Source organism: Malus sylvestris, chromosome 2, assembly GCF_916048215.2.
Source record: "Malus sylvestris chromosome 2, drMalSylv7.2, whole genome shotgun sequence".
In the NCBI taxonomy this organism is placed as follows: Eukaryota; Viridiplantae; Streptophyta; class Magnoliopsida; order Rosales; family Rosaceae; genus Malus; species Malus sylvestris.
In genome coordinates this window covers 18,396,947-18,469,035 of record NC_062261.1, presented here as the reverse complement: position 1 = coordinate 18,469,035, position 72,089 = coordinate 18,396,947, and the positions used below count along the sequence as shown (strand labels likewise).

The following is a 72,089-nucleotide window of genomic DNA, read 5'->3' as shown; positions in this document are numbered from 1 at the left end:
GTCCTCATTTCGGCTAGTCTATGGGAAACCATGCCATCTTCCAGTTGAATTGGAGCACAAAGCACATTGGGCCATCAAAACTTTCAATATGGACATTGATGCCGCAAGACTCCATAGAAAGCTTCAATTGAATGAGCTTGAGGAAGTTAGGAATGAAGCTTACGAGAATGCTCGCATTTACAAGGAGAAAACGAAGGCATTCCATGACAAGATGTTTCGTAGCAAGACATTCTCTACCGGGCAGAAAGTGTTACTTTTCAATTCTCGCCTTCGGTTGTTTCCAGGTAAGTTACGTTCTAAGTGGATTGGTCCTTTTATTGTTACTAATGTTTTTCCACATGGTGCAGTTCAAATTCAAAGTTTGAAGACGCAACAAGAATTCAAAGTCAATGGACATTGTTTGAAGCCATATTTCACAACTTTTGAGGAGAATGTCGTGGAGGAAGTCTCCCTCCATGCCGTGGGCCCTATTCAAGCTTGATTGGAGGTGATGTGAAATATATAAGCACACAAATTAAACCCTCTTTTTATCAATTGTAGTAAAGTATGTAAGTAGGGATCGTTCTAAGCCGGGGATTAGGAGGGATTGCTAAATCACTTGGAAACAGACTTGAAAACGTAAAAACAAAGTTTAAAACACTAACTAGACTTAAAGAATCCAAAACTATACTTTAAAACACTAAAACAAACAAAAACACTCAAAACAGCCCCTAAACACTCAAAACTACCTTAAACACACAATCTGGGCAGTTTTGGGACTCTAACACAAACTTGGACGAATTTTGGTTTTCTAATGAACTAAAACACTTAAAAACATAATCTAAGACAAGTTCTAATTAATATGACTCAAAGAAATAAGATGGGGTTGATTTTGGACGAAAATAATTAAATTAAGACAAGAACAAAGTAAACAAATTCTTAGACAAATTTAAGTGAATCAAAACAGATTGTAAAATGAATTTGAATGAAACTTATGGATGGAAGGCTAGCTAGGAGGTTCTTCTCCACACATGTCACACTTGTATACAAAACGATTTCCAGTTGCTTTTCGATAAGCTATGAATACTTAACGCCCCAAATTAACCGTGAATTGCACTAATTAATCCTCAGTTTTTCCACAAGTTATTGGATTGGATGATTGCATACGACAACCCAAAACATTCCCTACAAGTTCCCTACATGAATTGCATAATAGAGATACAAGCAAGAATCATTAAGTTCTATGAAAAACATAAGCATTGACGAGGCACTCGTTACTATGATTTGCATGAAACTTATGCCAAGAATTTACTTAACGTGATTGTGACTAGCAACCTTCACTACTTGTGAATATAAGTTCATAACGATTAGGTGAAACTCCCTTATATTCTAGCGTTAAATTCATGCATGAAAATTAAGCGTGTACTCTCAACCAACATACACAAATCATTTTTTATACGATCGGATAAGTAAATTGAATTCACAACTTATGAATCACAACTGGATGTAATCAAATCATATTGCAAGTATGAACATGGTTTCGAATCACCCCCTAACTAAGAGGGGTTTAGTTCCTCATACTCACAAAGCAAAGATACATAAAATTAGACATTAAAATCAAAGGAAAGAAAACACCTAAAATGCTCCAACTTGGGTAGCAAGTGCATCCAAGAATTCTCCTTTGCTTGCTTGCGGCAGATTGCTTTGTGGACGGATTTTTGGGTAGTTTTATGATGTAGAATGGATGGGGAATGGTATGGAAAGGTTTAGGGTAAGTGTGGAGGAGTGTTTGAGGGTTGGAGGGTGGTGGAGAGCTAGGCAAAGAGGGTGGAAGAAGGTGGAGTGGCTGTTATGTTTTCTAGGCACTAGAATGGTGTTTTTGGGGTGTTTTGCTACCTAGGGTGAGTATGGACGAATTTCTGTGATGAATGGTGAATATGAGAGTGTGAACCCTTTGCCAAGGGGTGTAAACATGTATATATAGGCCCCAAAAACCTTAGAGAATCAGGTTAGGCTAGGGAGAATACAAGGCAAAGAGTGTATGTGGTGTGCAATGGTCCAAGGGTGAAAATGAAGTGATGATGCAAAGTGTGAAGGGTAAAATGGAGTGGTCTTGTAGCTAGGGAGCATGAATGATTGTGTACATTGCATAGAGATGGAAAGGGAGGTGAAAATGTGTCAATAAATGGGTCAAAGGTGCAGCAACATGTGGTACACAAGGCATGGGATTCCAAATGTGAATGATGGAGCATCAATTGGTGCATGTTATGGTTGTGAAAGTTATATAAAATTTTGTGGGTGAAGGGAACAAGAGGTATCAAGCAATTAAGTGTAATAATTAAATGAATTGAAGCGTGAAATCAGAAATTATGTAGGGGACAAGAGTGATCAAGCATGGCATGGGAATCCAAAGGGAATTCTATGTTGTTTTGCATGGCAATGAAGGCAAGTTGGGGTGACAAATTTTTGGGCTGAGTTCTTCATCTTTTGGACCATAATTCTTCACATTCTTGGCCTCTTTAGTTCTCAAATTCGTCCATCCACTTTGGCCCAAATATGTGACATGCATTCCAAGCTCCATTTTGCTCCAAAATGCTCCAAAATGCATCTTCTTGCCTACTTTGTCCATAAAATCTGAAAACACACGAAAATGACTTTAAACATTAAAATAACTAAGGAAACACGACATAAATGCACAAGAACAAGCCAACTAAGTCGCATAAATATGCTCCTATCAAATTCCCCCACACTTAGCTTTTGCTAGTCCTCGAGCAAAACAAAGAGATAAAACGAAACAAAGTAAATAAAACACAACCTAAACCTTCCAACATTTGCCTCAGGGATTTCCAATGCACATGACATGTTAAAAATCATTATCCCCACATATTTGAGTCATCTTCACACTTAAGCACGTACTTAATCATAGTCACCACTTACTTGTTCACAATTAATCGATTAAAATAATGTTTTTGATGTAGTAGCATGCCTTAGAGAAATCACTCAATTCCTTACAAGATATGCACTCAATTTTCACTCAAATTTTCTAACTACACACCCTATACTAGTTATATGTGAGAAGATTGATATAGATATGAAAACGAACGCTCACATATATGTATCACAAAGAAAGCAATTTCTGTAGTTAATAAGCATGTTTAGATATGATCTCATGAATGGAATGCTACTACTTAGATGCGAGAACCAGTGACACCATATGCTCATATCAATTTCAAACTCCACATATTGAAACGCATGACACTCAAGATGAAGTTAAGGGTTGTAACGGGGCTTGGGGTGATGGCTAACAAATGAAGGATAAGGATAACAATCGTTCTTAAAGCAATAGCAAGTAAAGTAATGAAATTGAAACTTAGAATTCACTTAGATTGCAGAAATCAGCTTTTAGACACGAAGGGAAAATTCAAGCAATATTTAGGGCCGAATTCTATGTTTTGGACCCTTTCTTCAACAAGCAGCACTTTAAAACTCTTTTTCGCATATTTTTCAACTCCTTTTTTTTTTTTTTTTTTTTTTTTTTTTTTTTTTTTTTTCTCAACTCTTCTTTTCTTTTCAACAAGCATAATAACTCACGCTTCCCCCACACTTGTTTTTTGCCATACATTAATCAAAAGAAATTCAATTTGAATCATGCTTTACTATGCTTCAAGAACAAGGGTATGGATGGTCCTAAACTAGGCTAGGTAAGGATAATGTGGTTTAACAAAGAGTGTAGGCTATCAAAGCTCAATGGGGTTAACTTAAACATATAACGATATGGGATACATGGCAGTTTGGCTTTGGTGGTGGTAACTACACAACTTCATCTTGAATATGATTTATGCAAATCAATAGTATGCTTTGAATGAAATAGGCATGAGTTCTAGCATTTGGAACTAAATGATGAAACGCCTTCTAAGTAATAACCAAGCAAAGAATAATGAGATCATGCAACGACTTTAGAAAAACAATAATGCACAGATTTTAACTCTCCAAATAAACATTTAGGCTCAAGTCTCACAAGGTTGTAGCGTTAGTTTGAGTTCTTTCCTTCAAGCATGTTACAAAAACTAATTTTTTCTTTTATGATTACATGTGATTTCATAAGTTATAACCACAACCACGCATAAATTAAGAGTAAATCAAACTTTCATCCATGTTTATAACTCTCTTTATCAGTCATGCAATTACAAACCGAATCCTCATCATTGTGTTGGAAGGTACCCTAAGACACAAATAAGCACACAAAAACAACTCTTTTTGGGATTTTCAAAAAACAATTTTTCAAATTTTTATGAATTTTCGGATTTTTATGTCAAAACACACTGAAACACTCCAAAACAGCTTAAAAATACTTAAAACAGCAAGGAACAACACTAGAAGTAATGGGTGATAATTTTCTACGAATTTTATGCAAAACACTGGTTACCCCCCCCCACACTTAAATCAAACATTGTCCTCAATGTTTCAAGCATATACTCACACAAAAACAAGCAACGAATAACAGAACAAATATAGCAAAGTAAACAAAAAAAAATTAGACAGAGTAGAGGTTAAGAACGCAAATCTGGTTTTTGAGATAGATGATCTTGGTGACTTTCCACAGCTTTGATCTTGAACTGGTTTGGAATTCTGAGCAGGGAATATCAGAGTGCAGTCTGCATTCTTCTCTGCTTGTTTCTTCTGCACGACGGGCGGGCACGAGGTAAAGGTGTTGGTCTGTTTCTTTCTTCAATCTTTCCAAGTGCCCACCTCTTGCTCTCTTTCTCCTTGTCCTTAGTTGAGGATGAATCAGCACGTTGTCTCCACATGCTTCGAGGTATCATCTTCACTTCCCTTATAAGTAAGAGACAAAGAGAAAGCATAAGATGATGAGTACTCGAGAGCAAGAGCTGGCTGGAGAAAGGACAGGGAGAAAGCATGATATGAGATACTCTTGCTCTCAACCCTTATGATATGAAATACTTGTGCTCTGGATGGGTTGTTTGCAGGGGTATCCCAGGGGATGAAAAATACAGAGTGACTCGAGAGGGTTTGTTGGAAAGCCATTTCAGAGAGGATGAAGGGTTAAGTGAGGCTGAAAGTTGGGTGAGACTGCTTCACTTTGAAGTTCAACATTTATAGAATTTTCTTAATGGCTGGGAAGGCATTGTTTCATTACTCGTGTCGGCAAGCCTGGGATAATTTAACAGTAGTTTTCACGTGCATTCCGCTTCTCCAAAAATTTTCGACAGATTGCGCGTGATTTACGCAACGCAGATGTGCAAATTGACAGATGCTGACACGTCTCGATAAAGCAGAGGCCTTTTTAATATCCGTAATTTACGCTTCGAGTTCTGAGCTTCGTTGAGGGCAGAGATTGCATGTGACAAGTGCTGACGAGGCTGAGAGAGACAGATGGTTGGAATCGGTGCTTCGACAGACTGCCCGTAATTTTCGCAAAGCTGAGTTGCTTATGATGGGTGCTGACGAGGCTGAGACAGTTGACACTCTTCGGTATCTGGAATTGGTGGTTTGTGAGCAAGCCCAACTTTTGAAAAAGCTGGCGCCTCTTCGATCTCCGAATGGCTTCTTCGATTTCTGAGCTCACCTCTTCGATCTCTGAAATCCCATCGCGTGCTGATTTTTATAGAGGTATGCAGGACGTTCAAAGCACTCTTGAATTTCTGTCTGTAAAAACTCCCGTTTTGCACTTTTACGATCTTGACTTGTCCGATCTCCTCTTTCTTTAACACCTCTGAAAAATGTCTGGCCCTTCCGACCGTCGTTTTGACTTGAACCTTGGTGAAGAAGCAGCCTCTCCTTCTCCAGACAACATATGGCGCCCGTCCCTCATATCCCCTACTGGTCCTCTCACCGTTGGGGATTCGGTGATGAAAAATGACATGACCGCTGCGGTGGTGGCCCGGAACCTTGTCACCCCCAGAGATAACAGATTGCTCGCTAGACGGTCTGATGAATTGGCGGTTAAGGAGTCTCTGGCTCTTAGCGTGCAGTGTGCGGGTTCTGTGCCCAACATGGCCCAACGCCTATTTGCTCGAACCCGTCACGTTGAATCGTTGGTGGCTGAAATACAGAGTCTCAAATAGGAGATTAGAGGACTCAAGCATGAAAATAAACAATTGCACAAGCTTGCACACAATTATGCCACAAACATGAAGAGGAAAATTGACCAGCTGCAGGAAACTGATGGTCAGATTTTACTTGATCACCGGAGGTTTGTGGGTTTGTTCCAACAGCATCTGCCTTCGTCTTCTAGGGCGGCACCGCGTAGTGAAGCTCTAACTGATCAACCTCCGATACCTCCTCCTTCCGTGGCCCCACCGACTGCTGAGACTCCACCGACTACTGCAACCTCTCCCAAGCAGCCTTTGTGAAGGCTCCCTCTTGTATTATGCTATGTTTCTTTATTTCCCAGTTTCCTGTTTATTTCCATGAAGTTTAATGTTAAAATCCTTTGCATATTTGTTAATGTTTCAAAATAGAAAGTCACAACCAAAAATAATTAAACAAGTAATTGACAATCAAGCAGAATAAATGGGTTGCCTCCCTTAAAGCGCTTGCTTTAACGTCTTCCAACCGGACCATGAACACCTTGATCAACCTTCATGAGAACCCACGGCATAGTGGGTTGTCTCCTCCACATCTTGTTCTACAAAGCTCTCGTACATTGCATCCTTGAACGGAAATGGATAGTGATGTTTGTTAATGGGTACGTTGTGTTGCCTAAGGTTCACATTCATGTGCCCACCATCGGGGATCTGCTTGGGTATCTGCACCAAAGAAGGGAACCACCTATCAACTTTAATGGGAATTGGATTTGGATTAGGTGGCTTACCTATGTGATGTGATGAAGTGGCAGCAATGTGAACATTCTTCCCTATGGTGCTTTCGGCCAATTTGAGCATTGTGAGGGCAGTGGCCGTATGGTCCTTGTACTCCACTCCAATTCCCTCGTCTTGCATGGTTGTTGATGCATCCTTTGTGCTTGGTGCTGAACGGTCCAGTCCTATCTTTTCAATTTTATCAATGGCACAACAAGAATGAACAACATTAGGAGTCTCAATGGATTCAGAAATTTTAAAACTAATCATGTCACCACCAAATGCCATAGTGACTAATCTTTTGGCCACATCAATCTTCGTTTGAGCCGTTTTCATGAATGGCCTTCCAAGGAGGATGGGCAATGAAGGGGCATGGTCCGATTCATCCATTTCGAGGACATAGAATCTGCCGGGAAGATTAAATGATCAACCTGCACTAAAACGTCTTCCAAAACTCCCTTTGGATCAGCGTTAGATCTATCGGCCAATTGTATGATTACACCATCATTTTTCAATGTTCCTAAGTTCATAGATGCATAAACGGAATATGGCATAACATTTATAGAAGCACCTAAATCAAGCATGGCAGATTTGAAACGAGTATTACCAATGACACACGGAATTGTAAAACTCCCCGGATCTTTGCATTTGGGGGGTAGTTTATGTTGCAAGATGGCGGAGACATTCTCACTTACATGTACCACCTCTTTCTCCCGAACACGTTTCTTTGTTATACAAAGCTTCTTTAAACACTTGGCATACTTCGGGATTTGCTTTATGGCATCAAGGAGGGGAATGTTGACATGCACCTTTCTAAATGTCTCTAGAACATCTTTTTCCTCCTCTTCGTTCTTTGATTGCAAAAATCTGCTAGGAAAGGGGACATTCAAAGGAAAAACATTAGTCGGAATTGAATTTAACACATTCTTACCCTTATTGGACAGATTTGAAGGTTTAGGGGCCATGGACACTTGCGGCATAGGTGTGTCCATCCTTGCCGTGGGTGGGCTTGATTCCTCCTCTTCCATTTGCAACATTTCATCCTCTTTGGGACCTGTTTTTGATGAAGAACCTACCCCAACCTCCTTACCACTTCTTAGGGTGATTGCTTTGGCTGATTCAAACCCTCCCTTTGGATTTGGAATGGTAGAACTAGGGAGCCTTCCTTGGTCTCTAATCTGCCCAACAACCTCGGCAATCTGTCCCATTTGTTTCTCTAGTTGGTCCACCCTTTTGTTTTGATTTTCCTGCCCATTAGTCAAAGTGGTTAGTAACTTAACAAGTATATCATTATCCAAAGCATTACTTGAAGTATTTGGGGCAGATTGTGGTTGGAATTGAGGGGGTGCATATGGGTTGTTGTAGAAGCCCGGGGGTTGTTGCCTAAAGCCTCCTTGTGGTTGGGCTTGTTGTGGCTCTCTCCATTTGAAGTTTGGATGGTCTCTCCACCCCGGATTATACGTGTTGGAATATGGATCATGTCTTGGCTGATTTTGGCTTTGAAACCCAATGGCATTAGCGCTCTCCCATCCACCATTCTCAATGAGTTAAGGACATTTTTCGGATGCATGTCCTTGGATAGAACATACGCCACACACCATGGGTCCTTGAATCTTCATTCCCTCGGCCATCTGTGAAACAAGAGAAGTAAGATTAGCTAACTGAGATTGAATATTGGAAGTGGAACTTACCTCATGCACTTGTTGCCGTGAGGGTCCTCTTTGGCCTACACCCTCGTGTTGTTGAGCGTTCAATGCTCGATTAGCAATCAAGATTTTTGCAGCCATGGGCGTTTTGTCTACCAATGCTCCACCCGCCGAGGCATCGAGCATTTGACGTTCTAGTGGTAGGAGCCCTTCGTAGAAGTATTGCAAAAGCAATTCCTCCTTCATCTGATGCTGTGGACAAGAAGCAACAAGTGATTTAAATCGTTCATAATATGTAGGAAAAAACTCACCTTCATCTTGTTGAATTCCACTTATTTTTTTACGAAGAAGAATGATGCGAGAAGTTGGGAAAAACTTCTCCAGAAACGCCATCTTCATACTCTCCCAAGATGTAACTGTACCGGGAGCCAACTCGTATAACCAATCTTTGGCTTTGTCCATTAAAGAGAATGGAAAAGCCTTCATCTTTAAAATACTTCCGTCAACGGTAACCGGAGTCATACTTGAGCACACCACTTCAAATTCTTTCAAATGTTTGTTCGGATCCTCCATGGACAGCCCATGGAACTTTGGAATGTGGTGGAGCAAACTTGACTTTAACTCGAACTCTTCGGTTTTACCTTGAGCAGCCATGGGATATTGGATACACAATGGTGCGGCATTATCCAAACCCAAGGCGGCAAGCTCCTTGAGCGTACGGTTGTCCATGGCTATACCTTGCTCTTCTCCACCCACTTGTGCCGTGGCCTTCTCTTCAACCTCAACTTCTTGCTCTTCTAATTCAGGCTCAGGACTAGGAGGATTAGACTCTTGCAATTTCTTTTTCCTTCTCAAAGTCCTCTCAAAATCACCGTCAAAGTCGGAGATATGCTCACGAACAGGTTGTGAGCTACGGGTCATAAACTAGTACCTAAAACAAAGAAAACAAAACAAATCAGCAACTTAAATAGAAACTTAAACAAAATACAATAATTCGAAAGAAAACAATCCAAGAGATTAGCAAAGTTGCTAATCCCCGGCAACGGCGCCAAAAATTTGATGCGAAATATATAAGCACACAAATTAAACCCTCTTTTTATCAATTGTAGTAAAGTATGTAAGTAGGGATCGTTCTAAGCCGGGGATTAGGAGGGATTGCTAAATCACTTGGAAACAGACTTGAAAACGTAAAAACAAAGTTTAAAACACTAACTAGACTCAAAGAATGCAAAACTATACTTTAAAACACTAAAACAAACCAAAAGACTCAAAACAGCCCCTAAACACTCAAAACTACCTCAAACACACAATCTGGGCAGTTTTGGGACTCTAACACAAACTTGGACGAATTTTGGTTTTCTAATGAACTAAAACACTTAAAAACATAATCTAAGACAAGTTCTAATTAATATGACTCAAAGAAATAAGATGGGGTTGATTTTGGACGAAAATAATTAAATTAAGACAAGAACAAAGTAAACAAATTCTTAGACAAATTTAAGTGAATCAAAACAGATTGTAAAATGAATTTGAATGAAACTTATGGATGGAAGGCTAGCTAGGAGGTTCTTCTCCACACATGTCACACTTGCATACAAAACGATTTCCAGTTGCTTTTCGATAAGCTATGAATACTCAACGCCCCAAATTAACCGTGAATTGCACTAATTAATCCTCAGTTTTTCCACAAGTTATTGGATTGAATGATTGCATACGACAACCCAAAACATTCCCTACAAGTTCCCTACATGAATTGCATAATAGAGATACAAGCAAGAATCATTAAGTTCTATGAAAAACATAAGCATTGACGAGGCACTCGTTACTATGATTTGCATGAAACTTATGCCAAGAATTTACTTAACGTGATTGTGACTAGCAACCTTCACTACTTATGAATATAAGTTCATAACGATTAGGTGAAACTCCCTTATATTCTAGCGTTAAATTCATGCATGAAAATTAAGCGTGCACTCTCAACCAACATACACAAATCATTTTTTATACGATCGGATAAGTAAATTGAATTCACAACTTATGAATCACAACTGGATGTAATCAAATCATATTGCAAGTATGAACATGGTTTCGAATCACCCCCTAACTAAGAGGGGTTTAGTTCCTCATACTCACAAAGCAAAGATACATAAAATTAGATATTAAAATCAAAGGAAAGAAAACACCTAAAATGCTCCAACTTGGGTAGCAAGTGCATCCAAGAATTCTCCTTTGCTTGCTTGCGGCAGATTGCTTTGTGGACGGATTTTTGGGTAGTTTTATGATGTAGAATGGATGGGGAATGGTATGGAAAGGTTTAGGGTAAGTGTGGAGGAGTGTTTGAGGGTTGGAGGGTGGTGGAGAGCTAGGCAAAGAGGGTGGAAGAAGGTGGAGTGGCTGTTATGTTTTCTAGGCACTAGAATGGTGTTTTTGGGGTGTTTTGCTACCTAGGGTGAGTATGGACGAATTTCTGTGATGAATGGTGAATATGAGAGTGTGAACCCTTTGCCAAGGGGTGTAAACATGTATATATAGGCCTCAAAAACCTTAGAGAATCAGGTTAGGCTAGGGAGAATACAAGGCAAAGAGTGTATGTGGTGTGCAATGGTCCAAGGGTGAAAATGAAGTGATGATGCAAAGTGTGAAGGGTAAAATGGAGTGGTCTTGTAGCTAGGGAGCATGAATGATTGTGTACATTGCATAGAGATGGAAAGGGAGGTGAAAATGTGTCAATAAATGGGTCAAAGGTGCAGCAACATGTGGTACACAAGGCATGGGATTCCAAATGTGAATGATGGAGCATCAATTGGTGCATGTTATGGTTGTGAAAGTTGTATAAAATTTTGTGCGTGAAGGGAACAAGAGGTATCAAGCAATTAAGTGTAATAATTAAATGAATTGAAGCATGAAATCAGAAATTATGTAGGGGACAAGAGTGATCAAGCATGGCATGGGAATCCAAAGGGAATTCTATGTTGTTTTGCATGGCAATGAAGGCAAGTTGGGGTGACAAATTTTTGGGCTGAGTTCTTCATCTTTTGGACCATAATTCTTCACATTCTTGGCCTCTTTAGTTCTCAAATTCGTCCATCCACTTTGGCCCAAATATGTGACATGCATTCCAAGCTCCATTTTGCTCCAAAATGCTCCAAAATGCATCTTCTTGCCTACTTTGTCCATAAAATCTGAAAAAACACGAAAATGACTTTAAACATTAAAATAACTAAGGAAACACGACATAAATGCACAAGAACAAGCCAACGAAGTCGCATAAATATGCTCCTATCAGGAGGCATCATCCGGCTGGAAGACGTTAAAGCAAGCGCTTCGTGGGAGGCAACCCATGCGAATAAAGAAGACCTAGGAAGCTCCGGCATCACAACTAGATTTGCGTTCCTAAACCCTACTCTTTATTGCTTTTATTTTGCCATATTTGTCATGTTTGCTAGTTGTGTTGTTTGCTTGTTTTTTGTGTGAGTCTATGTTTGAAATATTGAGGACAATGTTTGGTTTAAGTGTGGGGGGGGTAAACAAGTGTTTTTATTGAAAAATTCGTAGGATTTTACCACCTAACATTTCAAAGGTTGTTTTTCATTGTTTTTAAGTGTTTTTAGTGTGTTTTGAAGCATTTTAGTGTGTTTTAACATGAAAATCCGAAAATCCCATAAAAATTTGAAGAAATTGTTTTGAAAAACCCAAAAAAAGTCGTTTTTGTGTGTTTGTTTGTGTCTTAGAGTACCTTCCAACACAATGATGAGGATTTGGTTTTTAATTGCATGACTGTTAAAGAAAGTTACAAACATGGATGGAAGTTTGAATTGCTCTTTTGTTTATGCTTGGTCATCATTGTTGTTTATGAATTCACATGTAATCATAAAGAAAAAATCAGTTTTTGTAACATGCTTGAAGGAAGTAACTCAAACTAACGCTACAACCCTGTGAGACTTGAGCCTAAACATTCTTTGGAGAGTGATAATCTGTGAATTTGTTGTTTTCTAAAGTCATTGCATGATCTCATCATTCTTTGCTTGGTTGCTACTTAGAAGGCGTGTCATCATTATAGATCCAAATATTAGAACTCATACCCATTTCATTCATAGCATAAAAATTGATTAGCATAACTAATAAGATGAAGTTGTTTAGTAGTTACCACCAGAGCCAAAAAGCCTTCGTACCATGCATTTGTTTTGTAGGTTTACCCTTTTGAGCCTTAGTTAGCCATTTTCTTTGTTAGCCACATTATCCTTACCTAGCCTAGATTAGGACTATCCATACCCTTGTTCTTAAAGGATAATAAAGCATGACTTAGAGGGAATTCCTTTTTATCAACATTGTGGGAGAAGGGAAATTTTGTGTGCCAAAAGAAGTAGAAGGGCACGGGTTAGAAGAAGAGAAAAAAAAAGAAAAAAAAAGAGAAAAAGAGCAAAATTCGTAGAAAAAGAAAAAAATGAAGAAAAAATGTGAAAAGAATGAAGAAGAGTTGAAAAATGTGTGAAAAGAAGCTCTAAAGTGTTGGTTGTTGAAGAAAGGGTCCAAAAAGCTTGAATTTGGCCCTAAGTGTTGCATGAGTCTTCCCCTTGTGTTTAAAAATTGATTTTTGCATGCAAAAGTGAATTCTAAGTGTCAATTTCATTAATTTGCTTATTATTCTTTAAGAATGTTTGTTTATCCTTACCTTCCTTTGTTAGCCAATACCTTAGCCCCGTTACAACCCTTTGCTTCTATCTTGATTGTTATGTGTTTCAATATGTGGAGTTTGGAATTGGTATGAGCATATGATATCCTTGGTTCTCGCATCTAAGTAGTAGCATTTCATTCATGAGATCATATCTAAATGCTTATTAACTCCAGAAAATGCTTTCTTTGTTATACATATATGTGAGCGTTCGTTTTCATATTTACATCAATCTTCTCACATATAACTAGTATAGGGTGTGTAGTTAGAAAATCTGTGTAAAATTGAGTGCATATCTAGTAAGGACTTGAGCAAATTCTCTAAGGCATGTTACTACATTAAAAATCATGTTGTAATTGGTTAAATGTGAACTAGTACGTGGTGATTATGATTAAGTATGTGCTTAAGTGTGAAGATGACTAAAATCTGTGGGAATGATGATTTTTAATATGTCATGTGCATTGGGAATCCCTGAGGCAAATGTTGGAAGGTTTAGGTTATGTTTTGATTATTTTGTTTCGTTTAGTTTTGTTTCTTTGTTTTGCTCGAGGACTAGCAAAAGCTAAGTGTGGGGGAATTTGATAGGAGCATATTTATGCGCCTTAGTTAGCTAGTTCTTATGCATTTATGTTGTGTTTTCTTAGTTAAGTTAGTCTTTTAAGCTATTTTCATGTGTTTTCAAGTTTTAAGGACAAAGTAAGCAAAAAGATGCATTTTGGAGCAAAATTGAGCTAGAATGGAGCTCATGCATGTGGAGCACAATGAATGGACGAATTTGAAGGATTGAAGAGCTAGGATTGTGTTTCAAAGTTGAAGATTTGAAGATGCAAAGTTTCCTAATTGAAGTGGGAAAGTGCTTAATTGAAGATGAAATCCTAGTCAAACATGGATTCCTAGTTGAAGATGGATTCCTAGTTGAAGAATGATTCCTAAGTGAAGTTGGATTCCTAGAAGATTGAAGTTTCCTACTCAAACAAGGCTTCCTACTTGAAGAATGGAAGTTAAAGCCAAAGAATCAGCTCAAGTAAAGAAACCTTATCCAAAACATTATCCAAACCTTATCCTATCCAATCCTATCCTATCCTATCCTATCTTATCCTAATCCTAATCCACCTATATTTCAGCTACTTGGGAGGATTCCTAGCTATATTAGGATGCTTAAAATTAGATTTCTAGAAAACCTAATCCTTTCCTACAAAAATGGCGCCTAGAACCTTTCTAGAAGACCTTTGCCTTGCATTGCAATTCAGCCACTTTCCCTCCACTTTGTGCCGTGAGTTTTTACCCAATTCCCTTGGGATTTTGGTTTCTAGAAGCCCTTATCCCCTCCTGGTTTGGTGCTGCACCTTATCCTCCCATTCCCTTTGGATTTCTGATTTGTTTTCCTTCAAGGATTGTGTTTTATTTTCCTATGCAACTTAGGCCTTTAAATCCTTTTCCTTTGCTACCTAGGGGCTGTGATTTTCAGCCTATATATATGTAGTGCCGCACCCTTTCATTCTCACCACCCTCTACCAGATTTTCACTACACCATTCACCCAATCATCCCTCTTGTGCCTTAAGTTTGCAAAGGAGAAGGAAAGAGACTCTTGGAGCCGTGCATGACATTCAAGGAGCTTGGATTGTTGGAGCGTTTCTAGGTGTTTTCTATCTTTATGTCAATGTTTAGATTTATTTATCTTTGTTTATTTGTGAACATGAGGAACTAATTTCTTTATAGTTAGAGGGGAATTCAAAGCCATGATCATATGTTTTATATGATTTGATTTCCTCCAGTTATGATTTCATAAATCGTGAATGTGGTTTACTTATCTATTTGATTGATAACTTGTTCTTGTGTGTTAATTAAGGATGCATACTTAGTTCGCATGCATGAATTTGATGCTAGAGTATAAGGGAATTTCACCTAATCGTTATTAACTTATATTCATAATTAGTAAAAGTCGCTAGTCACGATTGTGTTAAGTAAATCCTTGGCAAGAGTAACATGCGTATTCCATAGTTATGAATGCCTCGTCAATGTTTATGATTTCCATTGAACTTAATGATCTTTGATATGTGTCTCTATCATGCGTATTCCATAGTTAGGGTCCTTGATAAGAATAATTTGGTTGTAATGCGTATTTCATTCAATTCAATGAATCTAGGGAAATCTGAGAATTAATTGGTGCAATCTAGTTAATTTGGGGCATTGTCATTCATGGTTTGTTGAAAGAGTAACTGGAAATCGAGTTGTATGAATATGTTTCATGTGTGGAGAAGGAACCCTCTAACTAGCCTTTCACCATTCTTTTTCATCCAAAATCATTTTTGTTAAGTTTGTTTTTAAAGTTTATGTTTTAAAGTCCAATTTCGTCAAAACCAAACCCCTTACTTTTAAGTCTTGTTTTTAGAGTCAAAACTTGTTTCTTTTAAGTCTTTTGAGTCTTTGAAGTTCTATTTTCGTCCAAATCACTTTTTAGGTCTAGAATTGAGTCTTTTTTATTGTTATTTGCTGTTTTGAGTGTTTTGAGTTAGTTTTGAGTCTATAGAGTCTAGTTTAGTGTTTTTGAGTCTTATTTGTGTTGATTAGCATCCCTAGTTAATCCCCGGTCTAGAACGATCCCTACTTGCATCATTACTACAATTGTCATCAATAGGGTTTAATTTGTGTGTCAACTTAAATAACACATCAGGCATTGATGTTGAACATCATGTTCCTCATGTCCATACTCAAAATGGTTTAGCAGAGGCATTTATCAAGCGGCTTCAATTAATTGCCCACACTCTGCTCCTGAAAACGAAATTGCCAATCTCTGCATGGGGACATGCCATCTTACATGAGCATCATTGGTTCGACTGAGACCCATAGCCAACCACCAATACTCATCAATACAACTTGTGTTTGGACATCAGCCAAACATTTCACATTTACGAGTTTTTGGTTGTGCTGTTTATATGCCTATTGCACTGCCACAACGAACTAAAATGGGACCTCAGCGCATACTGGGAATTTATGTGGGTTTTGATTCACTATCTATCATTAGATATTTGGAACCTTTGACTGGTGATATGTTTACAACTCGTTTTGCTGATTGTCATTTTGATGAGACAGTCTTCTCGTCGTTACGGGGAGAAAAGACCGTTCCAGAAGAATGGCAAGAGCTAACATGGGTTGTTCCTACCTTATCTCATTTTGATCCACGAAGCACTCAATGTGAAAATGAAGTGAAATGGATCGTTCATCTTCAAGGTATTGCTAATCAAATGCCAAATACATTTAATGATGCTTCGAAAGTGACAAAGTCACATATACCAGTTGCAAATGCACTTGCAAGAATTGATGTCCCTGTTGGACAAAATAAAGTGGCAGCGAATAATTCATCCAGTGCACACATGAAGCGTGGTAGACCCCCAAGTTCAAAAGATTCAGCCCTTTGAACGAGAAAGATGAGGGCACAGTTGAACCTAAATGAAATCATTCAGGAAAAGAAAATGAATGATAAATCCACAATTCATGATTCTGTACTTCCAGAAAAAAAAATGTCTTTGATGAGACACATGTCCCTAAAGAGACAGAAGTACATGAAAGCAAAGAAATATCTATAAATTATGCATGTACTAATGAATTGTAGGATCGAAATGAAATAATCATCGACGACATGTTTGCATTTGCAATAGCCACTGAAATTATATTAAGCGATGACATTGAGCCCTGCTCTATTGATGAATGCAAGCAGACGCATGATTGGCCTAAATGGAAAGATGCAATCCAGGCAGAATTAAATTCCTTGGAAAGACAAAGTGTTTTTGGACCAGTAGTCCAAACCCCGCCTGGTGTGAACCCCGTAGGTTACAAATAGGTATTCACAAGGAAACACAATGAGAAAAACGAGATTGCAAGATATAAAGCACGACTCATTGCACAAGGTTTTTCACAAAGACCTAGAATTGATTATAAAGAGACATACTCTTCTATAATGGACGCAATTACTTTCTATTGCTTAATAAGTTTGGTGATTTCAAAAAAACTTGACATGCGACTTATGAATGTCATCACCGCGTATCTATATGGAGAATTAGATAGTGACATATATATGAAAGTCCTCGAATGACTTAAGTTGCCTGAAGCAACCACGAAGTATGTTCTCAATCAAATTAAGGCGATCACTATATGGACTAAAACAAGTTGGATGAATGTGGTATAATCGTCCCAGTGAGTATTTGATCAAAGAAAGATATATCAACAGTGTCATCTGCCCTTGTGTGTTCATTAAGAAATCAAATACTGGATTTGTTATAGTGGCAGTATATGTTGATGATATGAACCTAGTTGGAACCCCTGAAGAGCTCAATAAAACTGCTGAATATCTAAAAAGTGAATTTAAAATGAAAGGCCTTGGGAAAACAAAATATTGTCTCGGCTTGCAAATCGAGCATTGTGCTAATGGAATTTTGGTCCATCAATCAGCTTACATTGAAAAAATACTGAAGCGATTTGGCATGGACAAGGCTTATCCACTTAGCACCCCAATGATCATTCGTTCTTTAGACATTAAGAAAGATCCATTTTGTCCAAAAGAAGATGATGAATTGGTCCTTGGTCCAGAAGTACCATATTTGAGCGCAATAGGTGCTTTATTATATTTAGCACAATGTACTAGACCAAATATAGCTTTTTAAGTTAACTTGTTAGCCAGGTATAGCTCTGCTCCAACAATTCATCATTGGAAGGGAGTTAAAGATGTTCTATGATACCTTCGTGGGACAACAGACATAGGTCTCTTCTACTCAGACAAGTCCACAAATGACCAGATCCTCGTTGGATATGCAAATGCTGGTTTCCTCTCTGATCCGCACAAAGCCTGCTCACAAACTGGATATGTGTTCACTAATGGAGATACTGCAATTTCATGGCGCTCAACATAGCAAACATTAGTTGCTACATCTTCTAATCACTCGGAAATAATTGATTTGCATGGAGCAAGTCGTGAAAGTTCTTGGTTAAGATCAATGATCCATCACATCCAGAAATCATGTGGTCTACCTTCAAAGACAGACACTCCAACTATTATCCATGAAGATAATGCAGCATGTGTCGCCCAGATGAAGGAAGGATTCATCAAGGGTGATAAGACTAAACACATATTCCCAAGATTTTTCAATGCACATGAGCTTCAAAAGGCTAAAGTTATTGAAGTCAAACAAATCTGTTCCAATGAAAATTTAGCAGACTTGTTCACCAAATCTCTACCAAAGTGCACATTTCAGAAGTTAGTACAGGGAATCAGATTATGTCGACTTACAAATTTGAAGAATGCGGGATCAGGGGGAGATACAATTCAGGGGGAGCATCCATGATACATGCATGTTGTTTGTACCATACTTAACCAATCCTGAAACTACTGAGCACTAGTCAATGTTATACCGTCAAGGACCCCGAAGAGTTTCCCTCCAACCAGGAGGCCAATCACAGTGCGACATGTGTCGACATCAAAAGCCAATCATAGCGCGACACGTGTCAACATCAGAAGCCAATCACAACACGACACGTGTCAATGTCAAAATGAAACTAGAAACTCTCTTCTATAAATATAGATCATTCTCTCACAATATTTCCTAATGTCATTTGTACTAAATCATTCACTAGTACTCACAAAATGAGAGCTTGAACCTATGTACTTATGTAAACCCTTCACAATTAATAAGAACTCCTATACTCCGTGGACGTAGCCAATCTGGGTGAACCACGTACATCTTGTGTTTGCTTCCCTGTCTCTATCCATTTACATACTTATCCACACTAGTGACTGAAGCAATCTAGCGAAGGTCATAAACTTAACATTTTCTGTTGTACCAAAGTCCTCTCTGATTTTATGCATCAACATTTGGCACCGTCTGTGGGAACGACACTTATTCCCACTCTCTTCAGCTTTGTTAAGCTGGTTTCCACCATTCGTACACTCTCTATTGACCGGGCATCCTTTTCCAACATGGGGAGCGAAGGAAGCCATAGCACATAGAATGACATCCCTCTTGCACCTGGTGCGAAGCAACGAAAGAAGGAACAAAAGAAGTTTGCTCTTCAAGCTAAAATCGATGAACTGGAGGCTCAGAACAACAAGATAGCAATGAAGAATGAGATCCTCCAAGAGCAATATGAGAAGATCTTCGAGATGCTCCATGAGGCTAGATATACTAAAACACACGAGCTCATCACCCCTGTGGAAGTCAACCATCAACTGGGTGCCCCCCAACACGGAGGGTCATTTGCCCTCGACATGGGTATTCCCGTTGAGGAGCGAGCTACTCATCGAAATGGCGACCAACATGAGACTTTTCTCAACCCAGCTGCTTCGACCCGAAGTAGGAGGAGTGGAGGAATACACCTCTTTACAAAAGGAGTGGAAGGATCGAAAGCCATCTTTCCAGACTGTTGAGACTTCCTAAAGCAACGTCGAGACAATCCCATCCATGTAAACTCGAAGATCAATGACCCAAGGGTATCTGAAAGACTCGGTCCTCTCCCATGTCTCAGGTCGACTACCAATTTGAGGAAGGGGCAACAAGTCCTAGAGAAACACGAAGGTATATGGGACTTAGAGATGTTCCAAAATACATACCTTGGAAGTCAATACGGCGAGTCCAGGGAAAAATCACATGCTCTTGATCAAACTTTCCTACTTCCAAGAGGAGATGGAGATTTACGAAAGAAAGCTTCAGTGGTACATGACTCCACTCAGGACCCCCTTGTCTTACAACTCCTTAAGGAAGTAAACAAGTTGAAGGCCGAACGACAAGCTAAGATACCTTATTGGAACCAACCTAGGCATGCCCCTCTTATAAGGAGGATCCTCGACACCCCCCTCCAAGCAAAAACAAAACAGAAGCTTGGCTTGCAACTCTATACTAGAAAATGAGGACCTGATTGAACACCTTAACCTCTTTGAGTCCACCATGGCATACCGGATGCACACTGACGAAGAGCGATGTCTTCTCTTTCCCTCCACCCTCTCTAGCGGAGCTCTAAATTGGTATTGTCTTCTTCCACCTAAAACAGTAGACTCATTTAAGGAATTGAGGAAACTGTTTGTTTCTCAACACATTTTCCAAACCAATCGCTTACACTCTGCAGATGACTTGTACATTATTCGCCAGAAGCAAGACGAGTCATTACGTATGTATGTTGACCGCTTCAGCTATGAGTATTCCTGTTGTGCCGAGGCAGATGACAAGACTGCCCCCAAAGCCTTCACGGCAGGCCTACATGATTGTTTCTTCAAGTACATGATCAATGCCAACATTTGGAAAACTGACTCTGAAGTGATGGCACAGGCTTACAACCATGCCTCCGCCGAGGCAATGACATATCAAAGGAAACCCCCACAGCCACCCCTTATCAGCGAGTAAAAAGTGGAAGCTAGATCCAATCAAATGAGAAGACCTCGACCTTCCAAACGGCAGCGATGCCTCCTCCTGCCTTACTTAATACTTCGTCAAGTCAACAGACATATCAATCTCAGGGCAAAAGGAAAGATTTCCATCCTCACCAGTCCCATTTTAATAAAAAGAGTAAGGAACACTATCGCGATAACCAAGGGTATCGCCACGATAATGCCCGCCCTCAGGCAGTCAACACAGTGGGCCAAGAACGTGTCAGGACAGGCCCTACCCCGAGGTATAAGACATACACCCCTTTGAACGCCACATGCGTGGCCATTTACCCCAGCATAGCACACCTGATATCGAAGCTAATGCCGAGGCAGTCGGGTTACAAGCCCATGAAAAACACGGGCACGTTTTGCTACTACCACGAGCATAACGGCTATGACGGCGAGAAGTGTATCACCCTTCGTGATCATATTAAAGCTTTGGCACGTGAAGGAAAAATTGATCAATTCCTTCTTCACCCTCCAAGGGGTAACCGTAACCAACGTCAGGTGAATGTGATATATTCCATAAGTGGTGGCACACCCATATCTAAATCTTCCAACAAGGCCATGAAAAATAATGAACGAGCTTTCAGGTCTGGCCACCAAGTATTTCACGTGGAAGACATCAGGGGAGGCAAGTATCAAAAGCCTAACTGAGATCCAATATGTTTCTACCTTGAGGAAGAAAGAGGTATCATATACCCTCACAACGACCCACTAATCGTGAAAGCTCACATAGCTAACTTTGAAGTACGATGAATCCTGGTAGACATGGGGGCCTTGGTCAATATATTGTTTGCTGAAGCTTTCAGCGCCCTTAATGTAGCTAAACACTTGCTCGATCGCTTGATTTCTCCTCTGATAAGTTTCTCCGGTGATATCATGCAACCTTTGGGGAGCATACACTTACCTTTCACCATTGGTACAGGCCCTTACACAGCTACCATTACCACTACTTCCTAGTGGTTGATTGCCCAACGGCATACAATGTCATCTTCGAACGCACATGCATCAATGATCTCAAGGCCATGGTATCTACACATATGTTGTTGATGAAATTTCCAACCCCCTATGGCAATGGTTACATCAGAGGAGATCAACTTAGTGCACGATCATGTGACAACACTTTGGTCAAGCAACAGCACCTGCCTGTGCCCAAGGAAACCATTTCTATACATGACCAAGTCATAAAGACCAGCCCAGACGAAGCCAACTTGGATCTTCACGGTGGCAATAGTCAACTCGACGATCCTCGAGATGACTCTTTCACCCAGCAAGCACAACCCGCTGAAGAGTTGGAGAAGGTTTCTATCTTAAAAGATTATCTAGATCGTATGGTAAAGATTGGCACCACCTTGTCACCACCCATTCGATTGGCATTGATCTCTTTTTTGCAAGAGAACATTGAAGTCTTCGCCTAGTTATACGAGGACATGTCAGGCATCTCTCTTGATATCATCTGTCATCACTTAAGTATTGACCCTAAGACCAAGCCAGTGAGACAGAAGCGAAGATCTTATGACGCTGAATGGTACGAGGTAATGAAGGTAGAAGTTGAAAAACTCAAAGGCATAGGCTTCGTCCGCGAAGTCAATTATCCAACGTGGGTAGCAAATGTTGTCCTTGTTAAAAAGAATCCGACCAAGGAAAGTCTCCTGCTCCAAAAGGTCTTGTGGAGAATATGTGTCGATTACACCGACCTAAACAAAGGATGCCCGAAGGATAGCTTTCCTTTTTCCTCTTATAGATAGACTTATAGATTCTATGGCAGGGTGTGAACTCCTGAGCTTCATGGATGCTTACTCAAGATACAACCAAATCCTCATGAACCCTCCGGACCAAGAACACACAGTCTTCACTACTGACAGGGGACTATATTGCTGTAAAGTCATGCCCTTCGGCCTAAAGAATGCAAGAGTGACTTATCAGAGACTGGTCAATTTAATGTTCGCCGAACAAATTGGGAAAAGCATGGAAGTTTACGTTGATGATATGCTAGTTAAAAGCAAACATGCTGACCAACACATCACCAACCTATCAGAAACTTTCACCATTCTTAAGAGGTATCGAATGAGGTTGAACCCCAATAAATGTGCCTTCGGCGTAGGCTCTTGCAAATTCTTAGGCTTCATGATAAGCCAACGAGGCATTGAGACTAATCCTGAGAAGATCAAAGCAATCCTCGGCATGAAAGAACCAGTAACTTCAAAAGACATCCAGAGCCTTACTAGCAAGGTGGCCGCCTTAACTAGGTTCATCTCTAAGGCCACAGACAGATGTGCTCCTTTCTTCAAAGCACTTAAGGGAAGTAAGAAGTACATTACATGGACTGATGAATGTGCCGAGGCATTCAAGAACCTTAAAGACTACATGAGTAAAGCCTCTCTGCTCTCCAAACCTGAGGTTAGTGACACTCTCATTATCTATCTGTCGGTATCAGCTTCAGTAGTAAGTTTCGTCCTCATTCGAAATGATGGTAATGTCGAACGGTCTGTCTACTACGCTAGCAAGGCCTTACAAAATACGGAGACACGATACTCCAACATTGAGAAATTAGCTCTAACATTGGTCATGTCTGCTCGAAAACTTCGCCCTTACTTCTAAGCACACTCCATCATCGTGCTTACCAATCATCATCTTCGACAGATACTCCAAAGTCCTGACACTTACGGGCGAATAATCAAATGGGCGATAGCATTGGGTGAGTTTGACATCTCCTACCAACCAAAGCCAGCTGAGAAGGGCCAAGTAGTGGCAGACTTCATCGCCGACTTCACATATCATGTTGACATTGTTTCTACGCCTAAAGAATTGGTTTCATTACCCTCAGAAGCCCAGAAAATAGAACCAATAGCCCCAGCATGGAGTCTATATGTTGATGGCTCGTCCAACCAACAAGATTGTGGAGAACTGGTCCTTACGACCCCTGACAAAGTGGCGATGGAGTATGCTCTTCGTTTCAAATTCAAGGCGTCAAACAATAAGGCCGAATATGAAGCCCTCCTAGCAGGCTTACATTTGGCCAAACACCTTAAGGTTAAACGAATTGATATTTTCAGTGACTCCCAATTGGTGGTTAACCAGGTCACCAACAACTTTGACGCTAAGGATAGCTCCATGGCAGCATATCTGGCACAAACACAATTGTTGCTCAAGCACTTCCACTACCAAATCACCCAAATTCCTCGAGCGGCAAACAGTCATGCAGATTCTTTAGCTCGCCTCACCTCAGCGGTGGAAGACAAGATTGGGAGAAAAATTCAGGTCGAATTGTTAGTAGCACCAAGTACCATGGCTGCGGAAGTGTGCAACTTAGAACAGGGGGATAGTTGGATTACCCCGATTTATAGATTCCTTGCTCATGGGACCCTTCCAAATGACAAAGTCCAAGCTAAGCAGATTCGATACAAGGTTACCCGTTACTTGATCATTAATGACCAACTCTACAAGCGGGGTTTTAACCTACCGTACCTAAGATGCCTTACGCCAGCAGAGGCGAAAACTGTCCTTCGAGAAATACATGAAGGAGTCTGCGGAGATCATGCTGGATCTCGATCCCTAGCACACAAGGCTTTTCACCAAGGATATTACAGGCCAACACTCCACCAAGATGCCATCAGAATATCTCGCTCATGTGATAAGTGTCAACGCTACGCAACTATTCCTCACTCCCCTCCGGAGCCGCTCACTCCTATGATCAGCCCTTGGCTATTCGCCCAATGGGGACTTGATTTGATTGGCCCAATGCCTGCAAGGAAGGGCAAGGTTGAAGGAAATTTTGTGAAAAACATGTTCATTTGAGAAACATCTATAGCATGCAATTAACAAATTAAAGGCAGAATCATGCTTGCATGCACTCAAAACAAAACATTACCCATTAAATTCAAAGCCTAGTAGTTAGGTGAACCAAGACTTAACTCAAAAGAAAGTGAGTTAAGAAATTTATACCTTTGTAGATTCCTCTTTGCAAAAGCAAGGGATAATCACCCAAGAGATAGGGCCTTCATTCCTTGCTTCTTAGATCCATGGATTTGGATGGAAGAATAGGTTTCTCCAAGTTCTCAAAATTGAGAACCTCTAAGTCTCCACACCAAGGTAAGATTTTAAGAAGAAATGAGTGACCTAGAGGAAGTAAGATTGCTAGCTATTTTCCTCTAGGGTGGCCGGCCTCTTTAGAGAGAAAAGAGAGCTTGTGTTCTCATCCTTTCCCCAAAAGAAAAACCCTAAATGAATTTTGGCTATAAAGTAATATTTATACCTTCCTTCATTGGAGTGGCAAACTTGTAATTAAAGCAAGTTCACTACCCTCCTCTAAATGGCCGGCCTTAAGGGTTTATTGGGCTTTCAAGCCCTTTGTTTATTCAAGTTGTCATACAACTTGAGTTAATGGGCTTGACATTCAAATCCCATTGGGCCTTGCGGCCCAAAACTAACCCTAGGTCTATAACGAACTTATTCGTTTGATTAATTAACATATTAATTAATTCTAGCCATAAATAAATAATTAAACCATTTAATTATCCTTACTCATCTCCGTTGTTTCTTCAATCTCTACCTTACACGGTGTACTATCCATTAGGTTCCTTTTAGCGAGGTAGTGGGCGATTAGAACTCTTTCAAATCGATTGTGAATTGAAACTTACTTTCAATTCTCCCTTTAGTGATTATACACGTTTAGGGCTTCCACAAACCATGAGTGACACCTAGCAGTATGTCATGGTTACCCAAGCTAATCAGAAGAGGTGGAGAACCTATTCAATTTAGGATTACAATGCAATACGGTCTTTCTCACATACAATACTCTTGACCACATTGTTTGGTTTGATAGTTTATTCATGTCTATTATCCAATGTGATTCATTTACTTATATGATTACTTTGAATGTGATTTGGAACGACTTCCTAAATCTCATTCATACTCTAGCCAGAGATTCTTAATCATATCATAGAGTATTCTCCCTCAAATGGTTTGAAAGTTAGAGATCCCTTGTTGCGCATTCACTTGCCTCCATGGCTAAGTGGCTTAACCTCAACTATGTCGTGGACACCCGCGAATGGAGTGACTTTGACATAATCAAAGATCAAGGACCTAACCACAAGACAACTATGATGCCTCAGGTCAAAGGACTACTTTGCATTATCTCAACCATGAGTTCTCATGTGACATGAGTATGAGAACTTTTCGTTGATCATGTTCAGTGAACTTATTCCTTATTAAGCACCTACGTACTTGTCTTGGTGTCAGTCACACCAATGACTCGAGACCAGTCACTCTCACTAAGAGAAGACATAGCACATACTGATCTTAACAGACTGTCAATGCCCAATTGGCAATCTTATGATCAGGAACGTTTAGGATATGTATACGAAAGAGAATGGTCTCATAAATCTAACTTGTTTAAATTACATTCTCCTAATTACATATTCCTTGGACTTATCGTTTAAGCATATAACATTTATATGAGACGGCTTAAAACAATAATCTTTGCCCTTGATATTAAACTAGATTAGTTTAACATGTGAAATGTCCGTAAAGTATCATCACATGATTGGTTTTAGGGCATATTTCCAACAAAGGTTCACTATGCAATCGTTGCAGTTGACTTATCACTTCAGCCGCCAATGATTCAACTTGGCAGGTTCAAGCAAATAGGCGTTGGGTCATATTAGACACAGAACTTGCACACTGAACACTGAAAGCCAGAGAATCCATAACGGCAAACTCATCAGACCGTTTGGAAAGTAGGCTGTTATCTTTGGGAGTGAGAAGGTTCCTGGCCACCACCGTAGCGGTCATATCATTCTTCATCACAGAATCCCCAACGGTGAGAGGACCAGTAGGGGATAAGAAGGATGGGCACCATATGTTGTATTGAGAAGGCATGGCTGCCTCTTCACCAAAGTTCAAGTCAAAACGACTGTCGGATGGGCCAAACATTCTCAAAAATGATAAAGGAGAAATGAGGTGCAATAAATCTCTGAAGTAAGGGGAAAATTCCTACAAGCAATAACTCTCTGAATGTACTTCTTGCACACAATTAATGCCCTTATAAAAGAAAGGGCAACAGGGCCGTTAGTTCAAAAATTGAAAAGGCACCACTCTCTGGATTCCGAAGAGGCACCACTTTCCATACGCAACATCAGCTCCTCGGGTACCATAGATAACTTTGCCAAAGATCTATGACAAAGTTTAGACACATAAATTTTGAAGGTCCAGCTACCCTACTATTACCCACAAAGGTAAAGAAATAGCACCACTGTTTGATAACTAGAAAGTCCCTATGTGTGTCAACCTCCGTGCTCCGTGGCAAGGCAGATTGACAAAAATGCCCAACCTTTACTCACATTCGAGAAAACACTCCCAACAAGATTGCTTGCTCAAAAATCGAAGAGGCACCACTCTCCAAATCTCAAGAGCCAGACTCCCAACAGGATTACGTGCTCAAAAATCGAAGAGGCACTACCCTCCGAATCTCGAGAGCCAGACTCCTAACAGGATTACTTTCTCAAAAATCGAAGAGACACTGCTCTTCGAATCTCAAGAGTCAGACTCCCAACAAGACTGCTTTCTCAAAAATCAAAGAGGCACCGTTATCTGAATCTTGAGAGCCAAATCCCCAACAGGATTACTGGTTCAAAAACCGAAGAAGCACTACTCTCCGAACTTCGAGAGCTAGATTTCCTTGGATAAAGCTTGTCTGCAATCTTCACACACAACATCAGCTTTCCAGATACCACAGACCACTTTTTCAAAGTGCTCTGACAAAGTTAAAATACGTGAAGCTTGCAGTTCCCACTACATTGCTATGACCAAGAAGGGTAAAGGAATAGCATTATTACTTGTTGTTAGGGAAACTCCTATATATGTCGACCTCCATCCTCCATAGCCAGGCAGACCTGCAAATAAAAAAAATGCTCAACTTTTCTTCACATCCGAAAGGGCACTCTCAACAGAGTCTCTCGAAATACTCAGCTTCTTTTCCCCCCGATAATACCTCTGCAAACAAGCGACACCAGAACAAGAGTATCTCATATCATCAAGGTTAAAAGCAAGAGTATCCCATATCATGTTTTTTTCCTATATTTTCCTTTGGCCTTGTTCTTACCTGCAAGACAAGGAGAAAGAGAGCAATCAATCAGCACTTGGAATCAAGCTTTTCAGTCAGGAACTCACTGCCTGGAACCCCTTACCTGATTACTTACCTGGCATTGCTCTCAAGTACTCATCTTCAACATCTTATGCTTCTAGATAAGATACCACATCTGCCTGATGAACATATAGGGCAAGTAAGAAGGATATAAGGAAGCATGTGGAGATAAGTGTAACAGAACACGTGCCGATACATCCACTACTTTGTCAACAACAAAAGTATCCCATATTATCAAGGTCGAACGTAGTCTAGATTTGATAGACTTGTTTTGACCCTCAAATTCTTGAGTCGGCCTTATACTTTGAAGGAAACTAGAAAACCCTCCAGCCCAGTTCAAGAATAAGCTTGTGGAAAGTTACTTCTTCAAAAGCAAAAGTATTTCATATCATCTCTTCTCCATTTGCTTCTCCTTATCCTTGTTACTATTTACGACACAAGGAGAAGGAGAACAATCAACCGGAAGCCGAAGTCGAACCTCCAATCCAGGTTACTTGCTTGGAAGTCTGATTGCTTACCTTGTCTGTTACCTCATTCGGCAAATCTCCTAGCTCGGCGACTTAGGGGACTCCTACTATAGGGGTTGTATCGCACTTGACCAAGCCCGAAACTACAAGTAAGCTTCAAGTGAAATTGTTACATTACCTTGTGCATCTTTATCGGTTAAAGATACCACCCCTGGATGGAGGAAAAGTACTTCTAGAGAAGATACCACATTTACATATGAGACAGATAAGGCAAGTGAAAATGATACCACACTTCGATACTTAGAAGTTTCATGATTACTCAATGGCTTGGATCTTGCAAGTTCCCAACCGAGGAGCTTCCCTCACTCAGGAACTTAGGGGAGCACTAATTGTACCATACTTGACCACTCCCGAAACTACTGAGCACCAGTCAACGTTATACAGTCAAGGACCTAGAAAAGTTTCCCTCCAACCAGGAGGCTAATCACAGCGTGACACGTGTCGACATCATAAGCCAATCATAGCGCGACACATGTCAACATCAGAAGCCAATCACAACACGACACGTGTCAATGTCAAAATGAAACTAGAAACTCTCATCTATAAATAGAGATCATTCTCTCACAATATTTCCTAATGTCATTTGTACTAAATCATTCACTATTACTCACAAAATGAGAGCTTGAACCTATGTACTTGTGTAAACCCTTCACAATTAATGAGAACTCCTCTACTCCGTGGACGTAGCCAATCTGGGTGAACCACGTACATCTTATGTTTGCTTCCCTGTCTCTATCCATTTACATACTTATCCACACTAGTGACCGAAGTAATCTAGCGAAGGTCACAAACTTAACATTTTCTGTTGTACCAAAGTTCTCACTAAGTACTCTTTTTCCTTCGATTAGGATTTTTCCCATTGGGTTTTTCCTATCAAGGTTTTAACAAGGCAACATAAGTATGATTAACACCATATCAACAATCCGGGTAAAGTTGTACTCTTTTTCCTTCGCTATGGTTTTTTTTTTTCACTGGGTTTTTCCAAGTAAGGTTTTAACGAGGCAACTGATGTTGATATGTGGGCATCCAAGGGGGAATGTTGTAAATAGTAGGTATGTATGCCCACATGCATACAGTAAACTTTTCACAAGCTTAATAGTATAATTTGTTTCCCTTCAAAGTATTTGCTCTATATATAGAGCATTACGAGTGTTCAAAGAGATAGAGTGAAAAAGAAAGAAAAGTTAGAATATTTTCAGTATCCTCATATTTCTCTCTTACCTGCAATCATTTTGTGTTAGTATAATATATTGCAACAACCTCGCCCATGTCCCTACCAAGGTTATCTCTCTAACTTTTGCCTATTTATAACAAAAAGTCAATTAAAACTAAGATCGTTTACTTAATTAACATGATTAAATAGATAGACAGTTCAAAATACTGCAGTTGATTTACTAAACGAACCATTGATCTATATGCTACGATTGATTAACTAAAGTTACTTTAGTTTTTATTGATTTTTTGCTGAGATGATATTTACAAAGTAATTTATAATAGACCAGTTTCGATCATAAGCATGTAGTTTTGTAAATCAGTTACAAAAAGTTTTGATTATGAGTTTCTATTCATTATTGAGATGATTATGATGCACATATGTTGTAGAATAATACTTGGTTACTCAAATGATAAATAAGATTGATTCATAAAATTTCATTTTATGATTAGAACTGTTGTGCAAATAATCAATTAAACTAAGGTCATTTAGCTATCAAACTACATAAAAACAGGTAGACAGAATAGTAAAAGTATTACAAATTATCTATTTAACTTTAATTTTTTTTTTATAAAGACGATCTTTCGAGACACAATAGAAATAATTTCAATTATAAACATGAAGTTATTTGAATGGACATAAGTTTCTTTTAAACATCCTTCGTTGTATCAAGTCGTAAACGCGACAGAAAACTGTTATCAAACAATACTGCTTCTATTTTCTATTCGGGTCCCAATCAAATCCAATAAAAAAGTCTGACTCTCTCACTCCAGAGTTGAAGAGATTCCCTTCACACTTCGCGACTGCTCTGAAAACTGAACAATCTTAACCCCGTACTCATCCTCCCAGCCCATCCCCACCCCAATGGCCGGCGGTGGAGGAGACGCGCCGCCTCTCCCGTCCTCTAACGGCGGCGAATTCCTCCTCTCCTTGCTCCAACAACAAAAGCCCAACCTCCACCACCACCAGTCCCCCTCCACACAACAACAGCAACCGCCTCTAGTGCTCGATCCGGCGGTTGCTGCGGTGGGACCCACACTCCCGTTCCCGCATATGCCGCCGTGGGTATCATCCAACGGCCAAGATCATCACCCTCAACTCCCCAACCCGTCTTCCCTCTGGTCCACGCAGTCCCCTCCTCCTAATTTCAACTTCCTAGGGTTTCCCCAAAGCCCTTATCCCTCTTCCTCTCCCCCGAATCCCTTTCCCCAGTTCGCCGGAAACCAATTCCCGGGAAACCTCGAGGATTTGAGGAATCTAGTCGGCTTTCAGAGTCCAAACAATAATCCCCTCCAAAACCTTGCCCAGCTGAATCAGCATCAAGATCAGAAGCTCAAGTTTAGTTATTTGCCTGGCGACCTTGTCCAAAACCCCGAAGGTTCAGCAAATGCCAGCATTTCCTCTGAGGTTTCGAAGCTCAGCAATAGCTTCGACAGGAATCTCAATTTGAGTTCTAACAATTCTTCCACTTCCAATGAGTTCCGGCATGGGAATCACGATAATTTCGGTTCGAATTTCAATTCTCGGGAGCAGGTACGGCAAGGCGGAGGTGCAAGTGGAAGGGGAAAGCAGTTTCAAAGGAATACTCCGCCGCCAGGGTTTGGGAACAATGCGAGGGGAGGAGGGAGTTGGAATTCTGGGAATAGGAGGGAGTTTGAGCATAATGTGGATAGGGATAGGCAGAGTTCGAGTGAATTTGTGAGGAACAGGGATGTTTCTTTTGAAGATGAGAGGATGAGAAGATTGGCAAATGAAGATGGTCGAACTCGAGGCAATGGGGCTCGGGGATTAGGGTTCAATGCACAGCCTGATGAGCCTGGTCTGCCCACTGGCACCAATCTCCATTCGGCTTCTGCTTTGGAGATTGAAGAGTCGATGATGAATTTACAACATGGAGATAAGGCGAGAAAAGACGTTGAAGATGGAAGCCAAAAGTTGGTTGATGATGACAGGGATAAAAAGAATGAGGCAAAGCAACACCATAATGCGCGTGAAAAGGTTAAAACTTTGTTTCTATTACAATACATATAAAGGTTTTGAATGCTATGGGGAGTAAATTTGTTCCTGCTGAATTAATGTTATAGTTCAAGTTAATGCGTAGATAGTGTTCAATAAAGTGAAGTCATGCCTGAATATGCAGTCTGGGTTATACCAAACTCTTTTGCTCAACAACAATTAATGCAATATGTATGGAGATTTATTGGGACATCACTTGTTGATCGTGATTAAGAAGCATTACACCCATTATTATCTGCTGTGTATCTTATCCATTCATACCTAATCCAATGGCTGAGACACTGATTCTCAAGTCAGGTCCTTATAAGATGCCATAGGTTGTACGCGTATGTGTATTCTTTAATTATTCAAAGCAATGAATGGTTTAGATGTTAATTACTTATAGTTTTTGTTATCAGGAGTCAAGATCAGATAACAGAGGACAACACCTACTTAACCAAAGAATGAGAATCTTCAAAAGACAGATGCAATGTCGCATGGACATAGACAGGCTAAATGCTCCATTTCTTGCAATTTATGATTCCTTGATACCGACTGAGGAAGAGAAGGCTAAGCAGAAGCAATTGTTTACATTATTGGAGAGGTTAGTTACTAAAGAATGGCCTGAAGCTCGACTATACATCTACGGATCGTGTGGCAACTCATTTGGGGTTTCTAAAAGTGATATTGATCTCTGTCTTGCAATTGATGAGGCAAACATTAACAAGTCAGAGTTCTTATTGAGGTTGGCAGATATTTTGCAATCAGACAGTCTACAGAATGTGCAGGTGAATCAAAGTGCCTTCTCCTCATGAGTTTGTGTGATGGATAAAACTTTAGATTTTTCATTTATAAATCTTGACAGATGCTACTTGCAGTGTGTAGGTCATTGTATTGACCGATGTGCTTCTTACATTGAGACATAGATATAAAATTATTTGAGGGGCTAAATTTTAACCATAATGAGAAAAATGATTATCTGATGGTGCAGAAAACAAAAGCTGAATTACCATTTTGAGCTTAAATGATTTGAGCAACTGGGCTTCTTTCAGTTGATAAGGGAAACTTTCTGTATTTGAATTTGTACATTATTATATTCCCTAATATAGTCGCTATTCCTGCTTTGGGGGTTTACCTATGCAAAATATTGTTTGGCCACCTATACTTAATGGTTGATGTATGGAAGTAGGAGATTTAGGAAATTACCTATCGTTTAAGATGTAAGGCTTTGGTATTCATGATGATATTAGACTTTTATATGCTAGACTCTGATATTCAAGATATAGGGCTGTTATACTATTATTGAATGTTCATCTTGTGGTTCTGTAACTTGTATTGCTGTTTTGTCAATGTCCAACTAGGCAATCAATTATGAAATGTGTTTTTTTTTTTTTTTTTTTTTTTGTGTGGGGGGCGGGGGGTGTTGGTTGTTGGTTGAGAGGGAGGGAGGTGTTTGAAAACAATATTTTTTTATCAGGGAAGAGATTCTTGACATCCTCCATCTTCACTTTCAAATCCAGGAAATGCGTCAGCCTTTTTGTTTGTTTAGTGACAAGGTGGTGTTCGTACAATCCTGAGGCACATGAAGTCCCCTATCCTGCATGTACTGTGTACTGTGAAAGGATGGTGGAACAGTTCCCATATCATCTAGTTTTAGGATTTTCATGAAACAGCATATAAACTCATTATGCTTCATGTATCTTATCAAAGCAATACATTTACTATGGGCAACAGTATTTCCAGTAATTTAATTCTCCTAGAGTTTTATAATATTTATGTGTTATTTAAGTATTCCTGTTTGTCAGGCGTTGACACGTGCTAGGGTTCCCATAGTAAAGCTTATGGATCCTGTCACTGGAATCTCCTGTGACATATGCATCAACAATGTTTTGGCTGTCATAAATACAAAGCTTCTTCGTGATTATGCAAAAATTGATGCAAGATTACGGCAATTGGCTTTTATTGTGAAACATTGGGCCAAGTCAAGAGGAGTCAATGAAACTTACCATGGAACTTTATCAAGCTATGCGTAAGTTAACTTCTGAATCTCTCATTCCCAAAATTAGTGGTAAAAAGTCTTCAGCGACAGATGCCATTGACATTGATTCGATTACTCTGCTTCACTTTTTCAACACAAGATACTTTGGCTACTTCTACCTAGAGTCTTTGCTTTATTCAAAAACTTTTGGTTTGTGTGTTTATGACTTTCTGCCAGCTACCTCGAAATTGTTAATGTTTGCATTTAATTTCAGGTATGTTTTGATGTGCATTCATTTCTTACAACATCGCAGACCTGCTATTCTCCCCTGCTTACAGGTATGTGTTCCTACTTCCTAGTTGATGTCTTCAACGGAAGGACATCAAGGCATATATGGACATCATTTCAATATCATTCTTTTTCGGTGCTTAAGCACAACCTTTTTTCTCTTTCAGGGAATGCAAACAACGTACTCTGTCACTGTAGAGAACGTTGAATGTTCTTTCTTTGATCAAGTAGACAAACTAAGAGATTTTGGGTCCCATAACAAGGAACCTATTGCTAGACTCGTGTGGGGATTTTTCAATTACTGGGCATATAGCCATGATTATGCAAATTCCGTCATTTCTGTTCGTACGGGAAGCTTAATCAGGTGAGATATAGAATCTCTTATGTTTATTAAGGTAAGTAATTGAAGATATTAGTTGAATGGATTATTAATTGATATATTTATCAAATGTGTTTCAAATAAGGACAGTAGGTATATTGTCATCAGTTGAATGTTCTGAGAGAAGCATTTGCATATTAGGCTAGTATTAGGTAGATGCCACTGTCTTGCATCATTTTGAAGCTAAATTTATGCAAATATGCTGGACTTCATGTGCTCATATATCATATTCTGATTCATGTCCATGAGATATCTAATTACCTTTCAGTAATATTTTATCTTTTTTTTTTGTGCGTTTTACACTGAGCAGAGAATCTAGTCGATGTATTTCACAGATCACGTTTGACAAAACTATTAAGTTTGTTTTGAGGAACTATAGCAGGCATGCTTGAGCGTTTCATTCATCAATAGTTGTTTGATCTCAAGTGATTGAATTAGGGGGAACTCAGTCTGTTAAACCCATGGATTCTGAATAAAATATCACTTTGATGAATGTCATTTAAATTACTTTTCGGGCCAGAGTTGAACCTAAATCCTTTTATTTATAGTTTGTTGCCCCCATCGTCAGTAGAGGTTTTGTAGCTTGTGATTAAGAGCTGTAGTTGTCCAACTTATTGCCAATGGAAACCTTCAACTACGAACTTTCTTGTAATTATTTACCCAAAAGAGAAGAACCTTGCAACTAACCAACTTTAGCTGTGATGTTAATTTGTTCAGCAAGCGGGAAAAGGACTGGACAAGGAGGGTTGGGAATGATCGGCATTTGATATGCATAGAAGACCCTTTCGAGATATCCCACGACCTGGGTCGAGTGGTGGACAAGTACAGCATAAAAGTTCTAAGGGAGGAGTTTGAGCGTGCAGCCGACATTATGCAGTACGATGCAAATCCCTGTGTGAAGCTCTTTGAGCCGTACGTCCCTGATGTTTAATTATTTACTAGTTTGAGTATAATTTTGGTCCAGCAACAATGGTTAAATAAGCTATGATTGTGAAGTATTCTGCCACAATTCCATATGTGTGATGTTTATAGCATTTTTAAGCTTTATTTAAATGCGTCTAAGTGTAAAAAATATTTTTGTCTATATAAATTATTATCTTTAATTATTCCAAAAGGTTTTGATTTAAGTGTTAGCTAATTAAAACAGCTACGGAAATCATATTATCTGGTGTTTTCGTTTCTTTTATGGTTTTCTAGTTGCTTTGCTTGCTATTCTCAACTTTTTACATTGTAAAACGAAGGGAAAGAAAAGAGAAATAAGGTAGGATATTTTATTTTGTCAAACATTTTTTTATTGTTTAACTTTAAAGTAAAGCAGCTTTTGGTGGGAAAAAAAAAAAAAAAAAGCAATGCCTAACGGGGCTCAAAGTGCCCCGTTTGAGATTGCTAATTTCTTTTTTTAACTCTATTCTTGATATAAAGAGAGTTACAGGTGAAATGATTGGTGTTTTCCTTGTCTAATTTTCTTTTGCTATGCATTTCCTTTTTCATCCTCTACAATTTTTATCCTTTCAATATTTGTATCCTATCATTTGGTATCAGTATCTATACTTATATGCTCCCCATGATTCAAATTGAAATTTTCGTTTACAGATCAACGGATCTATAAAAAATTTGGAAATTCTTACACATGCTTGGATGGGGAAATTTAAGATTACTAAGGAATTCTAAAATAAAGGAAATTGAAATGATGGAATTTTGTTTTCTAGAATTTGCAGATTTTCTTCTAGTTAACTTAAAAGAACAATGAAAATTTAAATATGGACTTTAATGTGTGTATAGAGTCAATAATATATAAAGGATGAGAGATAATAGTTACGAAATATGCTAGTAGTGGCGGTGGAGACAGTGGTGATGATGGTGGGTGGTGGCAGCGGCAATAATGGCAGTGGCTACAACAGAAATGGGGGAGACAACTGTATGTAATTGTGGCTGCAACCATGATAGGGATGATGGTGGTCAGTGGTGGTGGTGGTAATCACTCGTGGTTGAGGGTTTATTTTTTTCTTTTCTTTTTTTTATAATTCACTCATGCGAATTTAAAGGTGAGAACTATTTACATAGAATTTAAATTTTGAAATTAGAGGTCCCAAACTACAATTTTTTTTGGATTAAGTACATAAAATTCTCCAACCTTTTAGTGTCATTCCAAATTGGTCCCAACATTTTTAAACATTTCAAATAAGTATCCAACCTATTGAAAATGTCGCATCCGTTAAGCACCACTTAAAAATATGTTAAATTTTTTTTAAAGTTCATGATAGCATAGCCTTTACCAACTAACAGTTACCACCACTCCCATCATGCTATCACCTCCAAACCCAATGCAAACCACTAAGTCTACCCTACAATTCAAGCACCAACATTGAGAAGAAGGTTATGGAGGTTGTTGAAATGGTATGGACTGTCATGATGTAGTCACCACCATCTTCACCGCCCACAAAAAAGAACTAGAAGCTTTACTAGCCGAGAATTAGCGAATGAGGAAATCACATGAGCAAAAACAGATCCCTTGAAACCCTAAGTGGATTCTGAACCTTCTTCTTTATTAAGAGATTGTTCTCTTGATGTCATTTCAAATTGTCCATTTTCGATTCAATTCATTACCTGTTTGACCATTGGGTTCCATAATATATAATCTATGTTTGATATTTAGATTTTGAGGCAACTAATATTAATATTGTTCCCAATGTATAAAGTTGCTGAGTTTTGAATATAATCTATGTTTGAAAAACTAATTAGGGCTTAACGGGTATGTCATATTCAATAGGTTAGGTACTTGTTTGGAATGTTTAAAAAGATTGAAACTAATTTGGAATGACACTAAAAGGTTGGGGGTTTTGTTGGGATTTACGACTCAAAATTAGGATGATGCAAAAATTAGGTTTGTGTTACCTATTTTTGTTTGGTGTCTTATTTGGGTTTGGATTTGACTTCTTGGTTGGATTCCTCGCTTGGTGGAGAGATTTTGTTAATTATCTATTTGATTAGGATTTGGATTTTACTTCCAATTAGGATTAGAATTCTCATGGTAACCTAAGTCATATGCACTATAAATAGGACCTTAGGGTTTAGTGTATTTTGATGTGGCTCATTCGTGTGGTAATTTGGTGAAAGTCAATTTGTGAGTTTGTGAGTTAGAGAGCAATTTGGGAGAATCTTCTCTTTTAGTTTTGGGTTCTTTACTCGTTTGGTTTAGAGTTTGTAATTTGTGGGATTTGGTTTGTGAGAATTTAAAACCTCTTTTGTAATATCCGTTTATTTAGTGAAATTCATGGCCGTGCTTCGCCCGTGGATGTAGGATTTATGCCAAACCACGTAAATTTCTTATGTTCTCTTGAATTGTTATTTGTTTTCGTCTACGATGTTGATAATTGATACTTTGTTAGAATTCGCTTCCTTTTGTGCATAAAAGTACAACAAGTGGTATCAGAGCCAGATTTCATCTTGGGCTTTGCTTGTCAGTCTCTATGAAGCCTTTTGTGTCGTTGGTGAAAGTTGATATCAAAAAGTTTGATGGGAATGACTTTATGACAATTAAAGATGTGTGCTTTGTTACTTCAACAAGGACTTTTGAAGACGCTCAAGAGTGTGAAGGCTTTGCCGAATTCATGGACCGATGAGATAAAGGAAGACGTTATGGAGCGGGCACTTGGAGCAATCCTACCGACTTTATCTAATGAAGTCTTGGGTGAGGTTGGTAACGTCAAATCTACACCAGACTTGTGGCTCAAATGGAGAGCTTGTATTTGGCCAAATCCCTTGCTAAACGATTTTATTTGAAGAAAATTTTGCATACTCTTCGTATGGATAAAGGTGCATCAATTCCTAAGCATGTTGATGAATTTAATAAACTTATGATGGATTTGAAAAGTGTGGATGACCAAATTAGTGATGAGGATTATGCGATAACTTTATTGTGTTCTTTATCTCCTTCATATGAACACTTTGTCGATAACATGCTATTTGGTAGAGAAAGTCTTGGTTTGGAAGATGTTAAAGCCGCTTTGAACTCTAAAGAGCTAAAGAATAAGGTGTCTGACACATAAGATGGAAATCGAAGTTAAAATAATCGTTAAATTGTGATTTTTCGTTTTATAACCATCGAAAAGTTTTGTTTGGTTATTTAATCTCTGAATGTTTGTTTTTTGCAATTTTTGGCGTATGCGATCTCGAAGTATATACAAACATGTTTGACGGTTGGATCGTTGAAACTAGTTTCGTATAAAGCGTATCCCATCAAAACAATAGATTCACTAACACTTAAGAGTTTACTTGTACTTTCATTAAGTATAATATAAGATTTTGTGGTATCCACTAGTGTAAATATTTTAAATTGAAGATAGAATTCATTCATTGTATTCATATAGGGTCAATGAGTGTAGCTGTAAAAAATCATAAAAATCGGAGTTAAAATAACCGTTAAATCGTGATTTTTCGTTTTATAACCGTCGAAAAGTTTTGTTCGGTTACTTAATCTTTGAATGTTTGTTTTTTGCGATTTTTTAATGATGCGATCTTGAAGCATATGCAAACAAGTTTGACGGTTGGATCGTTGAAATTAGTTTCGTATAATTTGTATCCCATCAAGTTCAATGGTATATATATATATTTATTAAGTAGATTTAAATCTATTTATTTTGCACGTATAATTATTATAGTTTTTAGGGGTATAAAATTTAATTTAAAAAAAAAATATATATATATATATATAATTATTATAGCTAATATTTTGGGGGTATAGTTATTATAGTTAATATTTTGGGGGTATAATTATTATAGTATATATAATTATTATAATTATTATAGTTAATTTAATATATATATATATATATATATAATTATAGTATTTTTTACGGTTATAAAATTATTAAATTAATATTCTGCTTATCGTGTATCGTGTTACCCATGTGTATACCCAAATCAATCCGTTATCTTAACAGGTGCTTATCGGGTTACCCGATAATGACCCGATTCGTTATCATGTCGACCCGAACACCTGTTAATTTCATGTTGTGTCGCGTCGGGTTATTGGGTTGTGTCAAGAATTGCCAAGCCTATGTTTAGTGTACTTTGGTTTAAAGTTTGTAATTTGTAGGATTTGGCTTGTGAGAGTTTAAACACTCTTTTGTAATCTCTGTTTATGGGTCGTAGGCTTTACGCCGAACCACATAAATTTCTTGTGTTCTTTTGAGATTGTTCTGTGCTTTCACATATGACATTGATAATTGGTACTTTGTTAAAATTCACTTTCATTTGCACATAAAAGTACAATAGGTTTTAGATACTAAATCCAATTTTTTTTCTTCAAAACTTCTAAATTTCTATGTTTATGAATCTAAACAAAGCAATTGATGCATGTCAATTTATAAATTTTAAACTTTTGCCCAAATACCAAGTTATTTCTCCCATCAAGTAATATTACAAGTTCATGGTTTTGCTTGTCGAACCACACATCAGTTAATACCAAAAGCAACAGGGCATTGCCAATTGCTTTACATAAGCAACTACTCAAAATACAAATTAGTTTACTATATGCATTGCAAGCGCGCGCTAATTACTAAAGAACGATCACGGCATTGAGCCATCCATTTCCTGACCTCCATGCACGTTGATCTGCAAACTCCGTCAAGCAGCTTTTTCGCATACCACGAAACTCCCTGGATTGATAGTGATGCTCTTTGTGCAGTTATCTGTTTTGTATATCCCAACCAGTCGATCTGCCAACTCAAACATATTGTTCCGAAGGCTGTACCAGACAAGGCGTATAACGTTATATATACTGACAGACTTAAATTCATATAATACCAGCGATTTCTGTTATAATCCACCGGAGCAATCAACGGTTCAACCAACCTTATGATGACAAACTGTGCATCCTTCGTTCGGTCCTTGATATAATGCCCCACGATAGAGACATTCTTGAAGTCTGCAATAACATACGAAACATAGAAATGAAATTTAGCCAAAAGAACAAAATAGGTAAAATTGATGTGATAAAATTAGAAATTTGGCTCCAGCATTCATCAAAAAGTACCTAGCGCAGCATCGATTTCATCCATCACATAAAGAGGGGTAGGCTTGTAATGGTGCAGGGCAAAAATAAGAGCCAATGAGCTCAAAGTCTGCAAGCAGTAAAACAATCAACATTATACATTTCATGTATATGACGGACAGGTGTTATGGGATCTTTAATGGAAAACAAGGAACACCGGGTCAGCACCTTTTCACCACCGGATAAATTCGCAATATTCTTCCAACTCTTCTTTGGCGGTCTGACGCTGAAAACAACGCCTTCAGAGAAAGGATCCAGGGAGTCCACTAGCTCAAGTTCTGCATCACCTCCCAGCGTGATCATCTGTGTACATATAACAGAAGTAATAAAGATTAGGACCAGGAATATGAGAACCAGTAACAACAAAACAAAGAAGATTCAAGTGCTGAGCAAAGGAAAGAAACATAAGCCGTATCAGCAGGAAGGTTCATAGCAACGAAACATTTAAGATAAAAATCATAAAATCATAAGCATTAATAAATGATGAAACACCATTTGCTACTAGCTTACAAGTGGCACAAGGTATGCCTGTGTCTATGTAAAGCTTTAAACTGTTGTACAAGCTCAATTGTACACGGCAGCAGCAATAAAATGGAATGTAAAGATTAGAACCCATAAAAAAGATAAAGAGATCAGTTGACAAACCTGATACATTTCCTTTAATTTCAAAGAGATTGCATTGAATCCTGCCATGAATTCGTCCAACCTAAGATCATAAAATATTCAGTGAGTTAAATTTACAGTTTGGTAACATATAGCACAGAAAAAAATATTTAAGAAAAAGGGTGGCATGCCTCTTCTTTCTCCATTCATCATACTGCCTCTTTATGTCATCACGCTGTTGAGTGACAGTGTTAAGATCCTCGACTCGTTCATTATATAATGAGACCTTTCTCCGATACCTATTGCAATAAACAATTAGAAGAACTCTGCTTACAAGTCAAATTAAAAAATCTTTGAAAATGAAGGAAAACATACTCTGCAATTGAATCTAGATTTGGATTCATCTCTTTCAATTGTGCTTCTAATAGTGCTACCATTTCAAGTGCCCTTTTAAGGTCAGAAGGGTTATTAAGAATTTCATCTGCCAAGGTAGCTTGAAGCTTTTCAGGATCCACTAAATCTTTTTGAATTCTGCAAGAAAGATAAAGTATTAGAAATGTTCAATACACCATTTCAAACAAGTATTTTCTGAAATCAACATACTGTTCCATATGCTTTATAAGGGAAGTTTGCAAATCATCAAGCCTTTTCTTGTAACCCTTCCCCTTCAACTCAAGCTCCTTGTATAGCTTCTTCATATCTTGTAATTTAAAGTCAGCGTCAACCTATGATATCACCAAGCCAATCAAGTAGTAAGAACTTTAAAAAGCTTAACAAACAGCAGCATTCCAAGGTAACATAGTATTACTATGCCGAACAAATAGCAGTCGTGGTAAAAGCAAGCATGGAATGTGACCAATTACTGCTAAGTTCCAGTTACCAATTCTAAGGTTGTGCGTACTGATCGTCGGATCAAATTTTTCTAGTATTATGACAATAGTTACCACCACTGAAATTTGAAAATGGTATTAATTTTTCATCATAGTACCTGTGATGCACGCAGTTCATCCACAGTCCCTTTCATTTGGTTGTAGTCAGATTTTGCTTGACCCAAGATATCTTTATGTTCATCAATCAGCTGCACAAGATATAACCAAATTATATAGAATTTTTTTCAATAATACATCGGCTCATAGAAATAGAGTAATGAAGAAAGTAAACCTTCTGTATTCCCTCGTAGTTTTCCTTAACTACAAATGCCTTCTGTTCTATTTCTTTGAATTTGGAACACACATTTTCCTTCTCCTTATCAAGTCGTTCTTTCTCAGTCTTGGATTCTTCAATCGTCTTTGTCAACTTCTTTATAGTTTTCTGGCCAGTCTCAATCTGGACTTTGCGGCGGTTAATCTCAGTATTGTTTTTATCAATATCCTGACAATTGAATAGCACCTATTAGGACAGTCCTTCCATTATAGTAGCTAGGATGTTTCATAGAGGTGCATATACTTACAGACTGAATCTTATTGACCTTTAGATTCTGTGCTTTTAGTCTTTCGCCACCAGCATTTTCTATATTACTCTGGAGCTCTGAGGCCTACAAACAGAAACAGACAGGAAATGGTCAGATAAAGTGAAAAAAAAATCATTGTGTCAGACAGCATGTGACAATCAATTGTAATTCCAGCCATTCTCATAATTTTTTAATTGAATCACCTGGTAGACCAGAAAACGCAACTACAAACCAAGAAACAATGGCCTGTGTTTTATTGTACAGTTACGATTAGCTGCTACTTTCAGGGACAAAAGTCATAAAGGAGTTCCTCACCTTCTCCTTCAGCTGCTTTGAACCTTGTATAAGTTTATCGATCTCCTTTTCTTCAACAGAAATAAGATGCTTGAGTTCAGCTAGGCGATCAAGCTCATCCTTCTTTGGCTGTGAAGCAGCCTCCAGGGAACCAATTTGTTTCTCAAGATAACAATGTTGTGAATTCAAACTGTCAATCTGTTTCAAGATGAAAACTTTCATTCAAGGAAATTCTTTTCAAATACATAAACCTAGGACAACACATAGTTCCATATGAAGAATCACCTCTTTCTGACTTTTAGCTAATTCCATCTCCAAGCGTGCAACTGCTTTTTCTGAGGCTTGATACCTCCGCACTGCATCGGCAATTTTTTGGCGGATGGTATTTAATGAATCAACCATGGCTGCAAGCTCCTTCTCAGCATTTGCAACAGCTTCTCCTGAAACACTAGTTGCACGAATAGAAGTGCTCATCTTTCCACCACGTGGCTTGCTTCCTCCGCCACTCATAGTACCAGATTTTTCGAATAAAGCACCATCAAGCGTCACCACTCGTCGAAATTCTCTGTTTCCGCCATATGCAATACGTGTTGCCTAAAATTGAAAATAGAGTGCTCTTTAATTGTTTTCAAAACTAAACGGAAATTTAATGGGACACTAAAGCAATCCACAAGAGATCGCAATTGTATCCTTGAGAAAAGGAAATCAGACTCAACACGCTGACTGCTTGGGTCCTTCCGATTGTGGCATTCATACAAACTAATTCTTAATTAGCAAGCCACAATTGAGCTCCTCAACTTCAATATGGAAAATTGATAAATACCTGATCAAGGTCTTTAGCTACAATTGTGTTTCCCAAAGCTGCAAAGAATGCGAGCTTCATTCTCTCATCTTGAACTCTAATTAGATCAAAAAGGCGTGGAACTCCTTCCGGAGTGTTTACATTCTCCTTCAGCTTTGGTAAAAGATCACCTTGCTTTTCCTGAGATATTGAAATACAGCATGAAATAAGAATTTCATAACTCCCCAATACCCACATGCAATGTATTCAACTATGGTTGTACGATCTCCACAGTTGGAGATATATAGTAGGTGCCAAGATGTAACCTCCATTTACTAGAGTAATTAAGTCACCCCAATGCCAAACCAAATGTATATCTAGTACACTTTTAAAAGCTAGCCCAGGACACTTTAAGGACTTCCCATATAACAAAGCTTAAAAATTTAAATGACAATCCGTCCATTTCATTGAAACTGGACTAGAAATCACCTCCCCCCGGTTTAGGCACTTATACAATCCATAAATGTAAGGATTTGGTTTCTGCAGAACACTGTAACATGGGATTAATACCAATATCATGAAAGTTGCAACGCCAAGATTCTCCCTTCGGAGTAGCTCAACACATGCTTGGGCTGCACTAGTTGTTTCCACCACAATATAATCAAGTCCAGCGCAAGCTGTTGATATGGCAACATCATATTTTGCTGCAAAGGCAATTTTTCAAATGGGAAGTTAATTCCAAAGTATAAACTGTGTATGAATATGTGCTTTTGACAACAAATAATAATAAACGATAGGTTTAAAAAAAGGATATGCACTTCGGTGTGTTAAACATTGCAGACAGAGAAAACAGGAATCGTGACTGTGTGTGCCACTTTTAGCTTGGCACAAGGCACTTCACCAAACAAGAAGTACAAATCTAAACTTTCACATATGATAAAATTAACTATGGATAATGACTCCTTAACCACCTAGTCCATTGATTCAGTTCAGAATTGTGAAGGTTCTTATGTCTTGATTTGGAATGAAATTGTTTGTCTTCCAACTTAAAAATCCTATATTTCATTCTTAAGAAAAAGGGATGTTACCTTATATTGAAATACGGATTTCAATTCATCTAACTTAATAAATTGGGTTTGTGATAATTTGTAAAATACGTATGCTTGTTATTAGTATTAGAAAGTGACCATTTTATAATCGAAATAAATTTAATTAAACTTGGATTTGTTTTATCAATTGTTATTTAAATTAAGATGTAATGACCTTAATATATAAAATACTCTAAACTTGAACAGCAAAAGAGTTACAGCAATTAAAAATTAACCTCAATGAGCAGAACACTCACCATCAATAGCACCTAAATCACCCATCCGGCCATGTATTCCCTGTATTCGGTTGGACTCCTTAGCATGTAAAATTGCTTTTAAAACAGTTCCTTGATTCCTTTCAGAATCTAAAACCGACTTAAGTTCTGCAACCTTCTGTCTTGCAGCTTGTTCAGAAGGAATCAGAGCTTCCTGTTCCCTAATGTATTCCTGCAAAAGACTAAATGTTGTTACCACATCACTTGAGATGAAAAGCAATAATTTAAAAATAAAGAGATCAAACATCTCAATAATGAAAATACAAACCTGTTCCTCTTTACGAGCTTCGATCCCTTCAAGCTTGCTCTTTTCTATTTCACTTTGAACTTTTGCAATGCCTGCGCTTTTTGTTTCAATACTTCCTGATATATCAGCCATCTGCTTTTGAGCATCTTCAAAAGCTGCACGACCAGCTTCGTGCTGAAACAGTAAGAAAAAGTTAAAAATTATCCACATGTTTAAATCCTCCTCACACTAAAACTTATAAGTTCTTCAAGGAGTAGTTCAAAAGAAATATTTTAGTTTTTAGTCACAGGTCACAACACAAATATCTTTTACTATAATAGCAAGAGAAGACACTAAGAATATCTAAAGCAATAATGTCACCATTAGTTTATATTTTATTTCAAAAAAGTGTCAATGCCAATATTATTACAACTTCACCTTTTCATTTAAAAGCTTCTGTTCAGTAGATGCAACTTCAAGTTTCCCCTTGCGCTCGATCAGTTGCTTTTCCCATGGGTCTAATTGAGCACGAACCTTCGTAAGCTCAGAGCGGTATCTTTCAGTTTCCACTGCTTGTAAAAAGAGAAAAGCAAATGAATTGTTAAACAATTAGCAACATATCTGCATCTGTTAGGGGGAACTGATACCTAACAATGAAAACATTATATAGCAGCCATTGAAACAAGCACATAATCATCCACGTCAACTATAAGATATAAAAAGAATGTAATGGTGCACATAGATGCAAAGCACCTTTTGAATAAATAAAATTATCATATATATAGTATAGGGTTTAGGTTTTGAATAAATAAAATTAATATATATATAGTATTAGCCGACCCCACTTAGTGGGAAAAGGCTTTGTTGTTGTTGTTGTTTCATCATACATATACTCTGGTCCACCAAATGTTTATCATATTAAGTGCATCACATAGATTATGTTAAGTTTTTATTCGCAAGAATGTTAAGACAAGTCTAACAAAAAAGTCCCGACATTTGAACAATTGTTATTGAAACAAATCACCTTTTGAATTTTCTGCAATTCCGTCCAAGACTTTTTCTTCATCCGACAAGAGTTTTTGCAGTTCTGGAATACTTTTCTCAAGTTCAGGGATCAGATTAGTCGAGTCCTCACACTCCTTCTCAATTTCATTAATCTTTACTGAATCCTGCAGTTGAAGTCAAATGTTTAGTGTATACTTGTTTTCACTTACACAGAATAATGCTTTTCCCCTACCTTTTCAAGTTTATCCTTGAGTTTCTTGATCTTCTGCTTCACATGCTTCAGATCCTCCCGATATTTAACATCCTCCCTTTCAAACTGCTTAAATTCTTCCTTACATTTTCTGAGGTTGTTATCAAGTTCCTGGTTTATTTGTACCAAACAACAGAATCTAGTCATGTTTTGACAAATGACCAAGAAAGTATAAGGATCAATGTACTCCAAATTTCTTCTAACAAACAAGAAATTCAAGTGTCAGTTAGATAAGCTTGGTTTGCAAGAACAGAAAAAGCATGTAAACCAAACCTCTTGTTGTTTCATGTGTTTATTGTGCACAGATTCAAGCTCCTTCAATGCATCATTACTTTCCTGGATCTTCTCCCTGAAATAGTATCCAAGTTCCTCAATGAAAACAAGTTCTGAACCAACTGAATAGTACTAGTATGAGAAAGTTTACCTTTCAGTTTTTAGATTGCCTTCTAAGGTGGACATATTTCCATGTAGATCAACCATTTTTGCACTGGTATCTTCATGAGCCAACTTTGTGGCTTTCTCTTGCCATTTCAAAAGTGACAACTCTTTCAGCATGTAGGCTTCTGCTTCATTCTTCACATCCTGTTTAAATCATTTCAAAATTTCAATGAACCATATCAAGCAATAGTCAACCAATGTGCAAACTATATTTACCTCCAAGCCATCTCTTTCTTTCTCTGCCAACTTGACCATTTGCACCACACTGGACCTTTTTTCATTTAGGGATTCTAACCTATGACAACAGTGAAGATAATCATCCAGTCGTTAGAAATATGAGAATTCCATATCAGACCAAGAATGCTTGTCTGTCCTCTAATGTCTTGGCAGAAAGGTGGAGTAAATATATGTTATCCAGGAACCAAAATTTTCAAAGCCACCCAAGTGTACTCTTTTTTATCTTTTTGTAAAACATCCATGCATGTCAATTTCCATTCTCTAATCTTTAAATTTCTAGTCAGCCAAAAGAAATTTATGTGCTTGCAATTCTACAAGTAGGGTGTAACATGTGTGATTGAAAGGAGAGTGTATGCAGGAGGAGGATTATAACATGTAACTTTTCAGTGAACTAAAACACAGACAAAGTACTCACTCTTTGAACGACTCATCAATCTTTTCAACATATATGTTAGTTCCGATTATGTCTTCAAGGTATTCGAGAAAACCTTCATCATGGGATCCTTGAGCTTTTGGCTTCATAAGTGAAATCTGCTCAACTTCACCCTGATAGTGACAACAAACTCACTCTTAAAACCCCGAGACAAACTTACTCAAAGTTGAAGAGCTGCATGTCAAAAATCAAACCTGAAGAATCAGAAAACGATTGTTGTCCAGGTCAACTCCTTTTCCTTTCAATTTCTTGGTAACTTCCGTGAAATTGCTTGCACGGTCATTAATATAATATTTGGAGGAGTTATCACGAAACGCTACCCTAGTAATTACAAAATCACTTCCTGGAACAGCTTCAAATGTACCATCATCCTGTAACGATTGCAAACAAAGTTTACATACTACTATATTCATTACTAAATACCAGAATAAACCCCAGAATTAAAAAAAAAAAAATTCAGGAGAGCCCTGCTGGTCCAGTTAAATTGATTGCTCTTTCTAGAAAACGTTTACCAAAAAATAAAACTATTGGAACATGAAAGTTTATACCTATCAAGGACAGAAAGCAAACACAAATGAGAAAAGGGTAAAATTACCAAATCAATGATCTCCTGGAAATGAACAGAAACTCCAGCACTATCCAGATTCTGGTGATTAGTGGAGTTGTGAATAAGCTCCGATACTTTGTTAAGTCGCATCTACAATACCGCAGATTTAGGCGAAAGGAAAAGTATAACCACAGCCGAAAAACAAATAAATCATATAGAAATCGCACGAACATTCGACATACCTGCTTAGCTCTCTTTCCAAATACAAAGAGCATGGCATCTATCACATTGCTTTTCCCACTCCCATTTGGTCCAACGACTGCAGAAAAGCTCTGGTTTTCCCAATAATTACAATTATTAATAGATAAATCAAATTTTCCGCAAATTAACATTAATAGCATTTCCGTCGGCAACAAGAAAAACCCTAGCTTCCAATTTTACAAAATCAAATGAACCTGTGGATGTTCATTAAGCTAATTAGGAAAACCTAACCTTGTGGAAAGGACCGACGCGTTGTTCGCCGGCATAGGACTTGAAGTTCCTCATGACCATTTCTCTGATAAACAGCCTGGGACCCCTGGATGCTCCGGGCCCCGAGTCAGAGCCGTCGGCCAGGAACTCGTCCTGCGACTCCAACACCATTTTCTTCCGAGTCAACTCGGTGAAGCTCTTCGTTTCTGCGAAGTGGAAGCGAGATGCTTCTGGGAGAAACTGGATCCTCAGGATTTTCAAGCTCCGCCAGTCCTCACTGGAATGTAAAGCAGTTGGCTTTCACTAAGCCGCGGTTTTGGGTTTGAATTTTTATTTTTGAAAGGAAAATAAAAAATTATATTTTATTGGGAAGAATTAGAAAATCTGAAATGTGGTTTCGGCGGGAAAGTGAGAGTTGCGAGGGATCTCAATTCTGAAATTGGGAAGTGGGTCGTAACTCGTGGATCGGGCTTCTTCGCGAAAGAGCAGTCCATGTCAACGATGGTACAGTCTTGGCCTGCCACAACTAGGTTTTAGTTGATTCATCATCATTTTTTTTTTATACAAGCGATACTGCAGATTAGATCATTTGCATTTAGCCAACGTCATAATTATCTAATTTAGGAAAAAAATAAAATTTTGTATGTATTAATACTGATATTGTCTCTAAATTAATTACTTTTGACTAGGTGAGATTTTATCAGAAAACAAATATGTGATATTAGGAGTAGAATTTCCCATATATAAATTTGTATATTATTTGGTTATATTTCTAATGTGAGCTCTATCTTCCAACACGCTCCTCAAAAGTGACCTCACAGAAGGTCACACAGAAAAGCGATTTATTTGCCTCAATCTATGAACATTGTTGATAATGAATAATTGGATATGATCTAATTTGGCAGAAGATATGGACATTGTTGACAATGAGCAATGGAATTATAATCTCACTTGGTTTACGAATTATGCAAAACAAGCATTGATTTTCGTGGTTGTCCTTTATAAGGCATTAATAGCTAGTGCTTGTATATTGAATATCGACAAGCAAAACGGAGTGAAGGATGATATTTTAGAGAGGTGTGATTGGCATTCAAAAAATTTATGGTAATCTTCTTTTATGAATAACATAATAATAATGTTAGGTAGATCAAATTTTTAGATTATATTTGCAAATCATGTGATGCGTCGCTAATGAGAAATAAGCACGTTAATCAACACTTAATACACTATATAAATTTATTATACATTATATAAATTAATTAAATTTACTATGTAATATACATATAAATATTTAATAATATGTTATTTTGAAAGATTATTACATATTATAAAATACAAGTATTGTGTGTAACATTTTAAAGCTTTTATTATTAATCTTGTGACATGTGGGCTTGTGGGCTTTACAAACAAACCCAAATACAATGCCTCACTTATACATAAAAACATAAACAAAAGCATTTGCCTATAAATAAACCATACACTTGCCTCTTTGCCTCAAAAGCATGAGGAGCAATCGTTTCCATTTTCATCACTCTAAGCAGAGGTGGAGGTAGAACGGTGCACAAATGATCAAGCGCAAAGACCTCTGAGAAAAAAAATCACATAATTTTTAAAATTCACTAAAATTTCAAACAATTTCTAAAATTGCCCAACATTTCAAATAATTTCTAAAATTCCATATAATTTCTAATGTGTTCCAAAAATTTCACATATTTCTAAAGTTTCAAATAATTTGTAACATTTACTAAAATTTCACATATTTCTAACATATTCAACTACACAGTAGAGAATGCAAATGTGTTTTACTTGATTAAGGCCCGAAAAAACACACTTGAACCCAGATTGAATGCATAACCAGAGGTGCTTCTCATATCATCATCACTTCCTGCCTAATCACTATCATAATAGCCTATAAGAAGAGCTCATTGTCCTTTAACATACTCAATGCCATGATTCAAAGTGTCTTGAATATACCTCAGGACTCTCTTGGCAATTCTCATATGCTTCTTTGTAGGGTTGTGTATAAATCCTGCAAGAATACTTGTTGCAAACATAGTATTAGGCTTTTTGCAGTTAAATAAAGTGAGTTTCCCACAAGTTTTCTGTATTTAGTCTCATTAGCAATTTCACTTACATCAGCTTTGCACAATTTCTCATTCACTGCTAGTGGAGTTGCCATTGACTTGCAGTATTTTAAACCAAATTTCTCAATCAACTTCATGGCATACTTGTTTTGATGGATAAAAATACTTTGCTCAGTTTGCACTACACCCATTCCAAGGAAATGATGTAGTAAACCCAAATTTGTCATCTCATAATGCCTCATCATATTATTTTTAAACTCTTCAAGTAATTTTGAACAACTGTCAGTATACACTAAGTCGTCAACATAAAGAGAGATTATAATGATCCTAAGCTTCCATTTGACTTGATGTACAATGTGGCTTCACTATAACTCTTCTGAAATCTAACATTGGTGATGTATGAGTCTATCTAACCTAGCTCTTGGAGCTTGCTTTAACTTATATAAAGCTTTGTTCAGCTTATACACCTTTTCTTTTTCATTCTTTATCACAAAGCCTTGAGGCTGATCAACATATACTTATTCCTTCAATACCCTATTCAAGAAAGCAGACTTTCATCTAATTGAAATAGACTTTATCCCTCTGTGCTGAAGGTTCTAATGGTGTCAAGTTTGGCCACTAGAGAAAAGTCTCATTATAGTTATCCCATGCTTTTGAAAGGACCATTGTGCAACCAATCGGGCTTTATTCTTCTATATATTGAACCATCCCAATTTAGCTTAGTTTTATAGACCCACTCGACACCAATTTTTGGTTTTTCAAATGGTCTATCAATAAGCTGCCATGTATTGTTCTTCTATATCATATCTAATTCAGTCTGCATTACTATCTTCCAAGAATCATCTTGAGTTGCTTCTTAATAGTTCTTAGGCTCTATGACACACATATTGCATTAACCCAACATTCACTTAGAATTCTCCATTTCAGTGGAGTGTGATCAAAGTCTTGAGGGATTCTTGCTCTATCTTGTGAAACATAATTTGTATTTGGAACTTTTGAGATATCTTGTTGACTTGTCTGTGGAGTACTCAGCAAGTGATCAACAAATTCAGATTACTTATTCAGTTCTTCAACATTTGCATATTTTTCTTTCTCAGCATCAGCAATCACTAGAACATTTACCACATTTTTAGCTTCATAATTCCACATCCAACAAGCATGATCATCAAAAGTTATGGTAATTGGATTGTACAGTTTGTAGTTTTTCTCACTTGTGCAATAAGCAATAAGCAACAAGTATGCCCTTGACTTGCAGGAATGTGTACATAACACAATGAGCCAAAAAAAAAAAATTCAAGTGTGCAAATTCTTGGCTTTCTACCACTATATGTGTCGCACCTCGATCTCAAGATACACCCGAAATCGATATGTGACAGTAGAATTGAAGGAAAAATTTGTCCTAACTAAGAACATGTGAGAACATTTGAACACATAAACAAACTAATAACACTTTAAAGTAGGCATGTATTCAAAACAATTTTAAAACCGATGACTTTCAAAGCCTAGTGAATGGTGAACCAAAAGACTCCTTAACAAATTAAAGAGAAGAGAGAGTTTGAGTTTCATTACCCTTGAAGCTCATCCTTGTTTACATAAGGGATTCACCCAAGTGGAGGGCCATCAAGTCACCTCCTTTGCTCCTTGGATGGTTGCTTCTTTACTTCTCCGTAGCTCCTTGAGGATTTGAGGAGAGGAACTCCAAGAACACCAAAAGTTTGGTGTCTCTAAGTCTCCACACCAAGGATGAGGTGTGAAGATGAAATGGATGACTTAGAGGAAAGAAGATTGCTAGTTATTTTTCTCTAAGTGTGACCGGCCTCTTTGGAAGACAAAGAGAGAAAGAGTTTTACTCTTTTGCCTCAAAGAAAACCTTTGAAGTGGTAAAGCTATAAAGTTCCTTTTATAGCATCTCACATTTGAGTGGCAAACTTGCAATTATGCCGAGTTCACTAGCACTCACCCTATGGCCGGCCATCCTTTAGTTATTGGGGCTATTTGCCCATTTATTTTAGTTGTCATACAACTTAAATATAATGGGCCTTGTGGACCAAAACCCTTTTGGTCTCAAGACCCAAAACTAACTTGAAAGCCCAATACAAACTTTTCATATAATTAATTAACTAATTAATTAATCTTGACCATTCTCAATTAAACCATTTAATTACTTATCCATCTCATTTATATTTCTTCACCTTCATCCTTACTCGGTGTACGATTCATTAGGTTTCAATTAGTGAGGCAGTGGGCGATTGTTACTCTTAACGATTGATTGTGAATTGAAACTACATTTCAATTCTTCCCTTGATGAAGATTAGTGTTTGCTAATCTTCATGGCTTCCACAAACCATGAGTGACACCTAGCAGTATGTCATGGCTACCCAAGCTAAGTAGAAGTGGTTGGAGAACCTATCCAGTTACAATTACAATGCAATACGGTCATTTTCTAATACAATACTCTTAATCACATTGTTTGAGTCATAGTTTGCTTCATGTCTACTATCCAATGTGATACTTCTCTATATAATTCAATTGAATATGATTTGGAACAAACTTCCTAAGTCATATTCGTATGCTTTGGCCAAAGACTCTATAATCATATCTCAAAGTATTCTACCTCCACCATGAAAGGTTAGAGGTAATACCCATGTTTCATCACTTCCAAATAATAGATAATACCCATGTTTCATCATTTGTCCAACATTAAGAAGATTTTCTTCTAGATCAAGAACCAACATCACATATTGAATGTGCTTCCTGCCAAGTTTAGTTCAATCCCTAGCGTGCCTTTTCCATCAACACTTACAATCTCTCCAGTTCCCAATTTCACCTTGGAAGAAAGATCTCTTTGGACATTGATCAAAAGCCTTTCATCTCCTATCATATGATTGCTACATCCATTGTGAATATACCATGAGTTGTTCACCTTTACCTTAGCTACTGCATTGCACATGTAGAAGAGTGTCCCCTAAGTTGATTGGCATAATTCACCTTCTGTATTGCTTCGTTTCCATTGTAATATCTTGAATGTTGACCAACCTTCCCACAAATTGTGCACTTGGGTTTTTCTTCAAACCAGCATTTCCCGTAGTGCAATTTATCATAATGTTTGCAAGGAATTTTAGTTGTGTCCTGTACAACATTTTGTTTTGAAATAAAGTTAGGCTTCTTATCCCACTTGCCCTTATTTTTTCTAATTCTTCTGAAACTTCTGATTTCTAGCAAACCCTTGAGTTTTTGGCTGTTTGGATGCCATATTCAAGCTAGCAAATGCGCTCTTAGTGATATTGTTAGCATGTCTATCCAACTATTGCTCTACAACTTCCTAAACCCCAAGGGTATCTAGATATTTTGAGTGTTCAGTAACAGAGCAAATAGAATCATAACTCTTAGGCAAGCTAATCAGTAATTTCTGCATAGTTCTTTCCCTAGATAATTCATCTCTATAACTTTCATTTGGTTTAACAAATCAAATAGTGTCTCGTAAGATAAGTAGACAATGATTCATCATCACACATTCAAGAATATTCAAAATCTCGACGCAAACCTTAAAGTTTAATGCTTTTTACTTGTTTATCTCTTTTGAACTCTTGTTGCAGAATATCCCAAGCTCCCTTAGAGGTCTCTTCATTTGAAATCTTGGGAAATATTTGGTTTGAAATAGTTTCTGAATCTGAGAGCCCTTGCATCCATCATCAAGATCTCATCCAATGCAACGTTCTCTGCAACTGATGGATCAATTTTCTTCACCTTTTCAATGATCTCATTCTTCCCCTTCTTTGAATCCTACACTTCAAGTTCGATGTCACAAGTTCCCAGAGTCCACGAGACTTGAGTATACTCCTCATTTAGATTCTCCAGAACTCATAGTTATCGCCATTGAAAATCGGTGCATGAATATTAGCTCCACTCGATCCAGCCATGCTAGACTTGAAATCAAGCAACCCAGAAGTTTTTGAAGCTCAAATCAGCTCCGACGAAGCTCGATTCAATTCAAGTTCTTCGTAGTAGAAATTCACATATTCACGCCCAATTTTAAGTGAATAAACCTAACTCTGAAGCCATGTTAGTGTTTGATTATTGCTTTTGAGATGTCTTGGATGAAGGAATGAAGGTTTGGATTAAAGGGAGATCTAGAAGGTGAGAGTGAGTGCTCAAAGAAGAAGAGAAATGGCACTTTTCATTTATTGTTTCACACAAGGTGTGTGAGGCAATATAACCGTTAGTCGACTAGAGAGAGAGGAAAACATCTCTCTCTTACATCAACCAAACATAACCATTTAAATAATCTACGCTACGAGTAGATTACACTTGTCATGAGCTATAACTCACACGTAACAAACTAAGTGATGCACATGGACTATGATCTAATGGCTCACACTAAATCCAATTTAAAAAAAAAGTAAAATACTTTCTTTCATTCTGAGAAATCTAAAATGAAGCTTTATCACCAATAATTTGTAGAATTTGGTAACTGTTCTTCATCCAAATCTGCTTGCGTGGTTTGCACCCATTTGTGGAAAAAAGGTTTTGTTTTGTGTTTTGTGTTTTTTTTTCTCAGAAACCAAATGATACAAGAAAATGCGGCTAGTTTCATTTTCTTCATGTAAAGATGCAACCACATTCAGATTAATAACAACTCCTTCTGAACGGTATTCAACACTTCATTTGGAAAAGAAATATGAAATTCATGTAAATGAATATGATGCATCAATTAACTTTCTGGTATACGCATTAAATTTGTGCAAGATTATTTGAGAAACATACAGTTCTTGTTTCTAGTTTTATGTGTGTGTGTGTGTATTCATGATTTGAAAAATTTATTGTGAAGTTGGAGTTGACAACTTCTAGATATAGATTAATCTAAATTATAGGAAAGATGCAAAAACTTGCTTTATTGCCGAGGAGAGTTGGGCATTTGCCAAGGTCAATCAAGGCAAGAATGAATGATTATTGAGTGCTATTCAAAGTGATATCAATATAAAGAAATTGTGTTAATTTTAAAAGTGTGGGGGTCCTTCAAAAAGTAAACTACGAGACACCAAAATTGAATCAGACATGATCACATGATGATGCTTATTAAGTAAGCGTATGAATATACATGGTCGTTGGGTATTATTACTTATAGTAAGGGAATAATGAAAGCTAATAAGTGTTTTCCCTAGAATGACTATAGTTATGAAAGAATTGTGGGGTAGCTTAGCTATCTCTAAGATGTGAGATTTACTTAAGAATGACTACAGTCATGACACGTGGCTACCAGATGGCCAGAATTACCACAATGCCCTCACCATGAGATTGAAAATGTCCTAGGTGATCCGGGTAGGACAACTTTTGATCAGGGTGATCTGACGTGGGTTTTAACAGTGCATGGCACTAAGCACATAAAAAAGTGTTACTTATCTCCGAATCCCAAGAAAGGAAAGCCTAATTGATATTTAAATTATAACATCTTGGGAATTAGGCAATGTGATCACAATCCTACAAGAATTGAGTATTTTATATTACATATTTTTCTAGATTCTTTCCCGAATTTAGGAGATTAGTTTTTCTATCAGGACTCTCAAGATCTCTAGAAATACCCAAGCCAAGGTTCTCTACAAGGATCATCATTTTACAACTCATACATGGAGCTACACATGATTTGATTCTCCTTCTTCGACGAGGAGATATATAGACAATCCTTCCTAGATTCAATCACACACCTAATCAATCCCCTTATTCTCTGACATTCATGAGATTCTCAGGATTGTTCATATACCAACGACCGTGCGCAAATTTAGTTCCAACACCTAGCATAAACATAACCTAGTTAATTGAAGATTTAATAGTCTTTTTCAATAGGCAAACTAGTTCAACATGATTCATAAAAGTTAACATACTACATTCCTCATTCTTATGGTAGAAAAAAAAAATGTTGTCTGTAGAAGTGATGGGTGTATATTTATACTTATGTAACAGGAAAAAAATTCATAATTTAATCTAACACATGAGTTAAGAAAAAAAAAATTCAACTGATGAAAATCTTAATGCCCCCAAGAAAATATGGGTCCATCTAGCGCAATACTCCTCAATCTCGCAAAAGTTCAACTTCATAAGCTGCATCATTTTCAAATATGTAATTCAACAATTACAACTTCCTAATGTTTTGTTATTCTTAAAATTAGGAGGCAAACAAGTTCGAATCATTGCTAAAAGACTGGAGACATTTGGGTACAATATCTCATTCAACTCAAGGAGTAAGAAGACATCTTTAATTGTCATACCTTTTCTATTTCAATGTCTGTGAACTTGCAGCCAATAGTGATTCCCTCATCATATGTTGTGCATTGACAGACCAAACACATCATATGATCAACAAGGAAGTCTTATCTGCACTCGAAAGAGAGGGAGTGATTGTTAACGTTAGACGCAGAGCTATCGTCGATGAGAAAAAATTGATAAAGTTCTTGGTGCTAGAGAGATTGAGGTGCTAGTTTGGATGTGTTTGGAAATGAGCCTCAAGTTCTTGAAGAGCTGTTTGCAATGGACAATGTTGTTCTGTCTCGACACAAAGGTGTTCTTACTCCTGAATCTTTCCAGAGTTCAACTGAGTTGATGATTGCTAGTTTGGAAGCTTTCTTCTTAAATAAACCTTTGCTTACTCCACTCATTGGTTAGTAGTATGTATGATCTGAATGTTTTTTGGTTATATATTGTAAGGGGTTTGGAACAAAAATATCGAGAGTTTTGGGATAAATGTTCTGAACCACTACTTTTTAGTGTCCTACTTGCTTGAAGAGTTTTAGGTATGTGTTGGGAGATGCATGCATCCACACAAGTAGGCTTAGTGTGGTTATGATATGCCCTAAGACTTAATTATTTCTTTCAGAGCTGGATTTTAGGGTTGGCCGAGCTAAACCAATCCTGAATATCTAGTGGCAAGGCACATGATTATTAGACCTTTGGCTGGGTTTGACTTAAGCACTTACACTACAAAAAAAAAAAAAAAAAAAAAATCTCTTCAAACGTAATAATTTTGTCGGGCCAAATAAGGTTTCATTGCCTATATTTATTTGCCCAATGATATTCGTAGGGCAATGTTCATCGCATAAAATCCACCACTCAAAGGTTTGCCTAACAAATAATGAAGATTCGTTTGACAAATTAGATTTGTCGATGAAAGTACGTTGATTAAGTTGGCCTGATGAGTGAAACTTGCCCAATGACAGAATTTCTTTGGCTATCCGAAAATAAAAAAAAGTTACAAATATTTTGTCCGACGAAATAGTCTTTGGGCATTTAATTCAAAGAAAAAAAATACAAAATGTGTTGGAACCAAATTTGTGCATTACCGCTTGTAGTGAAGATGCCTAAACCCACTAACCTGTAAAAGAACAAACAACCATACACAAACCTAAGACCAGGCAAAGGGTGCCGGTAAAAGGATCTCTAAAGGTCAAGTTCGTAAGCAAAGATTCAAGCAGTAGGCAAGAGAACAAGTGTGCGGATATTGCGTTACCAGAGATGAACTCTAGAAGGGTGTATTTATACCAGTCGAAGAGATGATCTTTTAGGATAGTAAAATCCTTATTAATTTGGGAGAATCCATGAGGATATCTAGGAAGTAGATATTACATCCTCTTAGGAGTGTGATTATTTGTGGTGCAAACCAATTCTTAGATTATAAGAACTCCAAGAGCATAGGAAACCTGCTAATTTCTTACTAGATTAGGTTCCCGAATCATGTGAAACAAGAATGGTCGACTTCGCCCACTAATTTTGGAACAGGATGATGGTGGTATCGCTAATCCGTTTATTCAGCTCCACAATGGAGATTGTTGAGTCCATGAACAAACTTTTGGGGTAGGTGTCTGATCCATTTTACTCCAGCCTTGAAAAATCATGGTTCCACAATTGCTTCTAACTATGCCTCAGAAAAGACTTGTTCCCCTTGATGATGGGTAGTTACCTAAAAACCATGCTTCCGGAGTACGTCAGAATACGTATTTTTTTTCCTTCATACGCTTGGCGTCTCAACTTTGTTTCTTATGAATCGTTGGACATCTAAGCATTTCAACCAAAACACACTTCCTTGTAAATCGTGCCTTCAATATAACAATGATGAGGATGGTCACAATTACGTGTGCGCAGAAAACAGAATTCTGGCCGTTGCTTTCTCTAGCCAAACACAACCATCAGATTTGCTGATGTCGATCTGTATTCAACGGTTAGGTGATTCAAAAATATTCCCTTTAAATATTCTCGAATTTCTTCCTCAGCCTTCACACAAATCCCCAAATTCTTTAAAAAATGTCACGCATTCCCTTCATCATTTTCATTTGATTTCTTCGAATCCCTTCACCTGAACCAATGCTTGCACCTCCGAACAAACTTTCTCCTCTTGTCGCTAACTACGATTCTCAATTTGAGCCTCTAATGGTGAAGGTATGAAATGAGGAAGAGGCAAAAGTTTTTGCCAATCTTTATCAACATCTCATGAACAGCTGCTCTGTCAAATGAGAGGGTGGTCATATGTTCAAAATCCTTTGTTGAAACTCTCTGACCACGACCGTCCATGCATTAGAATCCATCTCTGATATTTGGGCCTGAGTTTGAAGTTGTTGGGGCCCAAAAATGTCATATGCAAGCCCAATTAAGTCTCAAGGCCCATTTGTCATTAAAGCCCCAAGTCAAGCCTAAACATATGCAAATGTGCATAATTAGAAAGGAAAATATTCATAATCATGCCACACTATGATAAATGGATAGGACATTTGTATAATCACGCTATGCCCATGCAAATCCATGCTTATTCACGCCAAGCTTTGTCACAATAACTCACACTAAAACAAACCTAAGGCCTATAGAAGTTGACCTACGGAATGAGCGCTCTAGGAAGAGCGCACGACATAGTCTTTGCAGGAGTACAACATTCATCTATTTTAAATAAAAAAGGAAGGTCACTATTGCACTAGAAAATGGAGAACGAAGACTTATCTATAACAGGAGATGCCCTAAGATAGTTTACAATGAGAACCCTTCACCTACAAAAAGGAGAGGTTCAACTCAATGAAAGAGGAAGAACGTTAAGGGGAGGGCTTCCAAGGTTGTATTGCACCAAGCAAGGGAAATCACTCCCTAAGTATAAACATACTTGAATACTAGATAAAGTCATTTTCTTACAATCTGAGGGGTTCCTCCCATCTTCCTTTGATCTTTCTTAGCCAATAAGAGCTTTCTTAGAAGCCTAGGAAATCTAGATTGCCCGACCTTGAACATCATGCATCTATGTGTTTGAACCAAATTTGTGCATTGTCACAAATGGTGAAGGCATAAACTCGAGCAACTTGTAAAACATAATACAACCGTAAGCAAGCTTAAAGCTGGTGTGTGTGGGGAATGGGGTGTGTATCGAAAAAAGACTTTCCGACGGTCAAGCTAGTAAGCATTTTTAGAGTTAAGTAGTGGGTAAGAGAATTAAAGCATGGAGATTGCGTTATCAGAGATGAACCCTAGATTGACGTATTTATACGTGGGAGAGAGACATTTTTGGGATATAACCCTCGTTCTAAGTCGAAAGAATCCTAGAGGATATCTAGAAATAGGTATTGCACCCTCTTAGGACTTGTGATTACTTGCAGCGCATGCCAATTCCTTGATTGTAGGAACCACAAGACTTATAAGGATCTAATTGAGTCTATATTTGCATCAGATTACATGTTTTGTGAAACAAGCATGGTCATTCCAACAGAGTCGTTCAGACTTCACCTATTGCCCCAGAATAGGGTGATGGTGGCACCGCTACTCTGTCTGGTCCAGCTCCATTTGAAGTTGTTGAGTTAATGACCAGACATTCTGAGGGAACTGTATTTCGATCAGCCTTACTCTGGCCCTAGAAAATCATGGTCCAACACCATGCAAAGTTCTCGCTCATTCTAAATTGACAAACTTCTAGCTTCCATGCAACACTTTGCTTAGCCAAGTCATTATTTGTCTAATCATGTTAACTTCGAGCCATTAATCTAACTGAGATACTTCCAAAAATACATTAATTCTTTCAAGGTATCCCGGGACTTGGTATTCAAATGGACCAAGGAAGGCAAAGGGCATCAATTGAATCTTAAGCCAAGCTCAACCTAAAAGTCCCCCCAACAATAGTTTTCTCTTTCTCCTTTCTTGAAACAAGTGTTGAGTTGTTTCAAGGTTGCTCTATGCAACTTAACTCTTGCATTGTTTCGCATTCTCACCTGTTTCGAGTTTTTTCATTATTGGTATGGGGCAGAGCTGGGTATTTAGGAATTTCGCATGCTTTACACCATGTGCAAGAACTCTAATTCACACTACTTCTTTTAATAGAAACCCAACATCAGCTAGACCGCCTACATAACTAACTTGCCACGTCAAGACAAAGATTGGTACAAAGACATTCTGAGTATAGACGAAAATTGGGGAATGAGACATTTCTGGACCACAGATTTAAAATACTTATCGTCCTTATCTGTAACAATGACATCTTAATCATCGCCCAGTGTCGTCCTTACTTGATTGATAAGGCATTCAAAATCATTCCCGTTGAACACCACAATTGGAAATGGCTCATTACACCAGAGAGAATTAGAAAGAATTAGAGAGAATGGGTAAGACACCATTATCGATTTGTACAACAATCATCCCATCGAGAATTTATCATGGGTTAGCGCGGCAGATACCAAAGACAAGAAGCATCTAGTAAGGATCCTAGAAACTTTAAGGTTAGAGATGAAGAAAATGAAATGTCCTGAGAGTTTTGCAAAGAAACCAACCAACAAGAAACCTTCTAAAAAGAAATCAAACTAATCAAGAAGACCCAATGTTCCTCTCGATAATAAAGTGTTGGAGATCCAAGACGCCAGTCTTCTCTAATTGGGGCTACTCGCCTCTAAGCAATAGTGAACTCTGACGGGTAATGACAAACTTATGGCGAAATTGCTTGATAATTAGATTTTTATTGATGTTCTCGTTGTCCAAACATGTCCATTGTTGGCCTGAATCCACAACAACAATAACAATAACAACAACAACTAAAGCAGCACGAACAAGAGCAAGTACCATATGAGTTTATCCTCACCCAAATCTTAGAAATAGATGGTCACCATTACACTTCTCCCATCCCTAACATAAAAACAGATATGGTTGGTCTCGCTGATCTACAACCATCCCCCATCACGGGGCGCATCCTTCCTATGTAGGCAGTCATTTTTTGATAATAAAACCTGTCATCAGTCTTCATGATGCAAAGCATGCCCATGCCTTAATGTGTTCGACCATCGCGCCAAGTGATAAAAAATTGTTACTTAAACCTTTATGTGGTAAATCTTTCTGACCTTCATTGTCTTTAACTCCTAATTCTTGCACTTGCTTTATACCTGATATATTCTCAATCCATTTGCCCAGGTGAATGCATGGACAGAAGCTGCTCTCTAGAGCTAGACAAGCAAAATCTTTCAGGTTGAAGTATCTTGCAAACTTGAGTTGGGTTGTCGGATTCAATTAGAGAGACAACTGCAAGAAAGAGCCGTGGACTTAGACAAATTCTGAACCAACTAAGATGAACTGTTGTAGCACCTTTACTACGAGGAGAGAAAAGCGAATGACTTGGGTGCATAAGCGGTCTGTCTTGAGGTTGAGTCTGTGCAATTCCGATAGAACAAGGATGATACATAGCGCATACTCATGGCAAAATGTAGCTCGTGAGAAGTGGATCGCACTTCTTGCAGTTAAAGTTGGGCAAAGCCTAATAAGAGGTAAGCCAGAAAGAAGAAATGTAAGAAGACAATGCTTTAGAGTTGGCGGAGGTTCGGGTTCTATTTGAGACGTCAACTAATATGAAGTTCCTAAAGAGGTATGAGTCATGACCAAGGTTATACAACATGCTTAGCAAGCTAGGGTCACAGTAATGGGTGAGATGCCTGTTGGAAGTTGATGGAGGTTCAAAATGCGGGATTGCCAATTCCTCCATCGCTAGCTGCGAATGCTACAAAACTGGAGCTTCTAAGGAATAGAAATTGAGTAAAAAGTTAGAATTATGTTAAGCTTAGTGTTATTCACACACCATTTTTTATGTCTTAACATCCTTTTTAATTTTTGTCTATTGATCTTCTTCAATTCATTATATCTGACGGCCATAAAATAAGAAGGGTATGTGAGAGGTAAAAATGAGTGTGTAGATAGCATCACTGACACACCCCGACTCGGAATGTCCACTAGGACTCTGAATCAAGCTATGCTGGCCGACACCTGGAATGTGACGAAGCCATAAAGTGTGATGATGTGGAAAATTGTGAATAAATTTAAACCTAAGAGTGCCTAAATACCAGAGTGCATTGGTGAGCGGGAATAAACCCACTACACATGTGATGTTAGAGCATAAGTAAGTACAGAAGAGTGAATTGGGAATCGTACCCTTGAAATAATCTCCAGTACTAAGAATTGCCACGAATCTTCGACGATATGAAAGCTCAGCTAATAAGACCTGGAGGGTGAAGACAAGACAAGGGTGAGTGGCCTAGTAAGTAATATTTTAATAGAAACCATATAAAACATTATAATCCTTCTATACAATACCTGTATAATTTCCAGAAAAATCATAATATACCACGACACAGCATCTTATCAATAATATTAAATAATCATGCGATTCATAACTCATGCTAGTACGCAAGTCGGAGTCACCTAGGGTGACCTGTACGACTTACCCATATCTCATCACATATACTAGTTCATCATATATTTCCTCACATAAGCTAGCTAATCACATATTCATCATATATGCTTGCTCATAACATATTCATCACATATGCTAGCTCGTCACATATTCATTACATATGCTAGCTCATCATGTATTCATTACATATACTAGCTTATCACATATTCATTACATATGCTAGCTCATCACGTATTCATTACATATGCTAGCTCGTAAGTCGAAGTCACCTATAGTGACCTGTACGACTTATCCATATCTCATCAATCATGGCTAGTATATAAGTTGGAGTCACCTCTAGTGACCTGTACGACTGTACTCATATCTCATCACATATACTAGTTCATCACATATTTCCTCACATAAGCTAGCACATAAGCGGAGTCACCTCTAATGACCTATACGGCACTACGCCTGCACATAAGTCGGAACCACAGTAGTGGTCTGTACGACAAGATTGGGTGTAAATGAATATGCTCAAGTGCTACGATCACATAAAGAGTCAACTACGAGTCAGAACTACCTATAGTGGTCTGTACGACAGGCCTGTGCACCTACCTTGAATTCAAGGTGAGCGTATGGTGCGGGAGGTGAACATTACATGAAGGGCTGTGCCGTGGCCACGGGCGGGAGCACTAATACCGGGGTGCAGGTTTATGAGCTTTAAATGCATCTAATACGCGATGTATGACTCATAAGCAACCTGTACGACAATGCAGGAGTTGCCTACTATTGCAACCTGTACGACAGTGTCAGAGTTGCTTAAAACATAAATGTAGTCATACCATAACCCCATCAATTCAACTAATACCGTATACTTACCTAAACTTACCTGAACTTACCTTTGCGTCATGCGTTCACCTTTGCACTTCAGAGCGTTCACAATCATTGTGTGCAAGGAATATACATATGGGTATACCAAGATGTAAGTCTGAACTTTAACCATATCATAATATTTCCAGATATATAAATATATAAACAAATGGTCTAGAATGCATAAACTGTAATGCCTCATTCCCAAACTAGACTATTGTCTCGATTATTCGTTCTCATTTATTATATAGCTGCATCTAACGTCTCGTTAGACTGCCTACGTACCCCAAGCAGGGATCAAGCCATTCGTAGTTCATAATAATCATTTACGGAAATATGCATACGAATATATCATGATGAAATCTAAACTCAACCATCTCATAGTATTTTATAACATATAAATATATATATGTCATGGCATAAATTTATGAGTTTTATTTAAAAGCATTTATAGAATTATCAATCATGAAAAAATATGATAAGCAAGGAAAAATCCACTCACCTGGAGTCCACGCTACAACTTCCTAGTACAAACATCGAGGCGTCACGAACGATCAGCGCCTGTGACCAATTATCAAACCATATCTCAGAATTCTCGTCGATACAATACATAACTTACATCGCACATGAATCTACGTAATTTGGTCCAGAAGATCTACAAATCAGATCTCTGATCCGTAACTTCCAAGGATACACATTATGCTTCTAGAATAACATACTAAAGTTTCGGAACGATCCAACGGTCGGATATCCGACAATTGCCAAAACCAAGTGGTGGTTAACATTTTATTTTACAAACTTACAAATCCAATTTGAGAAGATCCATATGTTAGATTCCCAATCTGGAAGTTCCTATATTCCTCAAATATTCTGAATAATAACCTAGTAAAGTTTAATGACGATCCAACGGTCGGATCGTCGATTCATATAATGGCCTATTAACGTATCTTAGAGAATTTTGGTTCTAACCATCAATCTACGTCATTCAATTCTCAAAAGTGAATTCAAGGCATCTAATTAACCTAAGAATAACATCGACAACCTTCTAGCCACGTGCCGCCGTACCAGTCGCTGCGAGTGGCGGTCGGCCGCCTCAGCTCGCCGGAAAATTGAACTATTTCTAAAAATTCTCAAAAATTATAGAAATGAAGATATCAAAAAGTAGATAAAACTTTATACCTGCGGCCAAGGCCAATTTGGCCGGGAAAAACTCCAATTTTGCTCAAACCCGCCGGAACCCTGGATTTTGGGTGTGTTCGATTAGACTTCCAAACTTGTTCCAACGCCTCCATCACTGCCTGGGCTTTGTTCCTGGGTTTTAATGGAGTGTTCTAGTGGTGGTAATTGGAGAAAAACATTTCACAATTGATGGATTTCGGCTAAGGATACCCTCGGCACCCATGGTGGTTTTCCACCAAATTTCAAATAAACTTTTCCTAATTTTGTTTGAAGAGAGTAGAGGAGAGGTTATGGAAGAGGTTGCAAATGATAAATGGTTATGTTTCATTGGAAAAATGGTGGGAATTTGGCCGGAATTTCACCAGTTCAAAACCGGGTCGGGTGTGTGGTGCACGGGTCCGATTTGGGTGCTCCTCACCCCTCTCATTTCTCTCTTTGTTCTTCCCCGTGATTGGCTGGACTCTCCTCCCTCTTGTCTTGGTTCATTCCTCATCTCCTTCACAGATTGGGCAGCCAATGCCCTTTTTTTTCCTTTCCTTTCCGTCACCCACACACACATGTCCTCTTAATTAATATACAATAATATAATACAATTAGAATAGTTATTTCTTCAAAATACTTTCGGTTCGTCACTCCAAATTCACTTCTGCTTGCGCATACTCGTTCGTATCGTCGAGTACTTCAAGAATACGCTAAAAGAATATCTAATACGTCTCACAACACATTGGTCAATGAAAGTCAAAACCTTCGCCTTCACATTTTAACATTTATAAAATAATAAAATTTGGGATGGGTTGTCACAATCTACCCACCTTAAAGAATTTCGTCCCCGAAATTTAAAATCATTGTTACACCATACTCGAAGATAGGAGTATAAGATATATATACGTAAAGCAGAAATCAAGTTAGAACATTTGTACAAAAGAGAAAATGACATCCCGACGTGGTCAGAATGTATTTATCCCCCCTTCCATGCCTCCAAGCTCATACTATCTTCCTTCCTCGATAATATAGTGGTATAATATCACATCCCTGCTCGAATAAATTAGTGAGCTGCACCTCCAAAGTACTATTGACATTTCGCCAACCAAGTAGGAGAAATTCACATTTTACAAACCTAACGGTCAACGAAATTAATCCTTACTAATCACATAGCCAAGAGAATATATGCTCGTCATCGATTTTGTTCGCAATATCAATTTCCAACAATGACCACTCATGGCCCATGGCAACTAAAACAACATATCAATAATTATACCCTGTTCTCCATAAATTCTTTCCATAATCATAAAATTTCACTTCTCACACAACTGGAAATTTGTTTATAATAAACGAACTCAAAATTTCGTTTCATAATCTTTATTCATATCTACCAATAATAAATGGAGAAAACTTCGTGGTCTTCCCACGATTTTAAATTATAATAACCAAATCATAACCTCAGTTTATGATTCCATTCTCACTCGATAAAATCCCATTCATGCTATTTGGAAAATTTTCATCGTAATTATTGGTAATGCCGCTTCCCATTACTTTTAGCAACACGAATACCAAAAATTATGGCCATAATGATATTGGCACAATCAAATATCAAATTTCAAGCCATGACTATCGTGGCTAACAAAATACTAGAATTTCACGCCATAATTCATTGATGGCAAACCAAATTAATCAATTTTATAATTGTAAACTTTTCTCGTCAATTATCCTCATCAAGTGCAAAAACTCACTAGAAAACGTTTATACATAGTGAACTCAATATCTCATTCCATATTTTTGTTCAATAAGTTGTAATGACTTTAATGAATACCAAATTTCCAACCACACTTATCATTTGCCAACACCAGAATTTCACCACAATTTTCTTTTATCTCCGACAATGACAAGTAGTCTGGAAAAGATTGTAGTATAGTGGTCAATACACATACACAAGCCTTCTTCACCCAATTTCACGCCCATGAGTCATCATGCCCAATTCACATCCCAGGGCCTTGTGATATGTAGAGGTCGAAATATACATATAAGGCATATAGGACCTACTCCTCTGGGCGATGTGGAATGCTACATATAATACCCGTATAAATAAAATAATGTAGTTAGAAAAATATTCGTACGAACCCAATCCAAGCCTAAAATGAAAATGAACCTCGCCAAACATTCGTTGTCTTGTGAATTTCGAGAAAGGGTCCGAACCATAGGTCCTAGTAAATGTTGCCGGAGATAAACAGTCTTGCCCACCAGCTTAGTGAAGGAGATGAGTACTTCAAGAATACGCTAAAAGAATATCTTATACGTCTCACAACACATTGGTCAATGAAAGTCAAAACCTTCGCCTTTAGGGCATATTTGTAATTTCACATTTTAAAATTTATAAAATAATAAAATTTGGGACGGGTTGTCACAATCACTCTATGTGAATTAATTTGAATAAAATTTTATTTTGAAGTCAATTGCAATCTCATTGAACAACATGGATATGATTGGTAAACGTTTTTTTTTTTGTTTGGTACAAGAGATATTCTATGATAAATTCATCTTAAATTACCAGGAATATTCAAATTTGGGTGGGAGGACATTGCTTTAGTCAACTTGGCTAAGTCCATGTTTGAGGATATGATTGGTAAAGTTAAAACTAGACATGGCGATTTCTTACATGACCCGTTAACATGACACATAAACGGCACGAAAATAATCGGGTCGTTATTGGGTCACATGATAAGAACCAGTTAATAATGGGTCCTTAACAAGTTTACACGAGGGTGGCACGCGGATAACCTATTTCGACACGTTAAGAAAAATGTTATTTTGTTGATTTTAATTTTTTAAACTACTAAAAAAACTTACTATAAAATACAATAGCCATAGTGTAAATGTATATATTGTATATCAAATATGTATTATTGTATTATTATTCTATATAAATTTAAAAAATTTAAGTTTTATTTATTTTTATAATATACTATAGGCAAAGAGTGAGATTAAAAAATTATAAAACACATTAAAAATAAAAATAAAAATATCAAGTAATTAAAAATACCAAATGCATTAAAAATTTATAATAATTAATTTACAAGTGCAAAAAATGTGAAAAAATAGGCAAACGCTCATGGTCGCATCTTCTATGCTTTGAGGATGGGTGCATCGCCGTTTGAATTTTTAGAACCATACAAACCCTCATGAATAGTATTTTTAAGGGAGTTCGAATAAATAAAATTCATAATCATTTTGTAGTAATATAGTAATGTTTTTCATTAGGCTCTTATTTTGGAATATGTAATACTTGAAAAATAAATGTTTTTTATTTTATTTTTATGTTTTGAAGTAATATGTATATACTTATTTAGTATTATGTTTTCCATTTTTTTGAGATCAAATTATATTTTTCATTTTCATTATTTATTGATTTAAAATATATTTTTTAATAGGTAACGGGTCGGGTCATATCACTTGATAATATTAACAGGTAATTTTGGATTGAGTCATATTACTCGTTTACTTTAAATAATGTTACACGATACGAATATCATGTCTAGTTAAAACTACATAAACAATTTTTTTTTCAATATTTACCTAAACAATATTTCACTTTTCAATGTTTACTTTAACATATTAGTTGTGAGCTTGAATTTCAGCCATTGATACTGCCTCAATCTTATGGTCTAAAACTTGTCTCAAATCTTGTGTCCAACATATGATGTCATAGATAAGTCCCCATAAATATTTAATTAAACTTTGTGCATCTTATGTTGCAGATTGACTAGGGCACTTGTTAAATCCCTGTTAAAGTTCACGTCACTGTCTAGGATCATGAAACGAGAAAAGAGTAATGCTAGAGAGATTAAATTTGTAGATTAAGTTTTATAAACTAAATGACATGAAAGTTGATAATTGAACTATTACTTAAACGTTGATAATCGTACTTATTTCTTATTTGTGACATATTATTTAGTTTGTAATTTTAATCTTCCTAGCATTACTCTAGGAGAAAACATCACCTGCAATAATTCTACTAGTTTAATAGCATTGTCTATTTTTGTTCGTTTTACTTCATTTACTTTGTGATAGACGTAATTTCATCGGAAGTTGACGGCTGTGCGTACAAAAATTAACTTAGATTACTTTATGGAAGAACTAAGTACAATGATTCATTTTTTTAATTGACAGAAAACTAGATTAAGGAGAAGATAAGGAGCCCCTTAACTTATTTACTCGTCCAAATTGCTTCTTTTTTTCATTTACATGATTCCCTTCAACGACGACACACTAGTAAACAGCCCAAGTTTCTTTCTCTGCCCGTCTTGGTGTATCTGTCATCTTTTTCCTTGTACACTATTAACACTGCAAGTGTTCTTGGCGGTTCTTAGTTTGTTGTAGTTCTAATCCAGTCGGAGAAGGCGTCCAGGGTCCTCATATCGGCGCGGTAGTGTTTCTGCGTAAATTCTAGGAAAGTAGGCCAGGTGAAGTCAGGGTACTTCCTGGGGCTATTGGAATCGACCAAGCCTCTCGGTGGGGTCACCACTCTGTCCTTTTTGGGACAGAGGAAGAAGGTGAGAGATTTCCTCACAGTTTTGTTGTTTACCACTGCTCTGTGCAAGCAGCTCTTGTAAATCCCATTTGATAGAGCCTGAAAGATCAAATCAGAGAAAGCATAAATTCAAATTCGTAAACAGTGTCTGATAGTTTGTGTCGAAAACCTTTTGAAGGTCCCTGTTTTGTCCTTCTTGTTGGAGTCTTTCAGATATTTTGTAGGGGTTGAAAGAAAAAAGAAACGGACTGTTTAAATAAAGTGAGCCTAATTGATGAATAAGGTAGCTTACCATAAATGTATCGCCAATGTTGACGACGAAAGCGTCAAGCTTAGGAGTAACGGAGTGCCATTTATCATCTACGAACACTTGAAGTCCGCCGACTAGATCCTGATGAAGGATTGTTAAGGATGTGGGATCACAGTGAGGCCCGGTTCCTAGTGTTAAGTCTGGTTTTTGGCACATTGGGTAGTAGTTCAACCTCATGATCGAATCATTTCCTTCGAAGAACTCTTTGAAATAGTTTCGTCCAACGCCTAGGCTCATTCCGAGTAGCTCCATTATCGCATTGGAGAGGTTGTTCATGGCATCACAGTATTCTTGGTAAACCTTCCTGAGCAAGACAAATAAATGCTGCATAAGTGAAGGGATATGTGTAATGTACAAGATCATGTCTATTATTTTATTGGTTTAATGATAAAGAGACCATGAAACCAATCTGAGTTTATCAATATATTTTGTTTATTGCAGAAGCACAACTGTATACTCTAGGTGATGTGTTCTTACCCGAAATCTCTGAAATCTTCACCCATCACGTTCACAAAATAGTCATTGACCGAGGACTGGTTATCGGCACTATATCTGAAAGAAAGTGTTTCTTTCCATGGAAGTTTGGAGGAGAACCTGCCAACGAAGCTACTGGCATATCCACAGTGCTCACCAGCCTTTCTCTGAGCCCTTTGCTTCTGCGAGAGTTGCATACCAAAGAAGGAGTCCATGTACTCATGAGCTTTTCCTACGAGTTGCAAATCAACTCCATGGTTAACAATGAGAAAAAAACCATGCTTCTTGCATGCCTCATCCACCAAACGAGTTGCATTTAATACCTCACACGTATCCCCTGAGAGAAAGCCTTTCAGGTCGACGAGAGGAGCTGGAAGCTCTGGCGACTCGGAGCAGGGCTTCTCGTGGTCGGGCCATATGAACTTGGAGGGTATGCTGGATTGGTACTGAGCAACTGAAGCATCAAACACCAAGGGGGTTTCTTCATTTTCTTTGTTGGTTTCATTCATTGGTGGGAGATGTTGAGGAGGCATTGGCATGCTTAGCATATAATGTGTGTAATTTCTAATTAAGATTGTGGAACTTGGAAGAACACTGTTTGGTGGCTTGATACTTGAGAGAGAGAGAGAGAGAGAGAGAGAGAGAGAGAGAGAGAGAGAGGAGAGATTGTTGGCTTAGCAAAAGTTAGCAAGGAGGACAGACTTTAAAAAGAAGCAGAGAGGGAGTGGAGAGAAACTGACAAGACTGTTCATTGGGGAGGTCGGTAAACAAATATTAGAATCTTCAGGGGTAGAATGCCACTACTCAATGTGGGTACAAAAATGTGGGGTATACAAGCACCATAAGCTAAGGTAACCAATACCAACATTGTTAGAAGGCTTCCATTCTTTTACAATTGTGTTTTTCAACTCAACTTTTTGCTGACTATGCAACCAAAAGGAGTCGGATTTTCGTAAAAAGAAATTCAATAATTTTACATAAATCTATCATTTGTTATTAGCACTCTAAAAATGTTAATTTGCACCCCAAATAAGTAAAACTATAAGAAAGACAAAAACACCTTAGAAGTGTAGAATAATATTTATTTTGAAGTGTTAATAGTAACTCGAATTTATTTGGTGTTTATTGTCATTGAGTACTATGATTTAGTGATATTTTCTACGTTTGTAAATGAAAGGACTTAAGTTCAACTTCCCTAGATGATAAGGCAAGTTTGATACTAAATAACAACTTTGACAAATTTTAGACCCAAAAAAATCGACAAGGGAAATGGGACAGGACAAGTCCCCTCGGGTGTATACTCCAAAGAACCCCATTTTGTATCAAGTTGTGGTGGGATAGATTCCACATTAATTCTAGAGGGCTGAACCTGTAAAAGGTTTTCTGTTATTTCATTTCAGCTTCACAATTTTAGCATCGCATATTATCCTTTGCAATCTTTCATTAACATTTAAGCTAACTTTGCAAATTATCGATCTGAATAACAGAAAACCTTTTACAGGTTCAGACCGCTAGATTAATTTGTGAATCCCATCATCACCATTCACAAAGATGTTCCAGTCTAGATTAAGCATGTCATTAAAGTCACCAAGGTTATGCTTGTTTTATCATAAACACAGAAAGGGGAGAAGCAAAGAGCTTACGGCAAGTAGCATGCATGACATGACAACTTGCGAAAGTTTGCATGAGTATATGCATGTACTACCAAGACTTCTTAAAGTGTGTTCTCTAGTATTCTTTAAGTAGAATGAGCTATAAGAGGTTAACAAATTT

The 72,089-nt window shown here is 37.8% G+C and overlaps 3 protein-coding genes across 3 annotated transcripts; 1 reads left to right on the top strand and 2 right to left on the bottom strand.

The window, feature by feature from the left end:
* Nucleotides 1-30,100: 30,100 nt before the first annotated feature.
* On the top strand, nucleotides 30,101-35,163 carry LOC126600465 (UTP:RNA uridylyltransferase 1). Its single transcript, XM_050267031.1, has 6 exons — nucleotides 30,101-31,415; nucleotides 31,832-32,200; nucleotides 33,218-33,441; nucleotides 33,665-33,728; nucleotides 33,846-34,042; nucleotides 34,775-35,163. Exons 1-6 carry the CDS (start codon nucleotides 30,282-30,284, stop codon nucleotides 34,986-34,988), a joined length of 2,202 nt encoding a protein of 733 aa, XP_050122988.1. The 5' UTR covers nucleotides 30,101-30,281; the 3' UTR covers nucleotides 34,989-35,163.
* A 4,245-nt stretch (nucleotides 35,164-39,408) lies between these two features.
* Nucleotides 39,409-48,541, bottom strand: LOC126613668 (structural maintenance of chromosomes protein 4). The gene is made up of 28 exons (XM_050281249.1): nucleotides 48,232-48,541; nucleotides 47,982-48,071; nucleotides 47,788-47,889; nucleotides 47,387-47,563; nucleotides 47,175-47,305; nucleotides 46,739-46,817; nucleotides 46,509-46,666; nucleotides 46,358-46,433; nucleotides 46,067-46,195; nucleotides 45,854-45,998; nucleotides 45,268-45,398; nucleotides 44,872-45,024; nucleotides 44,586-44,775; nucleotides 43,811-43,944; nucleotides 43,283-43,441; nucleotides 42,745-43,053; nucleotides 42,481-42,657; nucleotides 42,166-42,249; nucleotides 41,877-42,086; nucleotides 41,704-41,793; nucleotides 41,319-41,440; nucleotides 41,091-41,246; nucleotides 40,907-41,014; nucleotides 40,758-40,818; nucleotides 40,281-40,415; nucleotides 40,095-40,182; nucleotides 39,914-39,986; nucleotides 39,409-39,806 (listed from the first exon to the last, which is right to left on the bottom strand). The coding sequence occupies exons 1-28, from the start codon at nucleotides 48,379-48,381 to the stop codon at nucleotides 39,686-39,688; spliced, it is 3,738 nt and encodes a 1,245-aa protein (XP_050137206.1). The 5' UTR covers nucleotides 48,382-48,541; the 3' UTR covers nucleotides 39,409-39,685.
* A 20,563-nt stretch (nucleotides 48,542-69,104) lies between these two features.
* On the bottom strand, nucleotides 69,105-71,045 carry LOC126586460 (gibberellin 20 oxidase 1-like). The gene is made up of 3 exons (XM_050251303.1): nucleotides 70,320-71,045; nucleotides 69,825-70,146; nucleotides 69,105-69,631 (listed from the first exon to the last, which is right to left on the bottom strand). Exons 1-3 carry the CDS (start codon nucleotides 70,862-70,864, stop codon nucleotides 69,368-69,370), a joined length of 1,131 nt encoding a protein of 376 aa, XP_050107260.1. The 5' UTR covers nucleotides 70,865-71,045; the 3' UTR covers nucleotides 69,105-69,367.
* Between the last annotated feature and the right edge of the window lie 1,044 nt (nucleotides 71,046-72,089).

Excerpts from the sequence above, each read along its gene's own strand:
- LOC126613668 (XM_050281249.1), bottom strand. The coding sequence starts at position 48,381 with ATGGTGTTGGAGTCGCAGGACGAGTTCCTGGCCGACGGCTCTGACTCG. Across the intron at positions 46,434-46,508 it reads GGCAATCTAAAAACTGAAAG|GGAGAAGATCCAGGAAAGTA; the intron begins GTAAACTTTCTC and ends ATACTATTTCAG. Across the intron at positions 43,054-43,282 it reads TAGCTAAAGACCTTGATCAG|GCAACACGTATTGCATATGG; the intron begins GTATTTATCAAT and ends TTTCAATTTTAG.
- LOC126586460 (XM_050251303.1), bottom strand. The coding sequence starts at position 70,864 with ATGCTAAGCATGCCAATGCCTCCTCAACATCTCCCACCAATGAATGAA. Across the intron at positions 70,147-70,319 it reads GAAGATTTCAGAGATTTCGG|GAAGGTTTACCAAGAATACT; the intron begins GTAAGAACACAT and ends TGTCTTGCTCAG. Across the intron at positions 69,632-69,824 it reads ACATTGGCGATACATTTATG|GCTCTATCAAATGGGATTTA; the intron begins GTAAGCTACCTT and ends TTGATCTTTCAG.
- LOC126600465 (XM_050267031.1), top strand. The coding sequence starts at position 30,282 with ATGGCCGGCGGTGGAGGAGACGCGCCGCCTCTCCCGTCCTCTAACGGC. Across the intron at positions 32,201-33,217 it reads ACAGTCTACAGAATGTGCAG|GCGTTGACACGTGCTAGGGT; the intron begins GTGAATCAAAGT and ends CCTGTTTGTCAG. Across the intron at positions 33,442-33,664 it reads GGAACTTTATCAAGCTATGC|GTATGTTTTGATGTGCATTC; the intron begins GTAAGTTAACTT and ends ATTTAATTTCAG.